Raw genomic sequence first — 69,939 nt, 5'->3', positions numbered from 1 at the left:
AGACAGGAGCACTTCTTAAGCTGTTTTCAGTTAAGCCTGCAGCTTTTGGAGACGTGGTTCAGACCTGGGTCTGTTTTTGCAGCAGGCTAGTCTGTCTGGCTCAACAAGACAGGGTACTCAAGTCCCAAGCTGCCCGGGAAAATGGGCTCAGAGGTAGTCTCAGCACATCAGGTGGCAGTCCCAAGGGCGTTTCTGTGACCCAACCTGTCACAGCGTGTGCTTCCTAATTATTTCTACACTGATTGTTATTAATGCAACTTATGAAAAGCAGCAGTTCCCTCTGCATCTGACACGCACTAAATATACTATCAAATGGTTATCACTGTGGTCATCATTGTCTTATTGGTACCTGTGCTTCCTGGCTGTGTGTTGTATCCACCTGTGTTTTCTGTCTTACCCTCCCATTGAGCTCTTTGGGGCTGGGCCTGTGTCACGGAGTGTGGGGGAGTCAGGGCCCTGCACCCTCACTTCCTGCAATTCACCGTGACTCTCAGCCAGCCAGTAACACAGAAGGTTTATTAGATGACAGGAACACAGTCCCAAGCAGGGCTTATAGATACAACCAGGACCCCTCAGCCAGGTCCCTCTGGGGGACAAGGAGCTTAGACCCAAGACTTGGGGTTCCCTGCCTCTTCCCAGCCAGCCCCAAAACAGGCAGAAACCCCCCCCCCACCCCAGCCGACTCATAGACTCATAGACTTTAAGGTCAGAAGGGACCAATATGGTCATCTAGTCTGACCTCCCGCATGATGCAGGCCACAAAAGCTGACCCACCCACAACAGAATCCTCCAGGCTGCGACCCCTGCCCTATGCTGCGGAGGAAGGCGAAAAACCTCCAGGGCCTCTGCCAATCTACCCTGGAGGAAAATTCCTTCCCGACCCCAAATATGGCGATCAGCAGAACCCCGAGCATACAGGCAAGATTCTACAGCCGGACCCTCATTTTACCCGCGATGGCACGTTAATGCCTAATTGACTAAAATCACGTTATCCCGTCAAACCATTCCCTCCATAAACTTATCAAGCCTAATCTTGAAGCCAGAGAGGTCTTTCGCCCCCACCGTTTCCCTCGGAAGGCTGTTCCAAAATTTCACCCCTCTGACGGTTAGAAACCTTCGTCTAATTTCAAGCCTAAACTTCCCCATGGCCAGTTTATATCCATTTGTTCTCGTGTCCACATTAGTACTGAGCTGAAATAATTCCTCTCCCTCCTTGGTATTAATCCCTTTGATATATTTAAAGAGAGCAATCATATCCCCCCTCAGCTCACTCACTCCCCTCCACCCGGCCCCTCCTCTCCTTTTGTTCAGTTTCTCAGGCAAAGTTGTCACCTGGCCCCACCCCCCCTCCTGGCTCAGGTTACCGGCTCAGGTATCATCCCTCAAATAAAGACATCCCCTGCTCTCCCATCCCCCATGCAGACAGTCCCAGTAAAACTAGAAGACATTCCCAGGCAGGGGTGAAAGTAACTTACAGGACTTACCGGTACTGCTGGAGTCCTGAGGGGGGCGTGGCCTCATCCAGAGGAGGCGTGGTCTCAACCGGAAGAGGCGGGGCCTCTCAAGATTTAAAGGCCCTGGGGCACTGGCTGTGGCTGGGAGCCCCAGGGCCTTTAAATCAACCCGGGACTCCCAGCTGCAGAGGTGGCTGGGAGCCCCCGGGGCTCAGGGGCAAATTAAAGGGCTGCCGCGGAGCTCCGGGCCCTTTAAATCCCCCCCGCAGGTCCGACAGCCGGAGCTGTGGGGGGGATTTAAAGGGCTTGGGGCTCCCCGCAGCGGCGGGGGCTCCGGGCCCTTTAAATCCCCGCCGCGGAAGCCGGTGCGGTCCGGCACGGCATACTGGCTCTTGCCGGTACTCCGTACCAGACCGTACCGGCTTACTCACCTCTGGCTGCAAACCACTTTCTCTGTCTACTGCTCTTAGAACATGGCAGCAAGCGACCCACAAAAAACATGGCCATCTCCGCACCAGCACCCTCTGCTGTCACTCCACTTAGTCATAGACCTCAATACCAGCCCCCTGCTTTCCTCATCTCTTGCGGAAAGTATAGCTCCCTTCGCCTTCTCTCCACACTAAGAACAATGTTCATTTACCATTGTTATAAATAAAAGGGCACACAATGTCTGGGTGGGAAGGATGTCAGCACTTGAGGTGGCCCATATGGCTGGGGAGTTCTGAGGGCTGTAGCACAAGGGAGGTGTTTACAGCAGTCTGTCAGATTTGGGTGATTTCTGGCTGGCTATTTTTCTCTTTATTTATGTCTCAGGAGCACCAAAATCACAGCCCGGTTATGCTAGGTGCTGTACACAGACACAGTGCAGCAGTGGATTCATATGGCTATGATGGTGGTGCACAGAATGGACTTCCATCGTGAATGGTTCCTTGCAAGTCTTCTACCTTTGGCAACAGTCAGTGTGGGAAGATGCAGGCTTTTAAATCCCTTAAAATTGCATTTTCCAACTTCATTCATGGTCAGCCTCATAGTCTGCTTCCTTTGACCTCAGCTCTATAAACATGTAGAAGCATACCTTCTTCTGCACGTTGGGCATGGACCCCACCACTGCAGGTGTCTTATTCTCACCTGATGCAAGACTGCAAATTGCCAGGGTCGTCCGAGTATCTCCTTTTTTGTGACAAAATCAAACCAATGGAGATTAAAAATACACCATGACTTTTGACACTGAAAACTGTTTAGTTTCCTCTCTCAGCTCCTCGGCCATGTTTCTGCTCCATATCACAGAGTTGTCATAGAGTTGCAGGCCAGAAGGTACCACCAAATCACTACTCTGCCCTCCTGCATATCACAGGCCACCAACACCACCCAGCATCCACACACCAAATCCAACAATTGAAATTAAACCAAGGTATTACAGCCCCCAGGAGACTAGACTGTCATGTGCCACAGGCAGAGAATAGATGGGACCAAGTGTGACAGCTTTCCCTGGGGTGCAACCTGGAACTGGGGTATCGCTGAGCCCTCTGTCTCACCAGCCTAGGCTCCCTTACTCACTGTGATGCTGTGACAAGCTGCAGACCTCTCCTGGTTCTGCACTCACACAAACATTTACACTGGCAGAGACACACCCAGCTGCAGTTACGTGAATGCTTCTTCTCAGCCATTCATTAACTAACAATAGAGAGGCTTCAGCCAGTCTCTCTCTGTCCTTGCCTGGTCAAAGCCTCACCAATGTAAGTTATTTCCCAGTCCGCCCCCCTCTCAGTGGGGAGAGAACAATGCACCAGCCCCTGTGCCTGAGTAGATTTCCCTTTGCACTTCAAACACCACACTGTTTTAGGTAAAAAAATATAAAACAGATTTATTAACTACAGAAAGATTGATCTGTATGCTATTACTTATAATCACTTAAAATTAGGGCTGTCTAGCAATTAAAATACCATTTATTTTAATTTTTTTGGATGTTTACTACATTTTCAAATATATTAATTTCAATTACAACACAGAATACAAAGTGTACAGTGCTCACTTTTTATTACAAATATTTGCACTGTAAAAAACAAAAAAAATGTATTTTTCAATTCACCTCATAGAATTATTCTAGTGCAATCTCTTTATCATGAAAGTTGAACTTACAAATGTAGAATTATGTAAAAAAAAACCAACAAAAATAAAACAATATAAAACTTTAGAGCTTACAAGTCCACTCAGTCCTACTTCTTGGTCAGCCAATCACTCAGACAAACAAGGTTGGTTACAATTTGCAGGAGATAATGCTGCCCGCTTCTTGTTTACAATGTCACCTGAAAGTGAATGCAGGCGTTCGCATGGTACTGCTGTAGATAGCGTTGCCAGATATTAACGTGCCAGATGCACTAAAGATTCATGTCATGCTTCAACCTCCATTCCACAGGACAGGCTGCCATGCTGATGATGGATTCTGCTTGATAACGATCCAAAGCAGTGCGGACTGACGCATATTCATTTTCATCATCTGAGTCAGATGCCACCAGAAGAAGGTTGATTTTCTTTTTTGGTGGTTCGGGTTTTGTAGTTTCTGCCTCAGATTGTTGCTCTTTTAAGACTTCTAAAAGCATGTTCCACACCTCGTCCCTCTCAGATTTTGGACAGCACTTCAGATAGGGTGACCAGATCGCAAGAGTGAAATATCAGGACACATTGGGCGGGGGGGGGGGGGGGGGGGGGGAGAGGGGGGAAAGGGGGAGGACGACAGAGCCATGAGAGGGGGCCCTAGGAAGCTGCAAGAGGGGGCCCTAGGCAGCTGCAAGAGGGGTTGTACGGCCCCTGCTGCAGTCCGCACCACAAGCCACAGGGCAAGGACACCTATTGAATTCAATGAGAATTTTGCATGTGAATTGATGTACCTAGTTCTGAGATTATAAAGCCAGAAGGGATCCGGTGATCACCTGGTCTCACTGCCTGTATAGCACAGACATAGAACTTTCCCAAAATAATTCCTAGAGGATAGCTTTTAGAAAAAGCTTTTAGAAAAACACCATGACCCTTAGTATATTGTTAATCGTTAATTACTCTCACCATTGAAAAGGTATGCCTTCTATCCAGTCTGAATTTGTCTAGCTGCAACTTCCAACCGTTGGCTCATGCTCTACCTTCCTCTGCTAGACTGAAGTGCCCATTATTAACTATTTGTTCCCCATGTAGATACTTACAGTCTATAACCAAGTCACTTCTTAACCTTCTTTTTCTTAAGCTAAATAGATTGAGGTCCTTGAGTCGATCACTATAAGGCATGTTTTATAATCTTTTAATCAGTCTTGTGACTCTTCTCTGAACACTCCAATTTATCAATATCTTTCTTAAATTGTGCACCCCAGAACTGGACACAGGATTCCAGCAGTGGTTGCACCAGTGCCAAATACAGAGATAAAATAACCTCTCTCCTCCTGCTTGAGATTCCCCTATTTAGGCATCTGGTCACCCTATTTCTGTATGCATTTCCCCAAACTGAACTGCCCCAGAAATTCTGTCATGTGGAATCATCGTGAAACTCGCATGGCTCCAACCCTGCCAATGAACCTTTAGATCCACTGCACAGACTTCTGCCACTTGAGCTAATGGAGTAAGTGATGGCAGAGGCAGTAGGTTGTCATCCTATATGTGATAGATCAGCTCTATAGGGGGATGAGACACTTTTTTTGCCACTGGGTTTCACAGATATCTGCTGACAGAAGAGGAACTGTGAAACTCAGGAATCCTGGGTCTATCCCAGGCTCCTGAATGGAGTGGTCTCTAGTAGTCAAAGACCCTTCTTCCCCATCCCCTCCAGTCTATGTCTATCCTATTGCTGTCTAACCCGCCCCAGCGGGTTGCTTAACTATAGGCTAGCTCTGCCTACAACAAAGCATATTCAGAACCTCTGATTAAGGAGATTATAAGTGTAGCAACCTCCATCATAGCTAGTCACCAAAGATTGAACCCGAGCCATCCAGACTTAAAAGCATGAGCTTCTACTACTTGAGTTCAAGCTATAACTCCCTTAGCTGGTAGCTATACAGTTATCCTCTACAAATCCACCAGAGGAGGGCACAAAACACAGGTTGGACAGTGAATTACAAAAGTGCCAAATATTATTATTAGACCTGCAATACTTTTCACAATGAACATCAGCAGGGGATAAACTGGGAGTTTAAGAATATTTGGAAAACAATTTTAGAATAACATTCAGTGCTGTGGTTTAAAAGAAAAAAACCCTGTTAAAACTCATAACTTAGCAGCATTCAGTGTTTGGGGAAAAAAAACAACTTCTAGGAGCTATGGGATACAAGTTAAGAATGTTGAAACAGGAAGATGTTATGCTTAGTTACCACTTGGGCAAGGCGGCGTGCTATGTAATACTTGGGTAGGGTCTGAGGGGATCATGAATGGGACAGGGTAGAGAGAGCTGTGTAGAGTGGGGCGGGGCAGGGGAGACAATGGGGCTGGGCTGGGGAGGGTTGGGGGGTTAGGGGGTTGGGGAGAGGGACAGGGTCTGGAGGGGATGAGACAGAGGGGAGCAGGACTGGAATGGGGGGAAGTTGAGGGGGTGGGACAGCAGGGGGAGCGATGGGGGTGGGATGACGGGGGAGGCTGAAGAAGAGATTTGGGGTAGGGCAAGGCTGAGGGCAGTGGGTTGGGGGGAGCAGGGGGACTGTGGGGGAGGCTGTTGGAACGGGGGCAGGGACTGAGGGCAGTGGGTTCAGGGTGGGAGGTACAGGGGGGACTGCGGGGGAGGCTGAGGGAACAGGGTCAGGGTGGGGGCTGAGGGCAGTGGGTCGGGTCTACACTGGCACCTCTCAGCATTGCTGTGCCGGGCGGCAGACCTGCACCAGCGCTACCCTGGCGATGGAAGAGCCCTCAGTGGAAATGCAGACGTCATGACACAGACCCTCCTCGGCACTTCAAACCTGGCGCTGCTCTGGTCAGTCGCTAGGCTCTTGTCACTTTCAAACCCATGCAGGCGTCTGGCTCTGTTTCAGTGCTCAGGCTAAGAAAAGCCTCTGCATTTTGTGAGGGCTTCAGCATTCACATTCCTACTTCACAAACTGTCTGCCTGACACATTGCTCCCAGGGCATTCATCTTTAGTCATTATCGGCAGGTCCATCAGACTAACGAGCAACACAGGGGGAGGCAACACAATGGTGTCATGGATTTTTAATTTTTCAAACCACTTTGGCCTCAACAGGGATAACAGCAAATCTGGACAGAGCAGATGGGTGTCAGGATGGGTTTGGGTATTTATTTATTTATTTATTTAAGTGAAAATGTTTGGGTCTGAGCAAAGGCTGCAAACTTCCCTTTGGAAACCTCTGCTGATCTTTTGCCCCAGGGGCTAACGACAGCCTGGAATCCAGGACAGATTTCCACATCCATGCAGGGTGAGATGATCGGCAGCGGGGGGGAGGGACTGTGGGGGAGGATGTTGGAACAGGGTCAGGGGGCTGAGGGCAGTGGATTGAGGGTGGGGGGCACAGGGGGGACTGCGGGGGAGGCTGAGGGAACAGGGTCAGGGTGGGGCCTGAGGGCAGTGGGTCTGAGGGGAGCCCCCACAGAGGGACCTGCCAGGGGGCCAGGTGAGCCCAGCAGTGCTTACCTGGAGCGGCTCCCAGGAAGCATCCAGCAGGCAGGTCCCTCCCAGTCCCTCTGGCTCCTTCCTAGGGTCGGGTCGGGTCGAGGGGAGGGGGCGGGGGCAGGGGGGGGCTCTCTGCCCGGCGCCCGCTGCCCGCTGCCGGAGTCTACAAGCCCTGCCCCGCTGCAGCACGCAGGGGAGTGAGACCTCCTCGCTGCCTCTCTGTGTGCCGGGGCAGGGGCAGGGCTGCGCTCTGCAGGCTCCTGCCGGCCAGGCGGGGGGCCCCGTGGGCTTGTGCCGCCGCGCCGGGAGCTCAGCTGCGCGCTGCCCCAGGGCCCGGGGAGGGAAGGTGAGTGGCGCCGGCGGCGCCGGCTTGCCGCGGTCCCCCTCATATAGGGGGACCAGACGTCCTGACCAATGTAAGGTTGGGGCGCGGGACAAGTCCCCTAAAATCGGGACTGTCCCGATAATATCGGGACCTCTGGTCACCCTAACTTCAGATTCTTAAACCTGTAAGCTGTAGCTATTTTTAGAAATCTCACCCCCTCCCCACCCCCAAGAAGTACAGTCACAAATTTAATTGACACATTCTTTTTTTAACAAGCATCATCAGCATGGAAGCATGTCCTCTGGAATAGTGGCCGAAGCATGGAAGGAGCATATGAATGTTTAGCATATCTGGCATGTAAATACTTTGCAACACCGGCTACAACAGTGCCATGCGAACGCCTGTGCTCACTTTCAGGTGACATTGTAAATAAGAAGCAGGCAGCAGTATCTCCCATCAATGTAAACAAACTTGTTTCTCTTAGCGAGTGACTGAACAAGAAGTAGGACTGAGTGGACTTGTACACTCTAAGGTTTTACACTGTTCTGTTTTTGAGTGCAGTTATGTAACCAAAAAAACCCTGCATTTGTAAGTTGCACTTTCATGTAAAGAGATTGCTCTTCAGTACTTGTATGAAGTGAATTGAAAAATACTATTTCTTTTGTTTATCATTTTTACAGGGCATATATTTGTAATAAAAAATAATATAAAGTGAGCACTGTGCACTTTGTATTCTGTGTTGTAATTGAAATCAATATGGAAAATGTAGAAAAAAATCTAAAAATATTGAATACATTTCAATTGGTATTCTATTGTTATAAGTGTGATTAATTGCAATTAATTTTTTTAATTGTGATTAAGTTTTTTTAGTTAATCGCGTGAGTTAACTGTGATTAATTGACAGCCCTACTTAAAATCTAAGTTGGTTACCTAAGAAATAAACAAAATCACAATCTAAGTTGTATACACTAGAGAGGATTTGAATCAAGCAGTGTCTCAACCTGATGGTACAAGCAGTTTGCAGATCTTTCATACACAGGCTGGGATTCCTTCTTTCCTACCTGGGACCCCCTTCCCCACTTCAGTCTTTTTTCTAAGGTGTTTCCGGGTGTTGTGTTGTAGGGAGAGTGAGGCCAATTGGTGATGTCACTTCCCCGTTTTATAGCTTCTTCCATGTGGAGGGAACTTTTGTTTCAAGCAAAGCCCACAGCACAGTTTGTGGAAAAGTACAGGCACAAGATGGAGTCCAGTATCACATGATCTAGTCTCATGCCCTTGCATGCTTTGATGAGTCATGGTAGCCATCACTTATACACTGGCTGAAGTCTCCACAGGAGAGCCCATCAGGTGAGGATGAGCTTTTCCCATGGTCCACTGTTTTCGCTGATGGGCCATTACCTTGAATAGTTCCTTCACAGTGTGCTGGCTAGACTGGATGTAAACTAACTTGTGGGAGTTACCCAGGAGAAAGCACATTTGAAATACAGATGCAAAGTCTGTTCATAACTTCAGATACAAAAATGATACATGCATACAAATAGGATAATCATATTCAGCAAACCACAACTTTTCCAGTGCCACCTCACATGGCATATTTTGTACAAATCCTATCATAATCTATCACTATGGTAAATAGGGGGTGCAGCGTGTTTCTTTGGGGCACAGAGTGTCACACCGAGGTGCACCAATTCCAGAAGCCCCTGCAATGACAAGGAAACAATTAAGTGAGATATACCCAGATAACCCCAAGAAGTGACCCGCACCCACACGCTGCAGAGGAAGGCACCTCTCTGCCCCCAAGGCCACTTGCCAATCTGATCTGGGGGAAAATTCCTTCCCAATCCCACCTATGGTCAGGGTCTCACTGATTACCATGTGAGCAAGAACCAGCCATCCAAGCACCTGAGAGAGAGAAAGAGAGAATGCTTGATGCCCCCTCAGAGCCTGGTCCCGCCTGTCCAGTGTCCCAGCTCCAACTCTGGCCATCTCTGATACTTCAGAAAAAGGAGATAAAAATACACGGGGGTGGGGGTGACGGAGCGCACCCCTGAGTTCACATTATTGTAATAATCTGTGTACGAGGTATGGCTTGTGAGGTACCATTTGAAAACTCATAACTTGCTGATCAGTAATATCATGATAAAATGTGTGTAGCGGCTTTATGCATAAAGTTATAAATTCCCCCTGTATGATGTTAAAAATACATGTTCAGACTCATGTAGCACCAAACTAGTCAAACAGCCCTGTTTTGAACAAAGGAGCATATGCTTTTCTTAATTTCCATTTAAGCAACAGAGTCATCAAGCAGAAAGGGGGAAGGGAAAAACAAAGGAAGTTCACACCGGTGAAGATCCTTCCAAACAGACTCTTTGTCTCCTTGTTCACAGCGGGAAATGCTTTTCAAGAAGGAGGCTGAAACTATAAAAAGGAGGGGACGACACCTCGCCCCCCCCCCCCCGTCAGTCTCTACAAAAACAACAAGGAGTCTGGTGGCACCTTAAAGACTAACAGATTTATTTGGGCATAAGCTTTGGTGGGTAAAAACCTCACTTCTTCAGATGCATAGAGTGAAAGTTACAGATGCAGGCATTATATACTGACCCATGGAGAGCAGGGAGTTACTTCGCAAGTGGAGAACCAGTGTTGACAGGGCCAATTCAATCAGGGTGGATGTAGTCCACTCCCAATAATAGATGAGGAGGTGTCAATTCCAGGAGAGGAAAAGCTGCTTCTGTAATGAGCCAGCCACTCCCAGTCCCTATTCAAGCCCAGATTAATGGTGTTAAATTTGCAAATGAATTTTAGTTCTGCTGTTTCTCTTTGAAGTCTGTTTCTGAACAGATCCACTTCCTGGACACTACAGTGCAAATAAGTGATGGTCACATAAACACCACCCTATACCGGAAACCTACTGACCGCTATACGTACCTACATCCTCCAGCTTCCATCCAAGACACATCACACGATCCATTGTCTACAGCCAAGTCCTCAGATACAACCGAATTTTCTCCAACCCCTCAGACAGAGACAAACACCTACAAGATCTTTATCAAGCATTCGTAAAACTACAATACCCACCTGGGGAAGTGAGGAAACAGATTGACAGAGCAAGACGGGTACCCAGAAATCACCTACTACAGGACAGGCCCAACAAGGACAATAACAGAACACCACTGGCCATCACATACAGCCCCCAGCTAAAACCTCTCCAGCGCATTATCCACGATCTACAACCTATCCTGGAAAATGATCCCTCACTCTCACAGACCTTGGGAGGCAGGCCAGTCCTCGCTTACAGACAACCCCCCAACCTAAAGCAAATACTCACCAGCAACTACACACCACACCACAGAAACACCAACCCAGGAACCAATCCCTGTAGCAATCCTCGTTGCCTACTCTGTCCCCATATCTACTCTGGCGACACCATCAGAGGACCCAACCACATCAGCCACACCATCAAGGGCTCATTCACCTGCACATCCACTAATGTTATATATGCCATCATGTGCCAGCAATGCCCCTCTGCCATGTACATTGGCCAAACCGGACAGTCCCTCCGCAAAAGAATAAATGGACACAAATCGGACATCAGGAATGGTAACATACATAAGCCAGTAAGTGAACACTTCAATCTCCCTGGTCATTCTATTACAGATTTAAAAGTCACTATCATTGAACAAAAAAACTTCAGAAACAGACTTCAAAGAGAAACAGCAGAACTAAAATTCATTTGCAAATTCAACACCATTAATCTGGGCTTGAATAGGGACTGGGAGTGGCTGGCTCATTACAGAAGCAGCTTTTCCTCTTTTGGAATTGACACCTCCTCATCTATTATTGGGAGTGGACTACATCCACCCTGATTGAATTGGCCCTGTCAACACTGGTTCTCCACTTGCGAAGTAACTCCCTGCTCTCCATGTGTCAGTATATAATGCCTGCATCTGTAACTTTCACGCTATGCATCTGAAGAAGTGAGGTTTTTACCCACGAAAGCTTATGCCCAAATAAATCTGTTAGTCTTTAAGGTGCCACCAGACTCCTTGTTGTTTTTGTAGATACAGACTAACACGGCTACCCCCTGATACTTGTCAGTCTCTGGCATCACACCTCAGAAGACAAAGGAAAACAGCCATTGGACTCTGGGAGAGGGGTCCTGACCTGAAGAGTTTGGTCAATAATGCTGTTGGAAGTATGTGGTGAGAAACGTTGCTTTAAATCTAATGTAGTGCTTTGAATCAGGCATGCAGGAGTGAAATCAGGAAGGCCAAATCACAGTTGGAGTTGCAGCTAGCAAGGGATGTTAAGAGAACAAGAAGGGTTTTTACAGGTATGTTAGCAACAAGAAGGTCAGGGAAAGTGTGGGCCCCTTACTGAATGGGGGAGGCAACTTAGTGACAGAGGATGTGGAAAAAGCTAATGTACTCAATGCTTTTTTTGCCTTTGTTTTCACAAATAAGGTCAGCTCCCAGATTACTGCACTGGGCAGCACAGTATGGGGACAAGGTGACCAGCCCTCTGTGGAGAAAGAAGTGATTCAGGACTCTTTAGAAAAGCTGGACAAGCAAAAGTCCATGGGGCCAGATGCACTGCATCCGAGGGTGCAAAAGGAGTTGGCGGATGTGATTGCAGAGCCATTGGCCATTATCTTTGAAAACTCATGGCGATCGGGGGTGGTCCCAGATGACTGGAAAAAGGCTAATGTAGTGCCCATCTTTAAAAAAGGGAAGGAGGAGGATCCGGGGAACTACAGGCCAGTCAGCCTCACCTCAGTCCCTGGAAAAATCATGGAGCAGGTTCTCAAGGAATCAATTCTGAAGCACTTAGAGGAGAGGAAAGTGATCAGGAACAGTCAGCATGGATTCACCAAGGGCAAGTCATGCCTGACTAACCTAATTGCCTTCTATGAGGAGATAACTGGCTCTGTGGATTAGGGGAAAGCAGTGGTTGTGTTATTCCTTGACAGCAAGTTAAAGAAGTATGGGCTGGATGAATGGACTATAAAGTGGGTAGAAAGCTGGCTAGATCATTGGGCTCAACAGGTAGCAATCAATGGCTCCATGTCTAGTTGGCAGCCAGTATCAAGCGGAGTGCCCCAAGGGTCGGTCCTGGGGCCGGTTTTGTTCAATATCTTCATTAATGATCTGGAGGATGGCTTGGACTGCACTCTCAGCAAGTTTGCAGATGACACTAAACTGTGAGGAGTGGTAGATACGCTGGAGGGTAAGGATAGGGATACAGAGGGACTAGAGAAATTAGAGGATTGGGCCAAAAGAAATCTGATGAGGTTCAACAAGGACAAGTGCAGAGTCCTGCACTTAGGAAGGAAGAATCCCATGCACTGCTACAGACTAGGGACCGAGTGGCTAAGCAGCAGTTCTGCAAAAAAGGACCTGGGGGTTACAGTGGACGAGAAGCTGGATATGAGTCAACAGTGTGCCCTTGTTGCCAAGAAAGCTAACAGCATTTTGGGCTGTATAAGTAGGAGCATTGCCAGCAGATCGAGGGACGTGATTGTTCCCCTCTATTTGGCATTGGTGAGGCCTCATCTGGAGTACTGTGTCCAGTTTTGGGCCCCACACTACAAGAAGCATATGGAAAAATTGGAAAGAGTCCAGCGGAGGGCAACAAAAATGATTAGGGGGCTGGAGCACACGATTTATGAGGAGAGGCTGAGGGAACTGGGATTATTTAGTCTGCAGAAGAGAAGAATGAGGGGGGATTTGATAGCTGCTTTCAACTACCTGAAAGGGGGTTCCAAAGAGGATGGATCTAGACTGTTCTCAGTGGTACCAGATGACAGAACAAGGAGTAATGGTCTCTAGTTGCAGTGGGGAAGGTTTAGGTTGGATATTAGGGAAAACTTTATCACTAGGAGGGTGGTGAAGCCCTGGAATGGGTTACCTAGGGAGGTGGTGGAATCTCCTTCCTTAGAGGTTTTTAAGGTCAGGCTTGACAAAGCCCTGGCTGGGATGATTTAGTTGGGGATTGGTCCTGCTTTGAGCAGGGGGTTGGACTAGATGACCTCCTGAGGTCCCTTCCAACCCTGATATTCTATGATTCTATGATAGTTTGTTAAGATAAGCACTAGAAAGCATTTTTCTCTTTATTTTCTCATAATCATTTCTGACTTTTATACCTCATTGCTTGTACTCACTTAATAGCTCTCTCTTTGTAGTTAATAAACTTGTTTTATTGTTTTATCTACACCAGTATGTTTAAGTTAAAGTGTCTGGGTAACTCTATTTAAGATCATAAGCTGGTGTGTATCATTCCCTTTAAGCAATAACAGACTTAATATATTTGGACTGTCTAGGAGAGGGTGGGCTGTACAGGACATACATTTCTGGGGGAAAATATGGGACTGGGAATGTGTTGGGGTCACCCTGAAATATAACCCAGGCTGGTGAGAGCCAGGGTGTGATTGGCAGGCTGCAGTTACATACAGGCACATCTGGGAGTGACCTACATGCTGGCAAGCTGTTTTTGAGCAGCCCAGGTTGGGCATTACAACAGTCAGGCATTGCAAGGCACCCCAGGTTTCAGGGCAAGGGTGACACAGCCCCCCACTGGTCTAAACTGCACCCAGATATGTCAGAGTGGGGATGGGTGGGAAATCCCTTCCTGACCCCTATTGGTGGCCAGCAGAAACCCTGAAGCATGAGGTTTTAGGAACATAAGACAAAAACCGGAAGTGAGCCCCACGGCTGCTGAGCCCTGCCCCCCACCATGACAAACAATCTTGTCATGCAATCACATTCTTAAATTTGTCCAGCTTGCTCTTAAAACTAAGTTATTTGCCCTGACAACGCCAATTGAGAGGCTGTTCTAGAACTTCACCTCTCTGATGGTTATGTCTATTTGTTCTTGTGCCAACATTGTCCTTTAGCTTAAATAACTCACTTTTCTCCCGAAAGTATTTATAGAGAGCAATCATATCCTCTCTCAGCCTTCTGTTTCCTAGGCTAAGCAAGCCAAGCTCCTCCAGTCTCATAAGATAGGCCCTCCATTCCCCTGCTGATCCTAGTAGCTCTTCTCTGCTGTCACTATCACATCATCACTGCCACATTGTACACTCGTTTCTTAATTGTCACACAGACATTCCATCACCCAAACAGAGGACTTTGAAGATGCTGAAATGTCAGACACACAGGATCCATCCAACATGTGACTTCACATACAGAATCATCTGCTGTCAACTGACTACACAGACTGATAAAACTATTCACCCGTGCAATATCATTGCCATGGAAAAACAGCATCAGCAGGTCACTCATTTCTGTTTTATAAGAGGTATGCAATGCTTTGGGGTTTTTTTTTTTTTTTACAATTGATCTTAAGTCCCATAGGGTCAGCAAATATTCTATATTGGCTGACCAGCTGTCTACCGTGGAAGAAGAGTGGACTTTATTTTAGGATTCTATCACAGAGTTTGCTGGAGAAAAACTTTGATTTAAGAGAATAAAAAACCAATGTTGGATTACAGATGATACCGTCAAATTACGGGAAAGAAAGAAAGAGGCCTGGTGCAGAATGGATCCACTGGAAGGTCAGAGTTGAGTCAGTGAAGAGAGGAGAAAATGTGTAACAGAGAAAAAGAAATGTCTTGAATGACCAGTCAAGAGGCCTGTTGGAATGATCATAATCAATGGTGGAATAGTATGGCCCAGTGCTTTGAGGAAGCCTCTGAAAGACATGACCAGAAATGTAAATTTGAGATTTTGAAGGATTTTGGACATCCTAACTGGTGTCCATTCTCGCAGCTTCTGCCAGTGAAGGACAAAAAATTAGCAAAGGTATAACAAGAGCCAGTGGCTGGAAGTTGAGGCTAGATAAATTCAGAGAGGAAATAAAGTGTAAATTTCAAAGAGGGAGGGTAATTAACCATTGGCACAATTTATCAAGGGTTATGCTGGATTGTCCATCCCTGTCAAATTTTAAATCAAGATTAAGTGTTTTTCTACGAGCTCTGCTCTAGGAATGATCGTGGGGCAGGTCTCTGGCCTGTGCTGTGCAGGAGGTCAGACTGAATGGGCCCTTCGGGCTTTGGAGGCCGTGACTTATCATCCCCAAGTAGAGGTAGAGATCCGAAATACAGAAAGAGTGACTTGCTCAGCATCATATATGGACTTGGGCTAATCAAAGCCTTGAACCCCCATCTTAGGAAGCCAAGGCTAATGTTTGACCCACCAACCCATCCTCCCTTCCTGCTAAACAGTACGCTGAGATATGACTCACGCCTTTCTCTCAGAAACTGCTCTGTCTCAGAAGAGAGGCAATCCACATGGAGATTATGACTGACTCACTTTAAGGCATAGGAAATTACTAATGTAAACTGTGCTTAAAGAAACCTGTCACCACCCATTTTGCATCTAGTCCTATGGTTTAGTTTGTATTGCACAGCCACGTGGATGCCCATTATAGTATGCCTAGGATTTGCTTCTTTGCCGATGCCACTTGCTATTATTTTGGCCGGCTTTGAGAAACGTGTGTGTCTTTGTGCCAAGGAAACGCTCATTTCGGGCAAAAGCTCACACTCTCACATTGGTCCAAAGCACACCCATGAGGCTTCCCAATGTTTAATTTGACATTAAAATGTTACTGGCCATATAGCCCTCTCCATTGTTTGCTTCTTTGCTAGATGGATGAATTTCTCCATCACAGCCTCCTGTGGAGAGAACCATTGCTGAGATAATGCCATGGGAAGTTTAATTATTATCTTTGTAGAGACCACAAAACCACACTATTTTCGATGGGGCTTTGTGTTGGCATAGCTGAAACCATAAAGAAATGTTCAGTCAAAAGCCACAGCTGTTCCCATTCTGTAGATTATAGGTGTTGGCATGTAACTGCAGCACCCTCAGCTAGAGTCAGCCAACTGCACAAACAAGATAGTGCAGTTACAGGAAAATCTGGAAACACAAGAGGAATTCTGCTGACTAGTGGAGAAGATGATGATTTGTGTCGTTCTGCGACTCCAGGGGTAATGTGTGTCCCCGGCCCTGCATTGAACAAGTGAAAGCCAGGAAATAACACTACTTCTTCCACCTACAAGTTAGTCACTCTGAACACTTCATAAGCCTTGGCTGTTTCTTTCACCAGGAAAAGAAGTGTGATTCAGACGGGTTAGGGTAACAGACACAGATTTCTGTTTTGTATGGTGGTGACCAGGGAAATTCAGGTACCAGAGAAATTCTGGTGTCTCCAAGGAAAGTACACACACGGCAGCCAGCACTGACTTCAGAAATGCAGCAGTGGAAATCTGGGCAGCTCCAGTGAAAGGAACAGGCCAGACTGAGTCACTTTGACTCACAATGGCTTTCAGTGAGGCTCATCAAGAGTAAGATGGTCTTTTATGGGGTCTGGCTTGGGGAGTAAGGAAGTGACCCTTTTGGGAGCATATATCTAAAGCTAGCTTGTGGCTTGGGCACAGCCCCGAACAAGGGGTCGTGTACTCGCTGCACTGGCCCAGAAGCAGCCCCAGGAGGTGCTGCCACTCAGACACCCTGCCTCAGGATACACTCACTGCTGGGGCACCTCCTTGTGGCTGCGTCTGTGGATTAGCTGCACTTAGGTCCGACGTCCCTTTCCTCACCCCGTGGTCTCTCTCTCTTTCTCTCTCTGGGATTCAGGGTACTCCTTCTTTGTGACTCAGCCCTCCAGCCAGGTCACTATGGTCATGCCCTCTGGGGTAGCAAAGTCCCACTGGACGACTGTCCTAGGCAGTCTTCTGCCCCACTGACCAGACTGGGCCACTTCCCTCAGTGGCTGGTAGGGGAACCCAGGCCTTCCCCTCCACTCTGGGGTCCAGCCCAGGGACCCTACAACCAGCAGCTGAGGTCTGCACAATCCCAAACCTTGCTACTGTTTCCCTGGGCTGCTCCTACTTCACCTCCACCAGGCTCTTTCTCCACCCTCGTTTGGGTACGCCCTTCCCTCAGGGCTGGGACTCCAGAGCTGCTGGTCTCCCCATGGTTTCCTCCTTTCCCTCGCCAAGACTGGAGAGTGACGGCAGAGCTCCACACTGCAGCCTCTGTCTGCTGCAACCTGCCTGGCTTTAGCATACCCCACCCGTTCCTTCTCAGCTGGGCTCTACTCCCAGTCAGGGGTTGCTTAGCCAGCCCAGTTCCCCTCAGGTGTAGCCTATCAAGTTAATTGGCCCCCTTTTCAGCCTCAGTAACCCTTTCAAGGCTGGTCAGGGTTGAGCACCCCGTCACACACCCCTCCGAGTCACAATCCCTCCTTGCTTCCTCCTTATGCTGTTGTGGGGTGGTACGTGGCTACTGGCCTACACCAGAATAAATTGCACCTCCTGGGCACTAGACAATATGATGGGTTGTCAGGAGTCAAGGCTCCACCCACTGTACCCTGACCCCAAGGCCTGGCTATTCTACGCAGGGGTGGGGGTGTTCTTATCCTTCTGCACCAGTGGAGGAGCTCATGAGCACATCCCTGGGGCTGGTCAGCGACCCTCAGCCTGTCTAAAATATCAATATTTGCCAAGCCGAAAAGGACAAAATGCGGGGAGAGGCAATGTGTGGGACTGTGTGTGTGTGAAAAGTGCCTGCCCGATAGCCAGCGTGTGCAGTGCTGTACGGCAAGGGGTAGTATGTGTGTGTCAACCAGACATGGGGTCGGAGGCAATTCCAGTGGGAGACTACAAGCGCTGGGTCTCTATCCCATACTAAAGGGGCTTGGAACAACATAGCAATTCAGGGCTCAATCATAAGCCACCCTGTGCCCTGCACAAGGGATAAACGGGCATTGCCATTACTCCCACGCCTGGGCAGGGAGCGGGCAGGCAGGGGCAGGGAGCCTGCGGTGCCTTGACACCCCCTGCCCCCAGTGTGCTGGACATGGCAGAGGAACTGGCACAGCGAGGGAAGTGACCTCTGCTAGGTAGAGGGCTGGCACCGCTCAGTCCCAAGGAGCCAGGAACCAGGCTGTCCCACTGAGAGTCAGCTGCTCCTGGGGCAGCACTGAGACATGCTGCCCCTCACAACATACTTGTGCCAAATCCACCAGAGGCAGCAGCTCACATGGTGATATTGTGCCCACCCTTCCCTGGCACTGGGCACAAGGGCTGGTAGTTGTCCTAAGGTAGCGAGCCTGCACCTACTCCTCTCTGGGTCAGGCATTAGATCCCCCTTTGCTTATGTGTTTCCGGCAGCACCTGAGCCAAAAACCCAAGTGCACACAGAGGAGTTCTGAGACCATCCATATGGAAGGATATTAGGCCAGGGAACGGACCAACAGGCTGATGGGATGGGAACTGAAAGGAATTCAACAGCAACGGTGAAAAAACAATGCACAATCCCTTCCCCCACCTCCAGTGGTGCCGAAAACCCTCTGCTCCCCGCGTCCTGGCCTTGAGGCCGCTAACCCATCCGGTGGTGCGCGCACAGCTGAGTTGCACTAGCTGGGTGAGATGTCTGCTCAGTTTGGACCTCCGGCCTGGTGGGGTGCTGCTCCTCGGCCTCCACCTTCCCTTGGGACTTGCCCAAAGTGCTCACCCCCAGCCCCAGCCTAGCCGTGCCAACCACAGCCCATCCCCCAGGCTCATGTACACCCGCACCCAGGCCAGCACAGTCCTTCTCCCCTCCACCGAGCCCCCACATACACACACTGCTGCCAAGATGGCGCCCCCATCCCAGCTCCTCCCTGCTGTCCTGGAATCCTCTGGCTTCTTGCCCCTCTCGGCCGTTGGCACCTGGGCACCGTCTGCTGGCTTGTTACACTGTCACTGCTCCTGGCCCTAATTAATACGACTGAACTGAGGCCACCGTCCCATCCTCACTAGCTTTGCTTTATTCGCAGGTTGAGGTGAGCCTGCCATGGCACTGGGAAGGCCTCTCCAGGAGCTGCTCCCAGGCACTTGGGAAGCCACGCGCACACCCCATGCCTCAGCTCCCCTCGAGTACTCTGGGATAGCAGCCTCCATGCCACAGGGCCGGGTGGGGGCAGCAGGAGCGGGTCTGAGCTGCAATATGCCATGCTGTGCTCTAGGGCAGAGCTAGATCCCAGCCCCGGGCCCTGGCGTTTGCTCTCGGGGCAGTTCTGGTCTCCCTAGTGTTACATGGCTGGCTTGGGCTACAGAGAGGAGCCTGAAATGCTGAAACAAAGAGCGAGGGTCTCAGTGCAAAGTGGAGTCTGTTAATGCCCAGAGAGTCCATCTACAGCCCTCCAGGGAACCATCTTCCCATTAACATCTGCCTGACGCCCTGGGACCCTCCACGTCACCCAGAAAAGAGCCTCTCTGCTGCTCCTCCCTCCCCACTCTGCCGGGGACCCCTGAGTCACAGTTCCAGCAAGGAATCAGAACAGTGGGGGAAGGGCAAGTGGGGATCCCACATAACAGAGCTGGAAATGGAAGGGCCATTTATTATCACTTTTCAGTCAGGAGCAAGGGCAGGGCCTGGTCCCAGGGCCGGCTTTAGCAAGAGCGGGGCCCGATTCCTGGGGGCGGGGCTTGCGGCAAGTCCCGCCCCCAGGAATCGAGCTGCGCTCTGGCTGGGTTCGCCAGGCTTGGGTCCGGCTCAGAGCCGCTCGGCGGCCGGAGCCAAGCAGAGCCGCGGGGGCCGGGCTGGGCTGGGGGCCCGGAGCCGTGCCGCGTCGCGGGGGCCGGGCCGGACCCGAGCCGAGCCGTGCCGCGGGGGCCGGGCTGGAGCCAAGCCGGGCCGGAGCCGCTGGGGCCGGCGCACTCGGCCGGAACCGGGGCCGGACTGGGCCGCGCCTCCCCGGAGCCCTTCTCGTGCCCCCCGCCACCCCAGCTTACCTGGTGCTGCCTGCCCGCCCCTGCTTCTTTTCAGACTTCCCGCGAACCTCTGATTCGCGGGAAGCAGGGGAGGGGGAGGAGCAGGGGGTGGAGCGTTCAGGGGAGGGGAGGAGGGGGAAGTGAGCTGGGGGCGGGGTGGAGAGCTGCGGCGCGGGGCCCTCTTAGCGCGGGGCCCAATTCAGCCGAATCGGCCTAAAGCCGGCCCTGCCTGGCCCAGCTGGGATCCCCAAGGGCCAGGGCCGGCTCCAGGGTTTTGGCCGCCCCAAGCAGCCAAACAAACAAAACAAAACAAAAAAAAAGCCGCGATCGCGATCTGCGGCGGCAATTCGGCGGGAGGTCCTTCGCTCCGAGCAGGAGTGAGGGACCGTCCGCCGAATTGCCGCCGAACAGCTGGACGTGCCGCCCCTCTCCGAAGTGGCCGCCCCAAGCACCTGCTTGGTAAGCTGGTGCCTGGAGCCGGCCCTGCCAAGGGCTCACTGCCTCCGCGCTCCAGCTGGGAAGGTAGAACCTTGATGGACCATTTGGTACCTCCAGGTCCTGTCTTTCTTTTGTGCAGGCGCAGCCTCAGCGTGCCATCCAGCCTGGCCCTGGGCTCTAGCACCCTGTCCCCGGGCTCTAGCACCCTGTCCCCACTGAAAGGCGGTCCCTGGGCTCTCCTCCTCCCAGGAGCAGCACCAGGGATCCTGGAATGGGGAGCATTCTGCTGCGTGTCTGGGAGGAGAGCCGCTGTTGATAAGCACTGGTAGTGGCTAGCAGGCTGCTCACTGGGCAGGAGAGTGCCCATTGGTCAGGGAGAATGATTTCTTTGGCAGTCTTCCCCCTCCCCACATCATCAATGGCATGGTAGAAGGAAGCCAGGCCCTACAATAGGGGAATTTGAACTGATGGAGGTTGGATGACATTAGTTCGTTGTGTGAGGTCTGGGCTGGGATCTGTGAAGGATATGCCAGGGGCATGTTGTGTCTGACCCCCAGTGCGTTCCATCCGTGGCACAAAGTGCACGTTATAAAGGGAAGGAAGTAGCTGGCCTTTGCTTTTTCCCATGCCAGGCACAGTCACAGGTGAGCATGGCACTGTCTAAGACTTTTGTGCAGCCTCCACCCCAGCAGCCATCCAGGAGAGCCGGGGAAATGGGGAGATTAACTTGTGTAAATATTTGTCTTAATGAATCATCCTCTAAGTCAGGGAAGTTCCCTGGACAGTTTATTTGTTTAAGGGAATTTATTAATATTTGTATTTCACTGACTGTAGCGGGGCGATGACTCACCAGTGCGGCACCTCCTGCTGGTCGTCCAGGGAATTAGCTCTTCCAGCATGGAGCGCCCTCTACAGGCCGGTGTTGCGCCTGCTGCTGGCCCCGTGTTCTTCCCGGACCCCAGTGCCCTTTTTCCCCAGGGTTCTGCCCCAGCAGTGCCCCCACAGTCTGGGTCTCCCCTCCCAGGGGAACCCCCAACCCTCTATCCCCACCTTGCCTCAGTGGCTACTGCCAGTCGTCAGCTAGCCCCCGCTCACTGGGGCAGACTGCAGTCTGTAATGGCCACTCATCATTGGCTGCCTCTGCCTAAGCCCTAGGCTGCACCTCTGCAGCCCCAGTACCTTTTGTAGGCCTTTAGCAAGGCCTGCAGCCTGGGGGTTTACCAGGCTGGAGCTCCCCGGCTCCCTTTGCCCTTCCCCAGCACTGCTCCACCTCAGGTACCTCGCTCCCAAGCAGCTAGCCGTTCCCACTCCAGGGCTAGAGTGGGACTCCTCCAGCTTCTGGCCCACAGCCCTCTTATAAGGGCCAGCGGGGCCTTGATTGAGCTGGCCACAGCTGTGGCTGCTTCCCCAATCAGCCTAGCATTTCTCCACCACAGCCCTCTCCAGGGCTGCTTTAACCCCTTCCACCCTGCTACACTGACCATACCGCAAATCCCCCATCTTTGGTAATTTAGGGTATGACTCAGTATTGCTACAGTCTGTGGAAGTCACTGAGGTCACTGTATGAGTGGAAGATTAGCTATGGCATTGATACACAATGGTTTAGCCACTGTAACATCCCCTTGCTTGGGGTTCTTTGGAGCTTGGTTCCTTAGCTAAAGAACAGATTTCAGAATCAGTATTGGCAGGGCTGTCCGCCCTCGTGGCTTCATTACCAGGCCCATGACATTTCCTTTTGATTCCCAGCCCAGCCCTGGAGGCGATTCATTACATGGGAATCTCAGCTTCTATTTGAATGCACAGGGAAGTTTCTAGCCTTCGTGGCTGTGCAGAATCACCATGGCTTGGAGTCTGAGACTAGATGAACATTTTCCAGATCCAATTAATCCAGTTTCTGGCACAGGTGCTGTGGTGTGTTGATAAGAGGCTGGGGGGTGGTCAGTCTGGGTGACTGTCTCACTCCTCCCCTGGCTCTGGGGTGAGTGAAGCTTCTTTCATGAGCCATGGGGAGAACAGGATTATCTGCATTGCCCCGAACATGCTCATAACACTTGCAGCTCTGCATTATGACACTGACTCTAATAAAATCTCATGTTTCAGGGCTTCACCCGGTGACCTGCAGGGGTCAGGAAGATATTTACTTCCCCATGCACAATTGTTATCTGGATTTTTTCTTTCTGAAGCATCAGGGATTGGCCAGAGCTGGAGACAGGACACGGGATGTGCTGGACCAGTGTTTTGAGAACCCTCTTTCGAGACGCCCAGCTGGTGTGCCTTGCTCACAGTCTTGGGGTCAGACTGATCACCACATTTGGGGATAGGAAGGAATTTTCCCTGGGTCAGACTGGCAGGGAGCATGGGGGTGGGGGGTGTCACCTTCCTTGGAAGCGTGAGGCCGGGATCGCCTGCCGGGATCATCTGGGCATGTCCACCCGATCAATCCCCTGCCATCGCAGGGGCCTCGCACTCTCCTGGTCTCTGCTTGTGGCTCACAACAGTTTAGTCTCCTGAGGACAGAAATGCTTTAGTCTAATTAAAATCACTGGGCTCAAAGCAGGGGTAACTGGATGAAGTGTAAGAGATTGACTTATACAGGAGCTCAGAGCGCTGGTCCCCCCGTCTGGGGTCCCGTCTCCAGCTGTGGCCAATCCCCGATGGTTCAGAGGAAGGCCCAATCTGGACTTAAATTCTATAAGCTATAAATGGGAAATATGAAAACCCTGAACCATTTTTCTTTTGTAAATCGCTCCTGGTTTTTAAGCCTGGCGGTGCCGCACTGGGGAGCTGGAGAGGGCGGTGGGCTGGAGGAGGAAGGGGCGGCTGTGTAGGGGGCTGTGGCCTGCATTTGTGCGGATGCACCTTTTGTAGGTGTTCTCAGATTGAATTTCCCACCTGTGATTGTCTTCATGTGGCATGTGTGGCCAGGGAGTTCAACAACCAGCAGCCAGACTGGGAAACACATTTTCCAAAACCCCTCTTCTTTTGGGGCCAATCGTGGGGTTTATTAATGCTTGGGGTTGGCAGTAGGGATTCCCTCACCCCCCACCCCCTACAACTCCCACATCCAGCTCCCAAGGCCTCCCCTCAGCAACTCCCTTCTCAGGCTTAGGTGGGAAGAAGTAGCAGTGGGACATATCTTTGGCTATTGAAACTCATTCACAGCTGCACACTTATTTTTCATAAGATTCTGACCCTTGGAGGAAGAATATGAAAATCAGGGGACTCTTTGTAGACCTTTGGGAAGCTTAATTTGATTTCAAGCCAGCCCCTTGCAGCGCGCTGGTATGCAGCGGGATTGCGACATCACTGCTCAGCCAGCAGCCATCGGATGGTTGCCATTATTCGCTGGCCAGCTGTGCTGCAGACCAGTCCGCTGAAATTCTGCAAAACTCTCTTGGCGTTTTCTGGCACTTTCATCTGCGTTCCCGGGGGAGGATTATTTAATGCTGCTGGGATTTTGTGTCATTAAAGATGTTAAGAAACTTGGCTAGGTAACTTCTTATTTTAAAATAAACAAATCACATGGCCAGATGAGACAACACTGCCCTGAATTTTTAACAGAGGCTATTGGACCTCCTAGGTTAACAGCTACAATCGTTTAATATCTGACAGATGCAGCATTAGGGCTCTCTGCTGTACCACACGTATGCCCAGGATTGCAAGATCCACCAGGCAGGGACTCTGCTTTTCTGGGTTCTCTATGCTATGTAAAGTCATTAACGCTATGGATTAACTGCGGGCAGGAACAGACGCAGTGATTAGAGTGCTTTGATCATACCTGATTTCTCCTTCCTAACGTGCAGGCTGCACCATCCACGGGGCTGCTGTCCCTGGGGCACACCCTCCCCTCAGCACAGGAGCTGCCATTCCCCTTGATTCAGAAGGGAGCATGCCCCCAGGACACTCCCTAGGGAGAGCGAGCTGCCCCCCTCCCCACACACAATTTTCATGCCGTCTCCACCCGCCAGTGGGGAAGAGCCCCCAGGTCAATCCGCCCCGCTCCCTACTGCGTCACAACCTGTCTCCTGGTTGTTTGGCTGTACAGTGACAAGGTGGGTGTGGAAATATCTTTTATTAGACCAACTTCTGTTGGTGAGAGACACATGCCTTCCAGCTTACACACAGCTCTTCTTCACGTCTGGGAAAGGTACTCACAATGTCACAGCTAAATACAAGGTATGTCAGCAGGGTCTGAATGAGCTCTCTCCTGACATCTAATGATGGACTGGGGGAGAAGATGTCAGGAACTAACCTTGTTTGCATAGACACACCGGCTCTGTCTAGGTGTGTAGCGTGATGGAGCTGCTTTGCCCAAATGATCACTTTTGGCTGGTTTTAGATTGCAAGTCACTTTGTTATTGGGTGCAGGGGTAATAAGGTGTTTTATCCTTGTGTGAATCAAGGGGAGCAGAACTTGGCATGTCCTGATTGAGGGGCTCACCCTCAACTGAACTGCACTCACTAAGCAGGGGCTGGGGGGCCAAAGCCAAGAGGAGATGAGAAAGGGTAAGAGTAGGTGTTTCTGCTTGGGGGGTGTGGTTGCTGCATAAGGGTCCTAGACACTCTTGACCCTTCCCCTCTCCACTGTTCAATGACAGAGCTGATTAAGACTCAATTGAGAGTCTTTTGTTGTGGCTCACGAGAGCTGAAATCACTGATAACCAGGTCTAAGCATTAGCTCTGCTCTGGGACAGTATCTCTGGTAAAAGAGACTGCCTGAGTGTGAGGCTCCCCCACTAACTGCTGAAATCACTGAGAGCAGTGTTAAGTGGTGGGACCTCAAGACATTCCAGAGGTTGCAGTAGAGAGGGCAGTGATGGAGTGAGTGATGGCGGAGTGGCCGACAGCAGAGCGAGCAGCTGACGGTGAAGTGAACAGTTGACCGAGCGGCTGAGGGTGGGGTGAGTGGCTGACCGAGGAGCAAGCAGTGGCGGAGTGAGCGGCCAATGAAGCAGCTGACAGCAGAGCGAGCAGCTGATGGTGGAGCAGCAGCTGAGGCATTGCTCACTGCTTCCCCTCTCCTCCCCGGGGTGGGAGGTGAACTCCTCACTCTAGGTCTTCGCTGACCAAGGACAACTGTGAGTGGGGTGTGGTGGAGGGAGAGGGAAGTGGCGGGGTAAAGGGACTTTTGTTTGTTGAACTTTCACACTGCAAGGTGAGAGACTGAGGAAAAGGACACTGCCCAGTGTACTCTGGGGTGGGTGTTTTGTTCATGGTTATGTTTTCAAATCATGCTTGTGACATGTGACAGGTCCCTGGGGCAGGTTCGTGGGGACGAGTTTGAAAAGTTTCTCTTGGAGTTGTTTGGGAAGGATTTAATGACTCCTCTAAGCGCTGGGTGAACCATGGCCGGGCTGGTAGAGGGGGTGGTGCCGCAGTGCTGTGGGATGAGTGGTTAGCCCAAGCGTCCCAGCTGACGGTGCTCCAGGTGCGGGCCCAGGGATCCCTCCCATGTGGGCGGCTGTCCGGCCGGTAGCGCTGTCCTGGCAGCTGGCGGGCTTGTGAAGGGTTTCTCTGCCAGGGCACATGCTGTGCTGGCGGGGGTGGGGCTGGCAGGGTGGCCAGGGAAGGGTCTGTCGCTGCTGCCAAGCAGCCAGAGCTGGGGCACCGCCAGCCAGTAGCACAGCGGGGCGGGGCCGGGGGCGAGGAGGCGGAGTTGGCGCTGCCGGGCACGCGTGGGCCCATGTCTGCCGAGCTGGGGAGTGAGAGTGAGAGTGCGTCTCTCTGAGCCTCTGCCAGAGTGTGTCTGTGAGTGTATCTGAGTCTGAGTCTGTGATTGCGTGTGTGTGCGTCTGAGTGTGTTTGTGCCTCTGTACGAGTGTATGTGAATTTGTGTGTGTATCTCTGCGAGAGTGTGTGTGTGTGTCTCTGTCAGTGTGCACGTGTGACTCTGGCCAGTGCTGTTGCTGCATCCCGGTTGTAGCCTGTTTCTTTTCCAGCGGCTCCCGGAGGCCGCAGTCGGGCCGAGCCCCTGTGCTCGGAGCTGTACGGCTCTGTGTAATGCTGCACAGCGTGGTGCCAGGGCGTAACTGGTCTGTGCAGTGCAGCGCCCACCCGCCAGCAGGGGCCGGGGCTCTTAGGAATCCAGAGACATTTTAAATCCATGAACTGCCCCACCACTCCCAGCATGGAGGGAGGTGACAGAGCTGCCACCCCTTCGCAGTGACAGGTCCCCATGGGCCGATGGGAAGCTCTCCTAGAACTTGGCGCTCTGGTTGCTGCAAGGACAGCGTGGGGTGGGAAGGTGCCAGGAAAGGGGAGCGCTGTCAGAAGTAGCCCCCCTGTATGGGACCAGTTGAGGGTCTGTCAGGTGCTTGCTCCGACAGCACGGTGTGGAGTGCTCAAAGCCAAGCAAAATGACATTGGCCCAGCTGTTGCTCCGAGGACTTTCCACTTCCCTCTTGTTATTTTGCAAAGTCTAAGTGTTGGCAACCCGCTCGTGGCTGAGTGCAGAGCTCTCTGGGTTCCATGTCTATTGCTAATGCTGCAGCAGGCGTCTGCACTGGCCCTGCGCGTCCCAGGGCACTGACTGCCCGATGCTCAGAGCTGGCAATGCTTGGTGACACGCCCGGGATTAGTCTGGTTCCCTGTGGTCTCTCCAGGTGTTTGCGGAGAAGGGGCGGCCCGTATAAAACAGAACCTGCAAGTGACCTCACCCGCTGGCGACTGAGCAATGAAGAAGGGCGGCAGAGTTGGCGCTACCTGGAGGCTGGCGAGGCATGTGAGCGAGAGCAGAGCGGGCTGGAGGCTCACTGCCTAGGCTTGGACACGGTGAGTGGCTGATTTTCGCTCACAGCGCAGTGTTTGCCAAGGCTGGGAAAGGGGCACACACCTGAACCCCATGCTCGTATGGGTGGCTGTAATTCCCCGATTGCTGCCATTGTCTCCTGCCCCCAAATGCTGAGTCGTTGTCTCTGAAGCAAGGCTTCTTTTCAGTGACTGTCTTGGATTCACATGCTTGCTAATTCCACAGGGCAGGCACCGGTGGTGCTGGCATCAGGGGCAGAATTCACAACCTCATGCCAACCTGGTTGTATTGGTTACTGGGGAAGAGGGGAGGTGTCACAGCCTCCTTCAAGGGGGCATGTTGCCCAGCTGGGACCAGAATCCGCTGGCCCTTCCATGCCTGGAGCCCTGGAATCTGGCCCCTGAAAAAGGGAGCGGGGGGGGACGGGGACGGGGACTGTTTGCCCTGCTCCCTCCCTGCCTGCTGACCCACGCTGGGCTAGGCAGGCCTGTTCCTCTCTGCAGATTATGCACTGAATGACTCAGAAGGTGCTTCAAGGCAGCAAGCGTCCTGCTTGTATTCACACTCCTCTGCTCCCCTGCCACACCCTCTTCATCCCTACGCATGCTCTGCACAGTCGCTCGGTGCTGGATTTGGTGTCCGGTTGCTGGCGTTGCTACTAAGTATTGTGTGAAAGGCCAGTGCAGTGCAGGCCATGCGGGAGGTACACATTCCCTGATTACCCGTGGGACTGCAGTGCCGCCATATCCCACAGCACAAGGCACTTGATTCTACTGGTGTCTTGGCCGCTGGCCATTCCTTGTGCGCGAGCTGGAGCTTTGCTCTTTTAATTTGTGTCTGTCCCTGCTCCTCTTCCTTTCTTTGCAGAGTAAGTTCTTCAAGGCCTTGCCCCAGGCCTGCACAGCCCAGGAAGCAGCGCTGAATGGGATGAAGTTTTACTCTGGCCTGCAGGCGGAGGATGGGCACTGGGCCGGTGACTACGGGGGGCCCCTCTTCCTGCTGCCAGGTACGGTGGATGAAATGGCTGCGCCATGTGCTCTGAGCGGCAGCACCTCCGCACAGAGTTACCTGCGTAGGGATGGGATAGCGGGTGCCAAGCAGGGTCCGGCAGCGTGGCCAGGGTCTATGGGGTCCATGGCTCTTTCTCTTTGCTTAGCTGTCTGGGGATGATTCAGGGTCGGGCGCTGTCGCAGGCCTGGGCAGGGCAGCGTCTTGTCATTCCCCAGCACACTGGGTGCTGAACCTTAATGGCCGATCGTTTCCCCAAACAGTGACCTAGGAAATGCCCCGGCTGCATTGCACTACAGTTAATCCCCAGGGAACGTGTCTTTAATAATGAGCTGACGTCTGTTGTGAAGCACCAAGAACTACCCAGCCAGTTAGATCCCCCGTCTGGTTCTGACCCCCACAGCCTGTTCCATCGCGGGGGCTGAAGCCGGGGATGCTAGGGAAGGTCATGTGGTTGTTATAGTCTGATGTGCATTCTGTCTGGACGGCCCTGACGACACTTTTGGGTTCCAGCAGACGACGATCTTGGAGCCATTTAGCCTGGGGCTGTAGCTGCTCCCTGTTAGCTATACGTCCAGTGCTTACTTGGGACTCCTAGCTACAGCGATTTCTCATGTCCTGTGCTGACCATGAAGAGGACACATGCTTCTCTGAACCAACTAGAGTGTCCCTAGTCTGAAATCGGGGGGTGGTTTGGCCTAAAGGGCGAACTGTTTTGTCCAACAGGTTTCCTGATCACCTGCCATGTTGCCAAGATCCCGCTGCCAGAAGAGTACAGGAGGGAGATGGTGCGTTACCTGCGCTCGGTGCAGCTCCCTGATGGAGGCTGGGGCTTGTGAGTAGCAGAGAAGTTCCTTTCTCCTTATTCCTGCTGCATTGGGCGGGTTGTGCGTTCCAGACCCAGTTGACCAGCGGAATGGTTCCTATCTGTCTGTCCCTGTACAAAACAGCCAGTGAAAACAGTATAGAAATCTCAGAAGCCCCTTGCAAGCACAAAAGCCAGTTCCATTCCTGAGATGTCTGCCTCGCGTGTTGTTATCTGCTCTGATACTGCCTTATATCTCAGACATTATTGCCAGACATTAGGTCCTGCTCCACCTGCTTTGTGCTTCCCCTCACTAGCCCTCCCCGGGTCATGGCATTCCTGGAGGGCGCAGAGCTGCTGTAGCGGCTCGAGGTGTGTTAGTGGGGTGGGCTGCTGGTCATTAAATACACTCGGGGAAGGAGGGCACAGAAACAAGGGTGAGAGGAGCCTTCCAGCAGGCAGGGATGGACTGCCGGGAACATTGCTGGGGTGGTGTCAGGGCTGGTCTGCAGAGGCATTCTGGCTGTTACGTGCATTCTGTCTTGGCTTCACTGGAGAAGAGCGTCTTTCCCGTCTCTAGGAGGAGGGTCTGTGATCAGAGGCCTTGGTGAAAGGGAAAGAAATCATGGTAGAAACGTACGCCTGCACTGCCAGCTCTCCGCCATTGTCTAGGCAGGTTTCCCTATTCCAGCGGAGGTGAGGGGGACCCAGAGGAGCACTAGGAAACGAGGGAGAATGTTCAAAACTGGCTCATTTTCTGTGTCTCGCCTTCAACCTATTAAACAAAATCCCTGAAATCCCACCAGCCCCCAAGCTGGCCCCTGGGAGGGAAACACTCTGATTTCATTAGCAAATCAAGCCCCGCTTCATCGACATTTCCGGGGTGACTTTAGCTCCGGCAGTGCCGCTGTACTGAATCACACAGCAACGCAACGGTGGGGGTTCGAAGTACTCGGCGTTGGCGTCACTCTGCCCCCCCTTGCCTTGACGAGAGCGCTTGCCTATGGCTTTAGCGGGGACAGGCTAGGCCATGGCTGAGTGCTTCTGAAGCTCCCCCGCAGCATCCAGAGCTTGGCCTGGTGCTCCCTTACATGTGGGAAACGGCTCAGAGCTATGCTGAGTGTTGGACTGCTGGAGCTGCAGTGCCGTGGAGGCCAGCACGTGGCGTGACCAGAGCCCTCCTTCACCACGGAGAGACCACTAGAGTGAGGGGCTGGGAGCAGTTCGTTCCCTTTTCCCAGCAGCATGGCCCAGGGCGGTTGCTTTTCAGTTAGTTTGCTCCGTTAGCTTTAACCCCCTGTGTAGGTTTGCCCCAATAAAACCAGTCTCGGTTGATTGCACGAGCGCTCGGCCATGTCTGACTTCCCTGCGCTCTGTATGTGGCAGGCACGTGGAAGACAAATCGACAGTGTTTGGCACAGCGCTCAACTACACATCCCTGAGGATCCTGGGGGTTGGGCCGGATGACCCGGACCTCGTGAGGGCTCGGATCAACCTCCACAGCAAAGGTCAGCATGTGGCTGGAGCTCTCTGGCATCCTGTCCTCCCCCCAGCAGCCATGGGGCTGGGACTGTTGAGAAGGGCTTGCCCAGCTCCGAAGGGGTGAGTGGTAGGCGAGGGGACATGCGGCCAGAGTGGCGTGAGCCTTTGCAATGGCTTGTCCTTGGCTGTATGGCAGCATGTGCAGTTCGCACGTTAGTTTCTGCCCTGGTGCCCTTAGCTTCTCCCAGCTTGGCCTGGCTGTCGCAGCACGTGTGGCATGTCACAGCCCATGCTGCATCCTGCTGTGCCAGCACCCTGCAGCGCTTACCTTCTGGGGTGATGGTGAAACCTCAGCTCCTTCACCGGTTGCAAACACTTCCGTTTGGGAGGCAGGGCACTCATGAGCCCTGCAAACATCCGGTCCATCTCAGCAGTCGGTTGTGGTTAAATCGCCGTCTCCAGCCCCCCTCATTTGGTCTCACCAGCTGCACCTTGCACAGAAAATGTGCCCTTCCCAGGTGTTGTTTCTGAATGGCTGTGTCTGTCGGTGTGCAGTGCCCATCATGCGCCCGCTGCACCGGCCTGCAGCTCTCCAGGGCCCCTGGCTGGCCACACGACCAGACCAGGATTCAGGAGCCTCTGTTCATGCCCTGTCACATGGCAGGGTCCGTGTCCCTGGCCCCCGTGGCTGCCGTCAGAGCCCAGATCTGTGTCTGTCTCTCCAGGGGGTGCTGTGGGAATCCCATCCTGGGGGAAGTTTTGGCTGGCCGTCTTGAACGTTTACAGCTGGGAGGGAATGAACACGCTGTTCCCTGAGCTGTGGTAGGTGCTATTCTGTATCTGCAGAGTGTATTGATTTTCAGTCCCAAGCCACAGCCCCATCCTCTTGCAGCAGCACGCAGAAGAAAGCCCGGCGCCGAACACCAGGGACCTGAGAGTAATCCCCGGCCTGCACCAGTCCCCCATTCTCCCGTTCAGCCTGGGCCAGGAGGCTTCGGGCACGGAAACCAGACACCATTCCTGGCATGGGGCATGGGCTGATGCGGGAGGGATGTTCTGTTGATGACCTTCCCTCCCCCATCCAAGCTTGGCCCACCTGCTCGACCTCCAGCCTTCCTGCCCTCTCTGCCAGCCTCCAGACACACACGTTGCGCTCTCCCCAAGTCCCTCCCTCTTGGGGCTGAACCTGTGCTGGGTCCTGACACGGTTCCTCCCCATTTGGCATGCCATGGCTGTCCCTGTCCTGGTGCTGGGCGTGCCGCAGACTCCCCCAGCCCTCAGGGACAGCTGGTGCCCGAGCTGACCGTGGGGCCAGGAGCAGGGGGCAGTGTGAAGCGAGGGAGTTCAGGCAGCTGGCTGATTACAGGGAAACTAGTGGCAGCATTGCCCACTGGCATGTTCCCCGCTGGAGAGGCTGTTTATTCCCTGCGCCTCCCTCCGCACCCCGTTAACATGAACCACAGGGAATCAGATGCAGTCTGTCGGCAGAGGCCCTGCCCAGGATAACAGCCTCGCTGGGTTGCTGGGAAAGCCCAGAACGCTCTCCTCGGGCTGGAGGAGACAGTCTCCTGGCTCCAAAGGAGGGCTCCAGCTTCTCTCCCAGGTCCCCCGCACCCGAGGAGCATGGAGCAGCGATCGCCTGGGGTCGGTGCGTTGTCCTGTAGGGCTGCTCTAAGGCTGAGGCAGCGGCTATCCTGAGCCCTGAGTGTCTCCTGGGCACATTACCCCTCTGACTGCCCCGCAGCCCTGTCCTTAACTGTGCCATGTCCCTGCGGCCCCCCACTCCCCATCCTGCACACTGCCGACAGCGTCCCTCTGTTGTGTGACAGGCTGCTCCCGGCGTGGATGCCAGCCCACCCCTCCACGCTGTGGTGCCACTGCCGCCAGGTGTACTTGCCGATGAGCTACTGCTACGCCACGCGCCTGACTGCCGAGGAGGATGAGCTTGTCCAGAGCCTCAGACAGGTAAATGAACTCCCTGAGCACCCTCCCCGCTCCTCACCCTGTGTAACGGTGGCCTGGAGACCCTTCCCACCATGGCCCAGCTGTGTCTAGTTGCATGGACCCGAATCTCCTCATTGGGCGCAAATCCCAGTCCCTGCAGCCCCTGGCAGTGCTTTGTTGGAGATCCTTATGGGCTCGTTGTGATATGATCCCGCCATCAGCTCCTTGTTTCCCTGTCCCACCAGAGCTTCTGGGTCTTCCCCCTGCTTGGGCACTAGCAACGGCCCTGAGCCATGTCTCAGCAGCCCTGTGTCTGACACCTCCGTCCCTCATCTCTGTTACCAAAGAGGAGCACAGGGGTGGGAATCTCCCCTCGTTCTCTGTGGTGAATCATAGAATATGAAGGGACCTCAGGAGGTCATCTAGTCCAACCCCCTGCTCAAAGCAGGACCAATCCCCAGACAGATTTTTGCCCCAGATCCCTAAATGGCTCCCTCAAGGATTGAACTCACAGCCCTGGGTTGAGGAGGCCAGTGCTCAAACCACTGAGCTATCCCTCCCCCCTGAAGACTTTAGCAACCCTGCCACTCAGCGTCTCGTCCTCTCTGGTTGTTCCGCTCGCCCTCTGCTGATCTAGCAGGGCCAGCGACTCTCACCAGCTTTCTGGTTCTCCGAGACTTACAGAAGTTCCTATTTCCTGCTGGCCATTCTGGTTCCCTCTGAGCCTCCTTACGCCTTCCCTGTCACAGCTGATGCTTCTGTACGTTGACGTAGTGTGGGCTGCATTTCTGCTCCTTCAGGGGGATGTTGCTTGAGTGAGCCACGTGGCCCTTCCATGCTTTCCCTTTAGCTTAGGGCTGAGGTACGACTGGCCCAGGCTGGGTTGGGCCCCTCGATGTCGGTATGTGGCCACTGGCATGTTACCTCTGTGCAGCATCCCTGCTCTCGTTAGCAGATGGAAAGGCTCTGCCTTCATAGGTGCAGTAGTAACCTTCCAAACAGGAGCTGCATGGGACCGATGCCCTGCTGTCTGCGTGACGACCCGGAGCTCGATTCATCACGTCAAGGGACCGGTAGATCATCTAGTCAGGCTCCTGTGTAACGCAGGCCAGAGAATGTCACCCAGTTACTCTGGACTGAGCCCAGCGACGTGTCTGGCTGCAGTACAGTGTGCCCTCCAGAAAGGCAGCCAGTCGGGAGCTGAAGACATCAAGCGATGGAGAGTCTGCCAGTCCCCTTGGCAGCACATTCCGGTGGTTGATCACCCTCGTTGTTCACTGTTCGGGCCTTATGGCTTCAGCTTCTGGTTCTTGTTCTGCCTTTCTCCGCCCTTCGGTACCTGGTATCTTCTCCCTGTGAAGGTTCTTCTACCAGTCACCTGCCAGTCTTATTTCTGATACTCAGTGGCGAGGACAGTCACGGGGGGCCCGGGAGTGCCCGCCTCAAACAGCCCGTGTAGGCGCCGCCTTAACGCTCTTCCAGTGCTGGTAACCTTGGCTGATGGGAGGGGTGGAGGGAGCCCTATGGGGCAGGAATTGGGGTGGGCTTTGGGGAAGGAAGGAGAGAGCTGGGAGGACAAGGTAGGAAGGAAAGCCAAGGGCAGAGTGTCTGGGGTCGTGCAGGGAGCAGGCTTTCCCTGTGAATGCCACAGCAAGGTACATACCACACACTTGTTCACAATGCCTAAGGCCTGCACTTTCCAAAGGGAGAGGTGATTTTTGGGAGGCCCCGTCCGCCCCCCGGGAGGGGTCTGATTTGAGAGCGCTGAGCCCTGCCCTCTGCGAATCAGACTTGGTGTCTCAGGCTGGGCACCTGACACCCCTAGGCCTGAAGGGGAGTTACGCCTTAGGGGCTGTCTTCTTCCTGCCCACTGGGCTCCGGGAGCCCTGCTGTGAATTGGAGCGGGGTGGAATCCTGCACACAGGCCTCCAGCCAGAATTAAGCCCTCCCTACTGCATGAGCATGCTCCAGCGTGCTCCCCCCATTCTGGCCTGTGTGGGCCCTGGAGCCCCCCCCTTTCGGGCTGTGTGCCCCCCCTAGGCCGCATGGGGCCCTGGGGCCCCCCTCAGGTGCTCTGGCACTATCTGAAGGTGCTTTCTCCTCTCGTTAACTCTCCTTAGCAAAGGGTGCTGGGAGCAGCTCCCACATGGGACCTGTCCCGGTGGCTGGTGTGGAGCCACAGAGCGGGCCAGGCAGCGCTGCACTCCTTCCCCGATGTTGCCCTGCGTGCGCCGTGCTGTACTCCCCCCGGGCTGCCAACGCCACCAGGCTGACACTTGCAGCTGTCTCATGGGTCTGCTCCCATGGCGCGCTAGTGAGCGGATGGCTAATCTCCCGCCTGCTCCCTGCCAGGAGCTGTACGTCCAGGACTACTCCAGCATTGACTGGCCGGCCCAGAGGAATAACGTGGCTGCCTGCGATCTCTACACCCCGCACAGCTGGCTACTCACACTTGCCAATGGTGAGTAGGGCACTGGCTGGGCCTGGCCAGGGCAGGGCGGGGGATAGTTGATGTGCAGGTTGTTTTCTGACCCCACTGCCGTGAGTCACTGGCGGAGTTGAGAGCTGCCCCATAGCCTCACATCCAACCCCAGTGCAGCCCCCAAGCTTCCTGTCAGCCTTGCCCTGCCAGTGGGATCTCAGAGTGGCCAGGGACCAGAAGCTGGCAAGACAGTAAATTACTAACCTGGGAGGGAATGCTTGTGCCTGACAAAGCAGTGCCCACCTGGCCTCAGCATGGTGCCACAGTTACTGCCTTGCCCAGTGGGCACGAGGGCAATCTGTGTGCAGCATTGGCTCGCTCACTTCGGCCACGAGCCAGCAGCAGCCACCTGGGTCCAGCACGTAGGAAAGGCGCTGGGCTCTGTGCTGATTGCCGCTGGAGGAGGCTGAACCAAGGCCCATCCTGACTGTCGGGTGCCATTGATGCCGAATCAGGGCTCATAGAACAACTCCAAACACTCCGTCTCTGAGGTGTCTGCGGAGGCTGAGTCCAGCGTGGGCTGTGTGCTGGGGCACTGAGTGAATCTTAATACCTCAGGTTCTGTCCCCCACTCAGCAGCTTCCCACCTTCCCTCTGGTCCTGTCTCGGGCTGAGCAGCAGTGAAACAACCAGGGTTCAGTCCAGGTGTGGAGCGTTCTGGGACTGTGTCCCTGGGGCTCTCGCCCTGCTCCCCCCAGAGCCCTGGCCAGCTGGGGAAGGGATGGGGAGAGCTCTCTGGGGCTCGGGGCTGGGCCCTGCTCGCACAGGAGTTGGGACCAGGCAGCTGGTAAGAGTTTCCTTATTGTGTCTCTCTTGTTCCTGTCTCAGCCATCATGAATGTGTACGAAGCCCACCACAGCACCCGGCTGAGGCAGCGAGCCATCGCGGAGCTGTACGACCACATCAAGGCTGACGACAGATTCACCAAGGCCATCAGCGTTAGCGTGGTAGGCTGCTCGTTACCGCTCCCAACGAATCAATGGAGCTGGCTCCAATTCCTGCCCAGGTGCGGGAGAGACCGGCCTGGGACTCCCCAGCTCTGCACAGACGCCCTGCTGCTGGCACGTAACCATAGCAACCAGCAATCCAGGCAGGCTCAGGGCCTGCTGTGCTGGGCGCTGCACACAGGGGAGTTCACGGCGGATGACAAGGGGAGTGAGCAGGCTGGCGGGAGAGGAGAGCGTGAGCAGCCGCCTGGTCGTTGTACAGTGGCAGTGGAGGCAGGGCGTGCCAGATGCCCCCCTCTGCAGAGTCTTTGCTGGGGACAGCTGGGGGGTGTGGAGTCAGCTGGTGGAAGGCCCTGGCTGGAGAGTGATCTCCTGCCCTGTGATAGGGAACGGACATGGGGATGCCAAGGGGTCCGTTCTGTGACCAGAGCCCCATGTAGACGTGCTCGCTCCCCTGCAGACAGCCCCCAGCCTGGGGTTTGCTCCTGTGGCTGGTCACGAGGTCAGGTCATGCTGTGCAGGCCCAAGCCGAACACCACTGCGCTCTGCAGGGGAGTGACGCCTTCTCTCTCGGCAGATTTCCAAGACCATTAACATGCTGGTTCGCTGGTACGTGGATGGGGAGAGCTCTCCAGCCTTCCAGGAGCATGTCTCCAGGATCCCTGATTACCTCTGGTAAGGCCAGGCCCATGAACCTCCCCAGCCCTGGAGACAGTGCAGGGCTCAGCTAGAGAGAGCCACTCTGCCCCGTGCGGGAGTCCCCAGGCCCTAGCAGGGAACCTGCTGCCCAGACCTGCCATGGGGGACCCCGCTCTGCCCCCAGGGTTACCACGCTGCCTAGGATCCAGGAGCAGGGAGCTCTGTGCAGGCGGCATGCGAACGGGGGGGTCTTGCACTGATCGGCAGCCAGCTCCAGACGCTGCATCCTTATTAGTGAGTCCCACTCGCTCCAGTTCTCCCAGTCAGGCTGGGAAGGGGCAGGCCAGGGCCCCTGGGGAACCTGCAAGGCTGCCCCTGAAGCTCAGTACTCCGTGCCCTAGCAGCAGATGCCTGGGGGCTGCGGGAGGTTGGGGACAGCACCACGCTCCCCAGGCTGCCGCAGTGATGTGCTCTCTCTCCACGCAGGCTGGGACTCGACGGCATGAAGATGCAGGTAAGGCGCTCTGGCAGTGAATGCAGGGACCTTGGGCACCCTCTCGCTGCTGCTGAGGCAGCTCGCAGGGCTGGGCAGGGACCCCTCACCCAGGGACTGAGCACGTACTGCAAAGGGGGTCTCGCCAGGCTGCTCTGCCTCGGGGGATCTGCCACCCCTGCAATGTCTCCCTTTCCTGCCGGGCTGTTAATAGTAATAGGACCAGCCCTGGCCCAGCTGTGCGGCTCACAGCAGCAGCTTCTCCTGTCCCTGCTCCTCCTCCTGGCAGAGGGTAGAAGGGGTTGGTATCGGGAGCAGTGTGTGTCCGTGCTCTCAGGCAGCTGCTTCCCCTGTACCTCTGGGGGGTGCTCTGCACCCGCCATCCCGTGCCCAGCCCCTTCACTCTGGCCTTTCGCCCCTGCCACACACGCATTGCCCCTGGGGTGGAGCCTAGGGGAGGAGTCCCGTCCTGTCCTGTCTCTGCTGTGCGGTTCTGGCCCTACGTTAGCGGGCAGCCCCTCTCCTACCTGCGCTGGGGGCTAGAACCGAGCACTAACGGCTGCTTGGCCCCTGCTGAGTGTCCAGCAAGGAAAGGGGCTGCGTGCTGCTCCCCCATGCCCTGGCCACGCAGGCCTGCTTCTCTGTCCCACTTCCTGCAGCTCAGTGTCTCCCAGACAAACGTGCCTCTCCCGGGACAGCGGTGCATCCCCCCCAGACACAGCTCTGCCACCTCCCTCCTCCCCCGCCCCACGGCTCCCCTTGCCGCCCAGCCAGCCATTCGCACTGCTGTCTGTTTGTGCAAACATGGACTGTTCCTTGTGTCACGGCCTGGCCCCGGCCGGCAGAGCACTCACAGACCCGCCATGCAGGCGGTCTAGTAGTGCAGTGCTCCACCGAGACCTCCTCCCAGCCTTCAGCTCCTTGGGGCTTGAGTACCACACCTGTCCTCTCTGGGGCTGCCCCACGGCCCAGCCCAGCAGGGCCCACATGCTGCTGCCCAAGCCCCCCATGTGCCTGGAGCCCCATCGGCCCATCCCAGTCCCCTCCGCGCGCTCCCCCCTGGGTTCAGGATCCATGGCCAAACTGCCCTCATTTTGAATCCCTCGGTGGGCTTGCTGCAGCTTCTCTCCCCTTCCCTCCGGCCTCCTCTGCTGTGCGAGAGCCGAGTCCCTGCAGCTCCTGCTCTCTGGGCCAGCCTTCCTGGCTCTGCCTCGCTTCACATCTCAGCTCAGAGACCCCCGTCCCATCCCATCCCGTCCCGTCCCTACGGCTCACGCACTGCATGCTGCTATGGGCTCTCTCTTGTTTCCAGTCGCTGTGTCTGGGATGCTGCTTGCAGCCTAGGGTGCTGTAGACACCAACACTGGATTGGGTGAGGTGCCCGGAGCCATCCTGCACTGGGTCCATGAGGGGCTTGCAGGATCAGACCCTAACATAGCTTTGGAGGGAAAGTCTAACCCCATCCCCCGAACCGAAAAACCCCATAACCCTGCTCCTGCTGCCCGTTTCTGCCCCAGTGTGTTCCCTTAGGCTGCAGCACTCCCTGTGCACAGGGCCCATGGTGCAGTGTGGCGGTGCCTGTGCTGCGTGACTGCACCCAGCCAGTGTACCCTATAGCCTTCTCTGTCTACACGGCCATTGGTACAGTGTGGTGGCGCCTGCAGGCAGCATGGCCCGTAGGGGTGGGCGGGAAGCCTGGGGCGGATTGAAAAGCTGCTTCTCATTGCACACTCTTCTGTTCCAGGGCAGCAACGGATCCCAGCTCTGGGACACAGTGTTTGCCGTCCAAGCCTTCCTGGAGGTAATGTTTGCTGTTGTGCCAGCCTGCTGGGCTGCCCCCCAAGCGACGTGGGTCTCAGACAGGCATCATCCTGCACTTTCCTCAGTGCCATGGCTCTTGGGGGCCCGGCTCCTACAGTGTACGCTCAACAGCAACACTAGGGAGAGGCTTCGACAGCCTCGGGTGTCAAGAGCAGACGGAGCTGTGATGATCGTCGAGTCTGACCCCCTGCAGAGCACAGGCCAGAGAATGTCCCCCTGAGCTCCCTGCGCTGAGCCGGTAACTGGTGGTGCAGCCAGAGCGCAGCTCTTAGAGAGAGCCCTGCAGGCTTGCGATCCCAGCGCGCTCAAACGCACGCTAAGGGGCAGAACAGCTAGTGCCCCGTAGCGTTGGGTGGACGCACCTGCGTACAAAGGCAGGTGTGTGCAGGTTTGCAGGTGGACTGGCCTTTAAACTCTGGGTGCGAGGTGTCATTGGAGGAAGGCTAGAATGGCACGGGGCTCTGCACGTGTCCCCTGTAGTAACACCTGGAGATGAGCAGCAGTGTCACGCCGCTTGGGAACCTGCACTTGGCCAGCTGCAGGCGTGGAGCTGGCAGGCGCGTAGGGAAGAGCCGCTATAGCTGTTCCATAGCATGTGGCATGCTGCCGGTGATGGCCCCTGAAAATACTGTCCTAACCCCCGTCAGGTGCAGGCACGTGGCCCCACGGCACTGGTGGGTAGGCGTTGAAATGCACGTGGGCAGGGACCAAGGAGAGTTCCTGTTACCTCTTCCCCGCATGCGCTGTGTTCTCTTTGGGGTACTGGTACGAAGATGGGCCATATCGCACCTGCCGTGGTAAAACCCGCCCAGAGCCCAGCGCTGCTCGGAACCAGCAGCAATGCTGGAATACAGAGACGGGGCTTTGACCGCTCCGAGCGAGCGATGGAGATGTGTTGCTTGGCGTAGCTCCAGCATCGGGCACTGCGATGCTGCTCCGCCAGTCGCTCAGAGCCTGAGAGTTCCTGTTCCTCACCTGTACCAGCCAGTGCGAGATGAGCCACCCCAGTGCAGATCTCTGGTGCTCCGGAGTCCCTGGCTGGCCAAAGTGCTGTATTTGACTCTTACCAGGGAGAGACCGTGCCTGGCACAGATTCCAGGAGATCTCTTCTAATTTGTGTGATGAAGTGGGACTGTTCTTAATGTTTCCTCTGAATACTGTGTGGGTGCCTCAGTTTCCCCTATGCATTTCTTAAGTCTCTAGGGGTGAGATTGTTGCAGAGAAAAGGGCCAGTGCACATAAATTAAATGGCCAACACTCTATCTCCTGGCAACTAATGGCTGGAGCCCTGCCCCCCTGTAAGGAGATAGCTAAAGGTGTTGGAGAACAAAGAGATCAGGTGACCTCCTGGCCGGGAAAAGGAACAAAGCCCGGAGGAGGAGGGGCTGGAGGGTGAGTTAGTTAGTTTTGGAGCTAGCTGGGGAGGAGGAGTGAGTGCAGACGTGGGTGTCTGGCTCACTGCCCCCCAGGATGGACCCAGCTGAGGGATCCTGTTCTCTGTACCTACAAGCTCTGTTTTAGACCACGTTCCTGTCATCTAATAAACCTCTGTTTTACTGGCTGGTTAAGAGTCACGTCTGACTGCGAAGTGGGGGTGCAGGACCCTGTGGCTTCCCAAGGACCCCGCCAGGGCGGACTCGCTGTGGGAAGCGCACGGAGGGCAGAGGACGCTGAATGCTCCAAAGGTCAGACCGAGGAAGGTGGAAGCCGTGTGAGCTCCTTGCCCTGAAGACAGTCTGCTCACAGAGAGAAGACTTCACCAGAGTCCTGCCTGGCTTTGTAGGGAGCAGTTCCAGAGCATTGCCCGGGGACTCCGTGACAATTTGTTTTTCCTGAAGAACTAAACTGATCACAGAACTGAGCAGTGACGTCTCTTTATTTTGTGTGTCTGCCTCCTTGTCTAGGCTGGTGCTCAGAACGACCCGGCATTCGCTTCCTGTCTGAGACGGGCCCATGAGTTCCTCAAAATCACCCAGGTGAGCACTGAGTTGGGGTCACAGATGTGGGGAGTCAGCATTGACTTTGGTAAGACTGCAGTGTCCCACGTAGCTTCTCGGCATCCAGCCATGCGGCTCATCCCCTTCATGCGCTGTAGTCATAGGCGCGGGAACTAGGGGGATGGGGGTGCTGCAGCACCCCCAGGTTTCACTGTGAAACGTTTGCTGGCGCTGTTAGAACAAAGCTAGCGTTATTTTGCAATTCTTGAGAATTCCGGAGATGTGCTGCACCCGTGTGGTGTGAGCAGGAATTGCGCCTTTTCACATTGCGTTTGAACACACAGGGTTTACAGTTTCGTTAGCTGGCTTTCAGCACCCAGCGCCACTGGCTGTCCTAGGAGATACAGAGGAAAGGGGTTTGGTACCAGAGCACGGTAGGGAGAGAGGCCCAGAGTCTCAAAGGTATTGAGGTGTCTAACTCCATTTGGGGCTTGGGGTCAGACCCAGGGGCATTTTAAAGCAGCGTGGCAGGGAGGTGAATGCTGTGGGTCCCACGGGCTAGCTCAGGTCAGGGACTTTCGTTGTCTATCAAACGCACTAGTTTGCAGAGTCCTTTTTGCGCACCCTGTCGAATGTCTCTGGATCTGTAGGTTTCCTCCGTCTTACATTCCATGGGGCTTTTCTGTAGGGGCTGACCCAGCCGGATTCTCTCTAGTTCCCCTGTTTTCAGAGCACTGCCGCTGTCCCCCTGCGGCTCCGGTGAGGGTTCTCCCCACCCAGCTCTGGAGCCAGGGCTGCGAGTGCTGCAGGGCGCAGCGCGCTTGGCCTTGCAAAGCGGAGTGTGCCTCACCTCTCTCAGGGAGGGAGACCCGCCTGCCCTGGGACACAGCTGGCACATGGGCCTGGCTGACCCTGAGATTCCTGTGACGTCCCTGCACTGGTGCCGTTTCCCGGTGCTGCTCCACAGGCGCTAGAGGCAATGGGAGCACACGCATGAACCTCCACTGGTGTTCTCACCACCGCATCGTCCAGGCCTGTTCTGAGCAGGGCTGCCTGGCCCAGGGGTCAGACCCCCGCAGCCGTCTGCTCTCTGGCTGCCCTGTCCCTGGTGCTGGGCCCAGCGTGGCAGGGCAGTTTCATGGGAAGCTTGGTGCGGACCCAGCCGCGGGGCCCTCTCCGGGCTCTGCAGGGGTGAAGCTCTGAAAACAAGTGGATGCACAGGGCCCTCTGCAGCCCGGCTAGGGGGAGAGCTCCAGGTGCCCTGTGCTGACACAGCCACGCCAGGGCAGCACTGGGGCGTACTGCAAAGGGTCAGCTGTGGAAGTCCCTTCTGCTCATCCCCTCCCAGCCGTAGAGTCCAGGGCCAGCCTTGGCCCCGGCCTGATCCAGAGACACGTGGCACGGACAAGCACCAATCCCAGCCTGGCCTCTGGCGACCAGACTGTGGCAGCGCAGACAGGAGTGCTCTGCGGGCACGGCTGGCCTTGATCCCAAGGGCATCGCCATAGCTGTGGGACCCCTGCCCTTTGCAGTGCTCTGCTCTTGCAGTGGGGCCTATGGGGCCTGCAGCCAGGCTGCTCCTGCCGTTCCTCCTCACTGGTGCTCCTCGTATCTCCTGCAGATTCCGGATAACCCGCCCGACTACCAGAAGTACTATCGCCAGATGAGCAAGGTACAGCTGGCCACGGGCCTGGATTTCCCTGGGTTGATTCTCCCCTGTTGTTCCATGTTTGTTCCTCACGTGTCCGGCTGCCCCTAGCTCTGGGCTGCTCGCGGGGCAGGGAACGAACCTTTTCGACTCAAAGTGGATCTATCCTGTGATAGCGTCAGAGGGAGGCTCTGGCCGCAGAGCGACTCTCTGGTGTCTGGAGGAGTCTGCGGCCGTGACTGAGATCCCAGGTGCCGAGGGGCTAGCAGTTAGACAGGCTCAGCCTGCTTGGAAGAAGGGCATGAGCTGGCGTTTACCTGGCAGTGCCCGGGGCATGGGAAGCAGAACAGCAGGTGGCTTGGTGTCTGCATATGGGGGCGGGGCTTGGCCAATACACATCGCATCGGCGGAGGAGGGGCTCTGTAAGCTGAGGCCAATGGCCGTGGGTCCGGGGTGGCCGTCAGGCCAGTTGCCATGGAAGGAGATGTGGCACAATCCCACTAAGGCCTGTTTGTGGTGGGACTGGGCAGCGTTGTTTTCTCCAGTACGGTATTTTTTGGTGGGGGAGGCAGCCTCACCTGGGTAATTAGGAGGGTCCCGTGTAACAGGCAAAGTGCAGCCAGACACAGCGCGAGCTCCTGCCCCCAGGCTCTGCCACGGCACTGCCATCCTGGGCTGCAGCCCCCGCTGTGCCAGCTCTGGGCCCCACCTGCCCCAGGGCCTCTCGTTGCGCCCAGCTGCTCGGTGAATGTGTCTGGACACCTGCCCACGGAACGGGCTGGATTTCACCCACCACTGGCACTTTGCTTGGGGCCCAGACTTGGGTTTGGTCCCAGCCTCCAGCGTGAAAGCTATTGCAGTAGCTCCTGGTGCCACCTCGCTGTTGAGGAGGGACTCCCCTGTCTCCCCAGCCTCCTGCGGGACTCGAAGTGGGGGATGGTTGCCAGCGTTCTCTCCCCATTTCGTGTGCACAAGCGGAGCTGTAATGCTGGGGTGGGTGAGGGGGCTCCACCTTCCCTTGGGCAGGGCAGAGCCTGGCGGGGGAGTTTCCCTCGCCCTCCGTGCTCCTGGGGCTGAGTGCTGGTGCCTGACTCCGCAGGGCGGATTCCCCTTCAGCACCCGTGACTGCGGCTGGATCGTGGCTGACTGCACTGCGGAGGGGCTGAAATCGGTGATGCTGCTGCAGGAGAAGTGTCCCTTCATAGCAGAGCACGTCCCCACGGGGCGCCTCTTTGACGCTGTGAATGTGGTAAGAGGCGGCGGAGACCCGGTTGGGGGAGAACCCCAGAGTCAGCGCCACGTATCTCGGAACAGCTTAAAACAAAATGGCTTCTGGGTGGGGGATGTTCTCCCTCCGTGGGCCTTGGCCGTCCTGTGACTGGGCATACGGCCTGCTGGGCGTGAGCCTGGGATCACGTCTGGATGTGAGCTGGGCCCGGCTGGCATGAACCCCAGGAGGAGCCCAGGCAGGGCTGTTAGTGCAGTGCCTCTCACTGCCAATGGGTGTCGCTCATGAGTCCCGAGTTGGGAGCAGCGCGTGCAGCCTGACAGGACAGGACAGATTGGCCTGTGTGCGGGAGAGAGCTCAGAGCTTTTCTGTCCCTGCGAGGGCGCGTGGAGGGACAGCGCAGCGCCTTTCCCCGGCGGGCAGTCTGCTCACAGCACAGACACCCCGTGCAGGGAGCTCGTTCGCCCAAGTCTTGGGGAGCAGAAGCGAATATCCCGAGCTGGATCCAGGGCCTTGGAGACCAGGCAGCTGTTCCGTGGGGAGGATAAAAGTGCCTCTGGCTCTGGCCAGCTCCTAGCAAAAGGGAAGGGGGAAAAGAGGGAAGAAATGAGGCCTCATTCAGCACAAAATTGAGATGTTGAGAATAAAATCAGGGAGCCAAAGGACATGAGAAAGAAAAAATCTTGAATTGCCTATGCACCAGTGCTCAGGGCCAGGGTAACAGACAAGAGGAATTGCTTATCTATGAGCAATGTGATCTAGCTGGCATTACTGAAACCTGCTGGGACAAGTCCCACGATTGGAATGTTAAAATCAATGGCTATGGCCATTTAGCAAAGATCCAGTGGGCAAAAGGGGAGGGGAAGTGGCATCTACATCAAAAATGGCATCACCTGTTCTGAGTCACTGATAACTCGGAAGACAATGATCTCGAATACTAGTAGATCAATGTTCTAACAGACCGAGCACAAGTCGGTATTTGCTACAAACCCCAAATCACATGAGGGGCCAGAATGACCGGCCCCTTACGCACCTATCTACAGTGTGTAGGGAAAAAAGCTGTGTGATCATGGGGGACTTCGGTCAGAGTGACACACGTTGGAGGGCTCATGCAGCCAGTACCAAAACCTCTTTGGGATTTTGAAATCTCATTGATGACAGTTTCCTAACTCAAAAAGTGCTGCCATCGAGACAAGAGAATTCTGTATTGGACCTCGTCTTGACAGATAAAGAAGAACTGATCACACAACTAAAAATTAATGGAAGCTTAGGTACAAGTAATCATAATTTGATCACATGAGTAATGTGCAAGCAGAATAAAGTCCAGACCAGAGGCATATATACTTGGTACTTTAAAAGGACCAATCTCACAAAGCAAAAAACTATACCCTGTCATAGGTTTCACCCCCACTCTGAACTTTAGGGTACAGATGTGGGGGCCTGCATGAGAACCCCTAAGCTTAATTACCAGCTTAGATCAGTATGCTGCCACCACCAAATCGTTTAAACAACTGTTTATGAGTCATTTGGGAACTCTGTCTTCCCCCCAAAATATCTCCCTCCCAAGTACTATAACCCTTCCCTGGGTAGCCTTGAGAGACTTCCCCACCAATTTCCTGGATCTTAAAACAAGGAAAAATCAATCAGATTCTTAAAAAGAAGACTTTTAATTAAAGAAAAGGGGTGAAAGGAATACCTCTGTGAGATTAGCATGCAAGCTACTCTCACAGACAACAGATTCAAAACACTGAGGATGTTCCTCTGGGCAAAAACCTTAGTTACACAAAAGAAAACCCAATTTGATTATTCCTCTATGCAAAAAGAAAAAGTCACAAAAGGAAATAAACATAAGCTAATTCATTCCTTCTCTAATACTCTCTACCCTGGTTGATTCCTGGATCTTTTCACTCTGGCACAGAAGTTAATGAATAGAACAAAGGAAAAAATTCCCTCCTTCCTCTTGAAAAATCTTGTCCCCACATTGGTTCCTCTGGTCAGGTGTCCGCTAGGCTAGGTGAACTTCTTAACCCTTTACAGATAAAAGAGGCATTAACCCTTAACTGTCTGTTTATGACAGACCCAAATCAGCTGGGAGGAAGAATTTAATCAGAGAAAATGTGGATGATAACTGGGAATTGTTTAAGAACAATTGGATGCCCCAAAAGCTACAATCCCACAATCAAGGAAGAAAGCGGTAGTGGATAGAAAGACCTGGATTAGAGGAGAAGTGAGGGCACCTATAAAAATAAGAAAACAATATATAACAAATGGCAGAAAAGGGAAGTTGAAATCGGAAGCTAAGAATTGTAGATGATGGATGCGGGAAACAAAGGGGCACAAGAAGAAATCTATGGCCTGAGAGTTAAGAACAATAAGGAGTTTTTTAAGATATTAAGAACAAAGGAATCCTGACAGTGGTATTGGTCCATTACTAGATGAAAATGATAGAATTATTAGTAATAATGCAAAACAAAGCAGAAGTGTTCAATAAATATTTTTTATCTGTATTTGGGGAAAAGCCAGATGTTGTAGTCATATCATATGATGATGCTCTTTACATTCCACTAGTATCTCTGGAGGGTGTTAAACAGCAGCAACTAAAGTTAGACATTTTAAAATCAGCAGGTCCAGATAACTTGAATCCAAGAGTTTTAAAAGAGCTGGCTGAGAAGCTCACTGGACTGTAAATGTTGATTTTTCAATAAGCCTTGGAACATTGAGGACGTTGCAAAAGACCGAAAGAAAACTAATGTTGTGCCAGTATTTGAAAAGGGTAAATAAAATGTTCAAGGTAATTATAGGTCGGTCAGTCTGACATCAATCCCTGGCAAGATAATGGAGCAGCTAAGGAACTCCATTAATAAAAAATTAAAGGAGGGTAATATAATAAATGCCAGTTGCCATTGAGAATAAAATTAGAATAATAACAATTATTTATGGAAAATAGATCCTGTCCAGTTTGGTTGATAAAGGTAATAGTGTTCATAGAATCATAGAATCATAGAATTGTGTTGATATAAGACTTAGACTTTTGTAAGATGTTTAACGTGGTACCTCACAAAATTTGGTGAAAACACTAGAGCAATACAAAATTAACCTGGCAAACATTAAATGGATTAAAAGCTGGCTAACGGATGGGTTTCCAAATGTAATGTAAACAGGGGATCGGCACCAAGCGGTGTGTTTCTAGAGGTGTGCGACTGGGATCAGTTTCCTAGCCCTTGCTGTTTAATATTTTTATTAGGGCTGTCCGTTAACTGCGATTAATCCACGCGATTAACTAAAAAAAATTAATCGTGATTTAAAAAATTAATTGCAGATTTAATCGTAATGTTGAACAATAGAATACCAATTGAAATTTATGAAATATTTTTGGATGTTTTTCTACATTTTCAAATATATCGATTTCAATTACAACACAGAATACAAAGTGTACAGTGCTCACTTTATATTTATTTTTTATTATAAATATTTGCACTGTAAAAATGATAAAAAGAAATAGTATTTTTCAATTCATCTCATACAAGTACTGTAATGCAATCTCTTTATCATGAAAGTGCAATTTACACGTTTAGATTTTTTTTGTTACATAACTGCACTCAAAACCAAAACAATGTAAAACTTTAGAGCCTACAAGTCCACTCAGTCCTACTTCTTGTTCAGCCAATCGCTAAGAGAAACAAGTTTATTTACATTTATGGGAGATTATGCTGCCTGCTTCTTATTTTACAATGTCACCTGAATGTGAAGTATCAGAGGGGTAGCCGTGTTAGTCTGAATCTGTAAAAAGCAACAGAGGGTCCTGTGGCACCTTTAAGACTAACAGAAGTATTGGGAGCATAAGATTTCGTGGGTAAGAACCTCACTTCTTCAGATGCAAGTAATGGAAATTTCCAGAGGCAGGTATAAATCAGTATGGACTTGTGTCCATTTATCCTCTTGTGTAGTGACTGTCCAGTTTGGCCAATGTACAAGAGGATAAATGGACACAAGTCAGATATCAGGAATGGCAATATACAAAAACCTGTAGGAGAACACTTCAACCTCCCTGGCCACACAATAGCAGATGTAAAGGTAGCCATCTTACAGCAAAAAAACTTCAGGACCAGACTCCAAAGAGAAACTGCTGAGCTCCAGTTCATTTGCAAATTTGACACCATCAGATCAGGATTAAACAAAGACTGTGAATGGCTATCCAACTACAGAAGCAGTTTCTCCTCCCTTGGTGTTCACACCTCAACTGCTAGCAGAGCACCTCACCCTCCCTGGTTGAACTAACCTCGTTATCTCCATACTGATTTATACCTGCCTCTGGAAATTTCCATTACTTGCATCTGAAGAAGTGAGGTTCTTACCCATGAAAGCTTATGCTCCCAATACTTCTGTTAGTCTTAAAGGTGCCACAGGACCCTCTGTTGCTTTTTACCTAAATGTGAGAACAGGGATTCGCATGGCACTTTTCTAGCCGGCATTGCAAGGTAATTATGTGTCAGATATGCTTCATGCTTCGGCCACCATTCCAGAGGACATTCTTCCGTGCTGATGATGCTCATTAAAAAAAGAACGCGTTAATTACGTTTGTGACTGAACAATTTGGGGGAGAATTGTATGTCTCCTGCTCTGTGTTTTACCCGCATTCTGCCCTATATTTCATATTATGGCAGTCTTGGATGACGACCCAGCACATGTTCATTTTAAGAACACTTTCACTGCAGATTTCACAAAACGCAAAGAAGGTACCAGTGTGAGATTTCTAAAGATAGCTACAGCACTTGACCCAAGGTTTAAGAATCTGAAGTGCCTTCCAAAATCTTAGAGGGACGAGGTGTGGCGCATGCTTTCAGAAGTCTTAAAAGAGCAACACTCTTATGTGGAAACTACAGAACCCAAACCACCAAAAAAGAAATCAAGCTTCTGCTGGTGGCATCTGACTCAGATTATGAAAATGAACATGCGTCGGTCCGCTCTGCTTTGGATCATTATTGAACAGAACCCGTCATCAGCATGGAACCTCTGGAATGGTGGTTGAAGCATGAAGGGACATGAATCTTTAGTGCATCTGGCATGTAAATATCTTGCGACGCCCGCTACAACAGTGCCATGCAAACGCTTGTTCTCACTTTCAGGTGACATGGTGAACAAGAAGCGGGCAGCATTATCTCCTGCAAATTGTAACCAAACTTGTTTGTCTGAGCGATTGGCTGAACAAGAAATAGGACTGAATGGACTTGTAGGCTCTAAAGTTTTACATTTTTATTTTTGAATCAAGTTTTTTTGTACATAATTCTACATTTGTAAGTTCAACATTCATGATAAAGAGATTGCACTATTAGATGAATTGAAAAAATGCTATTTCTTTTGTTTTTTACAGTGCAAATATTTGTAATAAAAATAAATATAAAGTGAGCACTATACACTTTGTATTCTGTGTTGTAATTGAAATCAATATATTTGAAAATGCAGAAGACATCAAAAATATTTAAATAAATGGTATTCTATTACTGTTTAACAGCGTGATTAATCGCACAATTAAACACGATTAACTTTTTTAATCGCACGATTAATCGTGATTACGTTTTTTAATTGCTTGACAGCCCTAATTTTTATAAGTGACCTGGCAGAGGACATAAAATCATCACTGATAAAATTTACAGATGACACATAGATTGGGGGTGGTGAATAATGAAGGGGACAGGTCACTGATTCAGAGCGATATGGATCACTTGGTAAGCTGGGTGAAAGCAAACACTATGCATTTTAATATGGTTAAATGTATACATCTGGGAACAAAGACTACAGGCCATACTTACAGGATGGGGGACTCTATCCTGGGAAGCAGGGACTCTGAAAAAGATTTGGGGGTCTTGCTGAAGAATCAGTTGAACAGGAGTTCCCAGTGCCAAAAGGGCTAATGGGATCCTGGGATCCATAAGCAGGTGAATCTCAAGTAGGAGCAGAGAGGTTATTTTACCTCTGCATTTGGCGCTGGTGTGACCGCTGCTGGAATCCCGTGCCCAGTTCTGGTGCCCACACGTCAAGAAGGATGTTGATAAACTGGGGAGGGGTCAGAGAAGAGCCACAAGAATGATTAAGATTAGAAGACCTGCCCTATAGTGATAGACTCAAGGAGGTCAAGCTGTGTAGCTTAATATAGAATCATAGAATATCAGGGTTGGAAGGGACCTCAGGAGGTATCTAGTCCAACCCCCTGCTCAAAGCAGGACCAATCCCCAACTACATCATCCCAGCCAGGGCTTTGTCAAGCCACCTCCCTTGGTAACCCACCACCTCCCTGGGTAACCCATTCCAGTGCTTCACCACCCTCCTACTGAGACAGTTTTTCCTAATATCCAACCTAAACCTTCCCCACTGCAACTTGAGACCATTACTCCTTGTTCTGTCAACGTGAAGGTTAAGGGGTGACTGGATTCCAGTCTATAAGTACCTACATGGGGAAACAAATATTTAATAATGGGATGTTTGGTCTAGCACAAAAAGGTCTAACACGATTCAATGGCTGGAAGCTGAAGCCAGACAAATTGAGACTGGAAAGAGAGAGGGTATTTAACATTTGGAACAACTCCTCAAGGGCCGTGGTGGATTCGCCATCACTGGCCATTTTTAAATCAAGATTGGCTGTTTTTTAGAAGATCTGCGGTCGTTGGAAAAGAGTTACTTTGGGGCAGGTCTCTGGCCTGTGCTGTGCAGGTCAGGCCAGCCCTTCTGGCCTCGGGATCGAGGGTTCTGGAGGGGGATGGTGGGGGCGGGGGAGGGGTGAAGGGTGATTTGTAGCAGGGGGTGAACGAGGCTGGTTTGGATCGTCAATCTCTTCCCTTCCATGTCCGGGCAGTTGCTGAGCATGAGGAATCCTGACGGAGGCTTCGCGACGTATGAAACCAAGCGGGGGGGCCGGCTGCTGGAGCTCCTGAACCCCTCGGAGGTGTTCGGTAAGGGCAGGCGCGCTGGGCCTCTCCCCAGCTATTGTCACTCGAACTGCGAGGGGAGGCAGGGCCAGGTCTGCTGGGCGTGGTGCCCAAGGCAGGCTCGGGGGTTTCGGCGCAGTCACACGGCCAGTGCCCATCCCCAGAGACAGCACCTCTGCACAGCTCCTGGGATGGGAGTGCACCGGGGAGGCAGGGCCCCTGTCAGTGTCTGGCATTGTCCTCAAGCTGCCTGCTGGCCATGAGTTCCCATGTGATGGGGATGCTCACTGCTGCTTCTCCTGTCTGGCAGGTGACATCATGATAGACTACTGCTACGTGGAGTGCACGTCGGCCGTCGTGCAGGCGCTGAAGCACTTCCACGAGGCCTTCCCCGAGCACCGGGCCCGGGAGGTCAGGTAACGGAGGGGGAGCGCCGAACCATCAGTCCAGAGCTTGCACCCTGGGGAGGTCAGTAAGTGGGGCCTGCTGGGATGAACCTGGCGCAGGCCCCGCCTGTACGCTCTGACCCGCAGGGCAGACCCTGCCGCCCACACAGCTCCGGGAACGAACCCAGTAACCGAACACGGCAGCTGCTGTCCCAGTGCAGTGGGGGGCACCCTCCTTTCCTAGCTACCGTTTCAGAACAGCCCGCCTGAGTACATCCGCTTCCTGTGTGAGGCCAAAGGGCCACCCGGACTCAAGGAGGGCACTGGGGGCACAGACCAGGGTGTGTTTCATCTGCAGACCAGCTGGGAAGGCACCGGTAAATGTCCCGGGGTGGAGATCCTGTCTCCATCTGAGCCCCCAGGGGCCATGGTCAGGCAGCTGCACAGGGGCTGTGGAGTAGGGTTACCATATTTTAAAAAAACAAAAAGAGGACACTCCACGGGGCCCCGGCCCCGCCTCAACTCCGCCCCTTCCCCAAAGTCCCCGCCCCAACCCCGCCCCCTCCCCTGAATGCTCCGCCCCCCTGCTCTTCCCCCTCCCCTGCTTCCCGCGAATCAAATGTTCTCGGGAAGCCTGAAACAGGCAGGCAGCAGGTAAGCTGGGGCTGGGAGGTGCGGCCCAGTCCGGCCCCCCCGGCCGAGCGGCTCTGGCCCCGGTGTCTCCGGCCTGGCTCGGCTTGGGCCGTGGGGCGCCGGCCCCGGTTCTGGCCGAGCGGCTCCGGCCCGCCCCGGCCCTGGCGACTCCAGCTCGGCTCGGGCCCTGGGGCACTGGCCCTGGCCGAGCGGCGCCGGCCGGCGGCCGAGTACCCGCAACCCCGGTCCCAGCGGCTCCGGCCCGGCTCAGCTCGGGCCCCGTTCCGGCCGAGCGGCTCCGGCCCGGCTCTGGCCCTGGGTGAGCGGCGCCGGCCGAGCACCCCAGCCCCGATCCCAGCGGCTCCTGCCCGGCTCGGCTCAGGCCCCGGTTCCGGCCGAGCGGCTCCGGCCCGGCCCCGGCCGAGCGGCACCGGCCCGGCCCGGCCCTAGCCGAGCGGCGCTGACCAGCGGCCGAGCACCGCCGGCCCCAGCGGCTCCAGCTCCGGCCCCAACGGCTCCAGCCTGGTTCCAAGCCCCACGATCCCTCCCTATTTTCCCGGACATGCCTGGCTTTTTGGAATTTCCTCCCGGACGGGGATTTGGGGACCAAAAAGCCGGACATGTCCGGGAAAATCCGGACGTATGGTAACCCTACTGTGGAGGCTCAGTCCACTTGCAGCTTACGGCCCTCGAGTGACTCTTTTAATAGGGGCTGGGCCCCCACTTCTCAGAGGGGATTCAAGCTCCCAAGGAGCCCCTGGGTCGGGCTCAGGGCCGGCTCTAACTTTTTTGCTGCCCCAAGCAGCAAAAAAAAGCGCCGCCCCCCGCCGAGCGCCACGCCGCGCCCCCCCCCAGCGCCGCGCCCCGCGCCGCACCCCCGCTGAGTGCTGCGCCGCCGGAGCCCGCCCCCTGCCCGCCGAGCGCCGCCGGAACACCCTCCCCCCCGAGCGCCGCGCCCCACGCTGCCCCCCCCGCCGAGCGCCGCCGGAACCCAGCCCCGAGCCCCACGCCGCCCCCCCGCCGAGCGCCGCGCCGCCAGAGCCCGCCCCCGCCCCCCGCCGAGCGCCGCCGGAACCCCCCCCCCCCAGCGCCGCGCCCTGCGCCGCCCCCCCCGCCGAGCGCCGCTGGAACCCCCCCCGAGCGCCGCGCCCGTGCCCCCCCCCGCCGAGCGCTGCGCCGCCGGAGCGCCCTCCCCCCCCCCCGCGGAATGCCGCGCCGCGCTCCCCCCGCCGCCCCTTAACAGGTGCCGCCCCAAGCATGTGCTTGGTTGCCTGGTGCCTGGAGCCGGCCCTGGTCGGGCTGGCAGGAGGATGGACGCTGCACACTAAGGCACCCTCTTCTCCTGTCTAGAGAGACGCTGCGCAAGGGCCTGGAGTACTGCCGCAGGGTGCAGAGAGCTGACGGCTCGTGGGAAGGGTGAGTGGCCGCGTGCACCGCTGGTGCAGCAAACTCCACCCTGCTCAGGGCAGGAGGTGGCTGGGGTGAGGAGAGAGGCGCTGGTACCTGCCCTCTTGGGCAACCCTCTCTCCCCTTTACCTCCAGGTGTGCCAGTGTCCGGGGGAGGTGGGTGGGGGGCTGGCTCAGGTAGCCCACAGCAGTCCGGCCTGTTACAGTCGTGTCTAGGGCCCCCTGCAGACCAGTGCCTGTGGCGCTGGGTGCTCCCAGTGAGTGACTAACCCCCTTAGCTTGCGGACTAGAGACGAGCCAGACGCAGCGACGTGGGATGGGATGCGACTCCTGGCCCGTGTGTGTGCGACAGCTCCAGTAAAGGCTCAGCGTAGCCTGAGGCGATGGGACCCTTCCCAGGGTCTGCGGTGGGGAGGGACTGTACTGAGAGGCGGGGACTTCCCAGGCCTGTCTGTGGCACGGGGGGCCAGTGGTGTCAGACCCGCAGAGCGTTCTGCGCTGCCTGACGCTGCCGCTCTCCTCCCATCAGGAGCTGGGGTGTGTGCTTTACCTACGGCACCTGGTTCGGACTGGAGGCCTTGGCCTGTCTGCAGCACACCTACCAGAACGGGTGAGTGTGGGAATCCGGCGTGTGGCTCCCTGGCTGCCACGACCTTCAGGGCATGGCCTGGAGTGACTGGCGCCATCCCTCGAGCATGGGAGGTGCTGCATCATTCCGCTGGGGGAGGAGCTTGTTCAAACCCAGAGCAGCCTTCCCCGCCAGGCATTGGGTTGGGCTCCTCTGTCCTTCTGTCCCCTGCTCACTGAGAATCACAGCCCCCTGGGGCCCTGTCCCCAGCCCGTGGCCCCCTGGCTCCAGCTTGCTGGCCGCTCGCAGCTGGAGGCTCTGGTGTTCAGAGCCAGGTTGTGCACTCACCAGAGGAAGCTCGTCTGCCCTAGGCTGCTGCTCCCATCCCCGGGGGCCAAGTCTCATCTCGGAGACCCCGGCTCCTGCTAGAGCCTCCCTGCCCCAGCTTCACACTGTCTCCTGCCCCCACCTGCTCCACCAGCCCCTTCCCCAAAGCCCCATGAGGCTGCCCTGGCTTAGTCCCTTTGCTCTGCCTCGTCCCTTCAGAGCCGCATGCAGGGAGGTGGCCCAGGCCTGCCAGTTCCTGGTCTCCAAGCAGATGGAGGATGGTGGCTGGGGAGAGGACTTTGAGTCCTGCAAGCAGCGCAGATACGTGCAGAGTCCCACCTCCCAGATCCACAACACCTGCTGGGCCCTGCTGGGGCTCATGGCCGTCAGGTAGGAGCACCGACCCCGCTTCTCACCGCAGAAAATCGTCCTCTTCACCCGCATTCACAGAGCACAGCCCTGCCAAGGACCTCGGCACCGGGGCGCTGGCGTGGAAGCCTTCATTCGCGCGATGCCTGCCCCCTGCTGTGCTCTGCGTGTCCTCACCTGGGCTAGCCCAGAGCACACGCCCCAGCAATTGGGAGGCGCCTGTGCCGAGAGGGGTTAGCCAGTGACCGGGCTCCAATCCCCGGGCTGGCGCTTGGTGCCCGTTGTCACGCCACCAGCTCTCCCACAGCGAGTGTCCAGGCTCTGTAAGGCAGCAGCACGGCCCAGAGCTGCCACCCCAGCCTTGGCATGGCCATGCTGGATGCTGCAGGATGTGGCTGCTGTCGCAGGCCTGGCTTTAACGCCTGGTGCTTCCTCACCTGCTTGGCTGTCTGGGGCCTTCCGTGCAGAGGTGGGGGGGTGGCCATAGTGTGAGTGCTGGGGGCTAGGGGGGAGAGGAGAAGAGCTTTCCTGTCCCCGCTGCGGTGCCGGGGAGGGAGAGAGGAGAGCTCCGGCTGCGGCTGCACATGGCGGGGGTGGGGGGCTAGCATGCTATTCGGAGTCAGCACCACTGACCTCTGCCCTTCGCTTTGCAGATACCCGGACGTTGGGGTGCTGGAAAAGGGGATCAAGGTTTTGATTGACAAGCAGCTGCCCAATGGGGACTGGCCTCAGGTATGCAGCTCCTCGCTGCTCTCTCTAATGTATCCAGCCCCTGTCACTGCAGGCATTTCAGCCAGCCCCTCTCCCTCTTGTTGAACCAGCCAGAGCTGTTCAGGGCCTGTCGGTCCATCCCTAGCTGCAGTAATGGGCCTTAGATCTCACAGAGAGGTGTGTGTGTGTGTGTGGGGGGGGGATACACTCTGGGTGAGGCCGGCTTCTGATCAGTGCAGGCTGAGGCGATGAGGTGAGGGGGCTTTCGCTGTCATGGTTACTTGGGGATCCAGGCGCCATGCAGGGCCCAAAGCAGCCCAAGGCTGCAGAGCAGTGAAATGCTCTGGGAGCAGACGCCCTCGGCAGTGGGATGAGGCAGGGTCTCTGGCTGACCTCCCTCCTCTCCCCACCACGCTGCCCCCGGGCTCCGCTTTGCCAGCTGCCTGTCATCTCCCCGCTGTTCACGCTGGCAAACTAAAGAGCGCCCAAAGCCACCCCTGTGTGGCCTGCCTTCCCCTGCCAGTGCTCACCCTCTGCGCCATTGAGGGGTTTGCTGCTTTGTGCACACGGAAGTAGCCTGTCAAATCCCTGGACACGGATTTGTTTTGCATCCCAGCGGCTCACCCTCCCATGGGGTGCCCTGGGTGCAAGGACTGTGAGCAGGACGAGGCTTCTTCTATATATCTCTGGGGTATTCCCCCTTGGCTCGGGCCACGTGGCTTTGTGTGACCCCACCTGACCCTTCCCAGGGCCCTGTGCCCACGGGTAGCGGAGCCCTGGATCCAGCTGGAACCAGCAACAGGGCAGGGCTCATCGCTGACCCCTGTTGTTCAGCAGCTGGAGGTGTACGGGGAGATGCAGGCACGGCGTGTTAAGCGGGTGGGAGTGGATGGGCCGGTGGCTGCAGGGAAGCCCTGGGTGGTGGGGAGGTCTGATTGCCTGATTCTGGGGCCGGCTGCCTGCTGGCCTCGGCCCCAGCACACATGAGAGCAGCCCAAGGACTGTTTTAATACATGGGGCTGGTCACAATCCCATCCAGCATCGCGCTCCATCCGTGCCACAACCACGCCAGGTGCTGGAGGCTGCATATGCCTCTTAACGCTGGCTCTGTGCCAGGCAGGGCAATCCCCACCTGGGCACTGCTGGCCAATGTCTGGCCCCAGGGGCCACCGGAGCAGGGTGGGGAGCCTGGCCCTGCGTGTGTGCGGTGTCGTGCCTCAGCGGGAGTGAGCAGGGAGTGTATCCGTGTGCCGGGGCGTGTGGGAAACACGGGTGCATCAGTCATAACGTGTGTGCTTGGCAGAGTACCTGCAACAGGCCTGTGAGAGGGCAAAGGGCTTGTGGGACCTCCCGCAGGAGCACCCCTTGCTCGCGAGCGCCCTGCCAATCCTGCCTCTTTCTGTCTCTCTCCCCTCGCAGGAGAACATCTCTGGGCTGTTCAACAAGACCGGTGCAATCAGCTACACCTCCTACCGCAACGTCTTCCCCATCTGGGCCCTGGGGCGCTTTGCACACCTGCACCCTGGCAGCGCCCTTGCTGGCAAGCTGCAGCCCAGGTCCTTGCACAGCGAAGAGGAGATCCTGGCTGGAGGGAAGCGGGATGGGGTTCTGTCAGGGTCCCCCTCTGCCTGAGCCTGAGCCCTGCCGATGCCCCATGGCAGGCCTGCAGCCTCAGTGACACCCTAGCTGGATTTGCTTGGCTACAAGGCTGTTTACGGGAGACGGGCAGGCCCTGGCGCTGTGTCGTGGTCCATGAGGACTCTGCACATTGATTCTAGTTCCGTGCCTATGTGTGGGCTTAGAGGGGGCAGCGAGTGTGTGGGCACTGGTTGGCTTATAGTCAAACATGCTGTACATCTGGGGCTTGGCTTGAATGGACCCCTCTTCCCGGATTCATTGTGTAAAAGGCTGTGTGTCTGCAGGTGAACGCTGCCGCGCAGGACAGGCTGCTGTGGTGTGACAAAGTGGGAATGTTCTTAATGTTTTCTCTGAATGCTGTGTGGGTGCCTCAGTTTCCCCTATGCCTTTCTTAAGTATCTAGGTGGGGGGATCAGGGTGTGTGATTGTTGCAGAGCCCTAGAGGGCAGGGGTGTGCAGGGATCTGCACAGAGAACGGCCAACACCCTGTCTCCTGGCAACTGATGGCCTGGGCCCCTCCCCTGCAAAGGTGCCAACTGAAGGTGTTGTAGAACAAAGAGATCAGGTGACCTCCTGGCCCAGGAAAGAGACAAAGGCCAGAGAGGAAGGGCTGGAGGGGTTTTCAGTCTGGAGCTGGCTGGGGAAATGGAGGGAGGCCCAGACGGGGCTCTGGGCTCCCTGCCTCCCCAAGATGGACCTGACTGAGGGGTCCTGGTCTCTGTACCTACAAGCTCTGTTTTCGACCATGCTCCTGTTGTCTAATAAACCTTCTGTTTTACTGGCTGGCTGAGAGTCATGTCTGACTGCGGAGTTGGGATGCAGGACCCTCTGGCTTCCCCAGGAGCCCCACCTGTGTGGACTCGTTGTGGGAAGCGCATGGTGCCGAAGGGGATGCTGAATGCTCCGAGGTCAGACCCAGGAAGGTCGAAGCGGTGTAAGCTTCTTGCCCTGGAGACAGTCTGCTCCCAAAGAGGAGGCTCCCGCAGAGTCCTGACTGGCTTCATAGGGAGTAGTTCCAGAGCATCGCCCAGTGACTCCGTGACATGGGGGGTGGGGCCTAACCATATGACTGTGAGCAGGTGTCTGCACTTCAAGCTGGAGGAGACACGCCAGCGCTCGCTGAGATCGAGTTCGGGCGCTAACCCACGGGTTCCCAAACCTGTTTCCCTGCGGCCCGCCTGTGCAGCTGCCATGGCGCTGCCGCCCACTAGTAACACTGCTTGAGGAGACTGATTACCTTTAATGACTACATCCATACACACTATAACACTAGAAACGATGTCCTTGGTTCCTTTTCCTGGTCATCTAAGCAGGTGTAATGATAGAAATCCCTAGCCGCACTCACTCAAAGAAATGCTTCAAGGTCTTTGAAACCAAACAGATTTAGTAAAGCTATGCTTTAAAAAATGTGGAGAGCAAAATGTGTTCACACAAGGAAAACACAATTTGGTATACAACTGAACAATAAGCAACACAACAACGGTAACACAACTGTTGAATAATAACACAATGTGTTTTTTTGATTTTAAAACAAAATAGTTGGCCAGCTTAGCCCACGATATTGTGTTTTCTATATTTTAGTGTAAAATCTGAATGTTTATGGTGTGTAAGTAAAGACCCAGCCCAGCTCTCTACTAATTAGGTCAAATATTGTAAATAAAAATATAAAACAACTTACAGACCAGGAGTCTTCCTAATGGCACAGGTGTGCCTGCTTCTCCTTGCACTTTTTTCCCATCTGGCGACATATGTGAGCAAGACTCAACCTGATCTCATCTTCAATTTTCAGCCAGCTCAGGGTGTAGACAGGGCCTATGTGCAGGCAGAGAGTAGTTCTGTGGCCCACAGCGTGGAAACCCCTGCACTACAGGCAGAGCGTATCTACCACAGTGTGAGGGGCTGGGTGCTCTGAGTACAATGCTGCTGAAACCGTAGCTATGTATCCAGGACGCCCGCCCTTCCCGCTGCTCACACGGCTGTGGTGCCCCAGCTCAGGTATGTCTCCTCCAGCTCATAGCGTTGCTGTCCCCTTAGGAGTCGCCCCTTCCCACCTCCAGTGTATCAGATGGGGTACTTAGCAAAGGGGGCTTCCTTCTCCCTCCCTGGGGTGCTCTAGAGTTCTGCCTTGTTGCCTGTGGCAATGTCGCTTGGTGCTGGGAGCTGCCTCCTCTGAACATGCTGCAGGGCTGTCTGTTGGGAACTGGGCCTGTGCTGGAGCTCTGTATAACTAGCCTGGTACGGCCTTGCTAAGCGCTGCCCCTGGTACGTGCCCTCTGGTCCGAGCTGCTGTCGGGCACAGGTGGAGCTGGTCCCCCCAGTGGCTCGCAGGGAAAAGGCAGGTACCTCGTTCACACTGATGATCTACGGAGCCCCCTCTTTCCCACCTATGGCCAAATACTACTACCAGTTAGCTCTGTTCAGTTGCTCTCAAAGTGCTTTACACAGGAGGGCAGTGTCACGATCTGTGCTATACAGCGGGGGAAAACTGAGGCCACATGACTTGCCCGAGGTCACCCCATGGGTCAGCTGGGACTAGAAGCCAGGTTGCCAGAATCCCTGGCCAGTACGCTTTCCACTGTCCACTGGGCCACGCTGCAGGTTCTGTAAGTCAGGTTGTCTCTCTCCCACCTAACTATCCCTCAAGGGAGCAGTGTGGTGGCTAACCCGTGCGTCGTGCCGGGAGGCAGCCTGCTCGCTCTGTCCTTGAGACACACGGAGGAGAAGCTCCCGCAGGCACAGGCTGCCAGGGGTTCGGCTGAGCACGGAGGTATTTTTGGCATACTTTTCACCTTGAGGCAGCAGAGGCGTGTCAGTGAGTGGGAATGGCTGGCTGAGGATGGCTCCGTGGAAGACGAACATACTAATTGCGTGGCTGTGCTGACTGCCTGCGCTGGTGAGCTGTGGCCCTGGGAGAGCTCCTGTCCGACGTCGTATCTGGTATGAGGTGTGGGATTGCGCCGTGAGCCAGTCCTTTGCTCTGAGCATGAGACTGTGCTCCCACCCTCAGCAGTGTCGGGCAGCATGAACAATCTCGTCCCGTTGCTGCTCTTGAATACTTGAATACTTCCTAACCGCCAGGGTGGTTAAGCACTGGAATTAATTGCCCAGGGAGGTTGTGGAATCTCCATCATGGGGGATGTTTAAGAGCAGGTTAGACAAACACCTGTCAGGGATGGTCTAGATAATATAGTCCTGCCCTGAGTGCAGGGGACTGGACTAGACCTCTTGAAGTCCCTCCAGTCCAATGACTGTGACTATGACTGTGGGGAGTGTGATCTGGGGGGAGGGGAGACAGGGACGACCTCTCCCCACTCTGCTAGCTGAACAGCGTTTGGGCACTGACCACGCTGCCCTCCTCAGAAAGGCTGCCAACCCTGAACCATCTAAAATCATGAGTCGTCCTCCTGCCCCCCGAAAGCCCCCATGAGATTGGCCCCCCCAAATCACCAGGCTTGTGAGAAAAGCTGACCCCATATTTATAGTCTGTCTCCTGATGTGTCACGAGCCCCTAGGCTGCCCCGGTGTCTGAGACGGTTGAGTGAGTACAGCACTGTGGTCCCCGCTGCAGGAGCCCTCGCTAGCAGCCTGGGGACCGCTCTGTGCTAGGTGCTGTACGGACACAAGGGAAGCAGCAGTCCCCACCGTGCAGAGCTTAGACTCCAGAGCAGAGCGAAGGGGTGAGTTCGTCAGGTGGGAGCTGGCCCTGGCACTCCCCAGGCTCATCTCCCGGAGGGGCTCCCAGACTGCCACGAGACAGGTGGCTCTGGCCCAGCGGGGGTGTAACAGCTCGAGCAGCCGGCTGCTCTGTCTCCCCCCTGCAGGAGGAGGAGGGGCTCACAGCCGAGGGCGGCTGGGTGGAGAATTCAGAAGCAAACTCCCACCTGAAGAGTCAGGTGAGGCTGCGCAGGGCGAGCTACCCCCGACGTGGATTTAGCCCTGGGGCCGCTCTAGGAGGGCAGCAACCCAGGCTCGGCACTCGCTGGCCAGGGCCGGCTGTATCTCTGCTGCTGGTCCCCAGGGCCAGGAGCCAGGAGCCAGGGAGCGAGCCTGCTGCTCTGTTTCTCAATCAGGTAACAGCCCTGGCAATGCCCTGGGTGCTAACAAACCCTAAATGCACCCCCCCAGCCCTGGGAATAGGGCCCCGCCAAACACCCCCCATGGAGAAGTGGGGAGGGGCTGACAATGACCCCACGTCACCCGCCAGCGGGACTTGGGTCTAATCAGCAGGTCGTGGCCCAGCCAGAGCCTCCATGAGCAAAACTGGCTGTCGCGCAGGGAGACGTGGCCTTGGTTCCCCCTGGAATGGCTCTGTTACCACGGCAACATCTGCTTGGGCACCATCAAAAATGGCACAAGGCTGCCGGCCCTGATTGGATAGGGGGTGGGATTATGGGGTGGTGGATAGGGGCGGGGGTCTCTGGAGGAGGCGGTCAGGGATCAGGGCGGGTTGGACGGGGCATGGGAGTCCCGGGGTCTGTCAGGAGGCGGGGGGTGGATAGGGGTCAGGGCAGTCAGGGAACAGGGAGCAAGGAGGGTTGTGGGGGGGGTCTTTGGAGGTGGTGGTCAGAGGACAAGGAGCTGGGGGGGGTTGGATGAGTCGGCAGTTCTGGGGGGGCTGTCAGGAGGCAGGGATGTGGAGAGGGGTTGGGGGAGGCAGGGAGCAGGGGGGGTTGTATGGGTCAGGAGTTCTGGGGGTCCTATCAGGGGGTGAGGAGCAGTTGGATAGGCATGGGAGTTCTGGGGGTCTGTCTAGGGGCGGGGGTGTGGATAAGGGTCGGGGCAGTCAGGGGACAGGTAGAGTCCTAGGGGGGTAGTCAGGGGACAAGGAGCAGGGGGGCTTGGGAGTTCTGAGGGGGGAAGTCAGGGGGTGGGAAGTAGGAGGGAGTGGGTGGGGGCAGGGCTACGGCATGGCAGGGGTGGGGCTAGGGCGGGGCTCCCTGGATGCACACCCTAATGAAATGAGCTGCGCACGCCTATGGGGGCAGGACTGGGGGGCAGAGCTGGGGGGGCGGTTGGAGGTCCCAGGGTTGGAATAGAAGGTGGGGAGCAGGACTGGGGGGCAGAGCTGGGGGGGGGGTGAAGGTCCCAGGGCTGGAATAGCAGGTGGGGAGCAGCCTGTGGGGCAGGACTTAGTAGACATCTGAAAACTCACACAGGCGAGAGGCCATATAAATGTTTGGACAGTGGGAAAAGCTTGAGTCGGAGATCACAGCTTATTACAGATCAGAGACTGCACACCGGAGAGAGGCCAGAGAAATGCCTTGAGTGTGGGAACGGTTCCCCTGAGCGATCAGCCCTTACTGCCCAGGAGAGACCCACACGGGAGAGAAACCCTGTACAGGCCTCGACTGTGGGAAAAGCTTCAGTGACCACTCAACGCTGACTAGACATCGGAGAATCCACAGAGGACAACATCAGCCAATCTCACAGGGAAGAAACCTCTGAGGGCAGGTCTTCACTATGGGGGGGGGGGGGGTGTCAATTTAAGATACGCAATCGCGTAGCTGAATTCGACCTATCGGAGCCGACTTACCCCGCTGTGCGGACGGCGGCAAAATGGACCTCCGCGGCTCCCTGTCGACGGCGCTTACTCCCACCTCCGCTGGTGGAGTAAGAGCGTCCATTCGGGGATCGATTGTCGCGTCTCGATCCCCGAGAGATCGATTTCTACCCGCCGATTCAGGCGGGTAGTGTAGACCTAGCCTCAGATTTCATTAGCCTGTGTGTAAAACACTAATATTAGAGCTTGGACATCAGAGACTCCCCCACACCAGAGGGAAATTCTCTCAATGCCCTGATGAGGGCAGCCATAGTAAGAACTCCGTTTCCTCATTCCCACGCTCAGGTGAGTGGCATTTGGCTCCCAGGGATCCAGCTGTCCAGCGCTGGGGGGAGGACGCAGCAGCACCAGAGCATCAGCTGGTCGGTGACTCTCTCGCTCTGCCTGGTCTAAGCAAACCCCAGACAGAGGAGAGGACCCCCAATCAGCACCTCCTGCCGGCTGCAGCCCTGGCTGCTGAGCCGATTAATTGTCCAAAGTGGGGAGAAGGAAGAGACAGAAACTCTCTAGACACTCCCTGTCCCTGGCTGAAGTTCCCCCCTCTCCCTTCCCAGACTGGATTCCCATGGCAATTAAGAGAAGGAAACTTGGGCCAGGCCCCATCTTCCCTCTAGACACCTGTCCCCACCCCCATCTTCCATCAGCCCCTGGGCTGGGCTCCCCCACTGACCTGGCGCTGTTCCCTGGAAGGGGAGTGTCCAGGAAAGCTGGTAACTCCGCCCCTCCCCAAATCCCTCAGGGCTGGGATCTGCTAGATCCGATATTGAGGGAGCAGGAGGAGGGTTTGTGGAGGAAACGGGGGATGGAATGGTTGGGGCTGGTGGAGTTGGGACGCAGAGCAAGCTGGGGGCTGGGGCTATCGAGTGTTTGGGGATCATGCGATGAGAGGAGAGGGAGAGCACGGGGGGGAGAGGTGCTGCTGCTGATCATTCATTCCCTCTCTACCTTCTCCCTGTCCCCTCTGCATTCAGAAAGCACCAAGGAGAGGGGCTGATTTCCCCAGGGCCTTTTATGGGAGGCCCAGAGATCCCACCTCTGCCTCCACAGCATCATCCTCAGAGGTTCCCTCTGTGGTAGGAAATGTGGTCGGGATGAGCCAGCACATCCCTGTGACCCTCCACCAGATTTCCTAGTGTAAACTGACCCTGAGCATCTCATGTGTTCTCACCCCCCCGTTAGCAGAGTGAGTGCTAGTCCCTGAATTCCCCCTTTGGGGCCGGATTGTCTCAGTCCCAGAGATTGTCACGTTGCTCCAGGCCGTGGGGAAAAGCATTTATTGTTTGTACGCTTTCTACCTTATGGACCAGAATTAACTAGATGATAAAATAGTGGGACAGTAAAATGTGGTGCTTTCCCTCCAGTGCTATTGGAGGGTGATGGGGTGAGTCCGAGGGATTCCCTCCTTCCCCCTTCACCATCACCCTCCATCTCTGACACAGCAACCTCTGTCCAGCAATGGAGAGTTTTATCCTCTCCTCATCCTGCCCCTCCACCTCCCAAAGGGTCACTTGCCACAGGGGTTTTTCTCTCTTTGGGACGGCCGCTTAGTCACACACTCCCATATTAGTCTAGTTTGACAGGAGGTAGTTCAGATTTGTTGAGGACTTCATGAGACCAATGATCATTTGCCGGAAGAGTCTTTTCTTTCTTTATTTTTTTAAATTTTTGTCTAAGCCTTTGTCATGAGATTTGTGGTGTTTGAACAATGACTGTGATCGATCTCTCAGCGCTGGAGTCACGCTCCGAGGGGCAGAGACTGAGACAGGGAATGAAGTTACTGCCTGATACAGTCAGGAGTGGGGAAGTGGGGGACAGAGCTGGGAAACTGCTGGGTTTGCTCTGCAGAGCCAGAACGAGCCGAGGCTCAGAGCTGTGAACTCCCTGCGTCAGAGCCGGAGAGACTAGAAGTCGACACCGAACTCTAAAATGCCATGAATGACACCCCAAGAAGAATGACGCAGGGAGGGGGCAGCCTCTCCCGACTGCTGAGATGACGAGAATGGGAACAGGCAGGAGGGTGCTGGGATGTCAGCAGTCGGATCCAGCCTTGAAGCCAGGCCCTCCCACGTCACTGAGGCCAGAGGAAAAGGAGGCGCTTAAAGGCCCGCTGGTCGCCCCCTCCTCATCTACCCCCGTGTCCTCCTGTGTCAGGACAAGAGAGACTCCCTCTGCCCACTCCCCCCACATTCACCCCTCTCAGCTGAGCTCCTTGGATTCCCTGCCATCAGCGTGTGGCTTTTGTGCCGGGGTCCCAGCGTCGCTCATGGCTTCTCTGCACTTTTCTACCCATTTATAAATGCTGCTGTCGCTGTGGCCTGCAGGAGTGGGGGTAGCAGTGGGCTGGGCTGGGGATGGGGGTGGGGAAAGGAGTCTGTCTTTGTTTGTCCTCTGAAATAATAAAGTAGAATTGAGTTTCTCCCACTCCCAGTGTCCTTTGATTTGCATTACCTGGCTACCAGTTCCTGAGTTACACAACGCAAACATGCTCTGCAGTGGATGGAAATGCACAGTGAGGTCATAGAATCTCAGGGTTGGAAGGGACCTCAGGAGGTATCTAGTCCAACCCCCTGCTCAAAGCAGGACCAATTCCCAACTAAATCATCCCAGCTGGGGCTTTGTCAGCCTGACCTTAAAAACCTCTAAGGAAGGGGATTTCACCACCTCCCTAGGGAACCCATTCCAGCTCAGCCAAACAACCTCACCGCTGCCCTGTCACAGGCTCCTCAAACTTCCCAGGGAGCTAAAACTCGCTGAAATCCTTTGCCTCCCTCCCTGACCCGAGTACAAATCAGGATGAGTTGGACAGGGCTGGCGGGCTCCTCCTCACCCTGCTGTAACCCAGACGTGATCCCACTGGGACCCCGGGAACTCTACACCTGGGTGAAGTTGTGAGAGGAGAGTCAGACCACTGGCCTCTGTGTTAGCAGGAGATACACTCACAGAGAGCGAGACTGGTGGGGTTGGGATGGCTTTTAGCTCAAGACCTCTGTTCTCAACCTTAAAGGCTTCCTAACTCTAGCTCCGGCACATGAAAACCAGTGGGGCCATTGGCAGTAGTCAGTGAAACGCAGGTAAGATATTCCCCAATTGGGAACTTGCATCGCTAGGCTGGGGAGTTTCTCTTTGCTGATATTTGGCCTGTTCCTCCTCCCACAACTTTCCCCATTTCAGTCTGGTCTGACTGCACCGTCCTTGTTTCTGTTGCTACCAGGATTATTTTGAACCCAGGAGCAGTTAGAGGCTGCGCCCAAGACGGAGGCTCTAGTGTGCTCAGGATTCTCCAGACACATCATTCGAGGCAGCTCCTAGGGGAGGCCGTGGAAGTGGAACTACACAAAGCAGCACAGTGATGCCTGGGTAGGGGGTGGGAGCGTCTCCGTGATTGAGGCCGGGCATTTAAAGCGGGTTGTGAACTTCTGATATGTATAAAAAATACATGTGCTGGCCACGTTCTCAGGTGGTGTGAATCAGCCTAGCTCAAAATCCATCCCAGTCACTGAAGCTTTGAGAAGTGACAGCAAGTGCGATTCTGACCCTTGTTTCTGCCATGGAATCACTGCGTGATGATGGGATTAGATCCAGGGTTGTAGCTGGAAATGGCTGTTCTCTGTACTTTAGCTTCCCTAGGCCTTGTGCTCCCTGGCAGCCAGAGACCATGTCCTTGCCGTTTAAACTGGGATCTCCCTGAAAACAAAATCACAGCCCTGACAATAGGGGGGTCTGCAGCTTTCTCACCCTTTAGATCCCACCTTTGAGGCCATATCCAGGCTGGGAGAAAGGGGCTGTTTCTAACCCTGGGACAGCAGACAGGAGACACTGATCCTGTCCAATCCTACTGAGATGAGGCAAGTCATAGCTTCACCCTGGTGTACCTGACTGCGGTGAACTCAAACCCTCCAACCCCCCCTCCCCCCATGGGGCTCCTCTTGTCACTTACACTGAGGTGAAACGACCACTTGCATTGTCTCACTATGAGTTTACAATGCGAGAGAGACCTACATCCTAGTGCAGCGTTTCTCAAACTGCCGTCCGGGGAGCCCTGGGGGTCCCTGAGGTACTCAGGGGTCCATGGGCCCCGCTGATCAACTCCTCCCCCTCCCTCCCCGCGCCTCCTGCACGCTAAAATTCCGGCAGTGCAGCAAGGCTACGGCAGGCTTCCTACCTGCCCTGGTTCTGCGCCGCTCCTGTAAGCGCCCAGCGCGTCCCTGTGGCCCCGGGGAGATGGGGGGCAGGGGGTCTCCGTGCGCTGCCCCTTCCCCTGGCCCGAGTACTGACTGCGCAGCTCCCTTGGCCCGGGAACTGCGGCCAATGGGAGCTGCAGAGGCGGCGCCTGTGGGCAGGGGCAGCGCGTGGAGACCCCCTGGCTCCCCACCTAGGACCTCCCGCCAGAGGGATGTGCGGGTCACTTTTGGGAGCCACCTGAGGTAAGCTCTGCCCGGCCGGAGCCCGCATCCCTCACCCCCTCCCACACTCCAAAGCCCTGCTCAGGCCCAGAACCTGCACCCAAACCCTCTCCCAGAGCCTGCACCCCCTTCCACACCCAACCCCCCTCCCAGAGCCCGCACCCCCTCCCACACCCAAACCCCCTCCCAAAGCCCGCACCCTCTCCTGCACCCCAAACCCCCTCCCACACTCCAACACCCTGCCCAGGCCCAGAACCTGCACCCAACCCCCCTCCCAGAGCCTGCACCCCCTCCCACACCCAAACTCCCTCCCAGAGCCCGCATCCCCTCCCACACCCAAACCCCCTCCCAAAGCCCGCACCCTCTCCTGCACCCCAAACCCCCTCCCACACTCCAACACCCTGCCCAGGCCCAGAACCTGCACCCAACCCCCCTCCCAGAGCCTGCACCTCCTCCCACACCCAAACTCCCTCCCAGAGCCTGCACCCCCCCACACCCAAACTCCCTCCCAGAGCCCGCCCTGCAACCCCCTCCCGCACCCCAACCCCCTGCTCCAGCCTGGTGAAAGTCAGTGAGGGTGGGGGAAACGAGCGATGGCGCAATATGACCTGGAGCAATGTGAGACTATATGGGAATGAGACAATTTCTCCCCAAAGGGGGAGCTCAGTGACTAACAATCACTCTGCTAATGGGGTGGGGGAGGCAGAATATGTAAGATGGTTGGAGTCAGTTGGCCAAAGGGGCAGGTTGAATCTTTAGCAGAGAATTCCTTTCTCCATTCTGTTAGCTAAGCGTTGCTGTTAAATGTCAGCCGACGAATGCAGCATTTGAAGCAATCTGACTCTAAATCCCCTGCCCTCTCGGTTGCTGCAGTTCTCACACCCTCTGCTCTTGTGATGTCACCACATGACATGGTGTCTTATTCCCATAGCGTCTTATATATTAGACAGGACCAAAGTTTATAAGGTCAAAACTGAAGCATAACTCCTTCCCTTCCCCGTTTTGACTTAGGAAAAATAAATCCTGTCCCCTCCCCCAGCCCCAGCCCCAGCCCAGCCCCACCAGAGCTGCTGCGGCCAGGAGACAGGTGCTCTCTCACCTGGCCCTGAGCTGCTGTGGTGAGAGAGGGCTGGGGGGAGTCCTCTCTCCTTGGGGCAACCTGCTCCCCAAATCCCTCATTCCCAGCCCCATCCCAGAGCCCACACCCCCAGCCAGAGCCCTCGGCCCTCTGCACCCCAACCCTCTGCCCTAGCCCTGAGCCCCTCATTCCCAGCCCCATCCCAGAGCCCGCACTCCCAGCCAGAGCCCTTACCCCCCCGCACCCCAACCCTCTGCTCCAGCCCTGAGCCCCTCATCCCCAACCCCACCCCAGAGCCCGCACCCCCAGCCGGAGCCCTCACCCCCCTGCACTCCAACCCTCTGCCCTAGCCCTGAGCCCCTCATCCCCAACCCCACCCCAGAGCCCGCACCTCCAGCTGGAGCCCTCACACCCCAGCACCCCAACCCTCTGCCCCACCAGAGCCCCCACCCACACTCTGAACCCTTCAGCCTCACCCCTGCCACACACCGTCCATGTGCAGAAGGAATTTTGTAATGTGCACCAATATACAGGTGATGTGTCACACCTCACCTCCATATTGGTGCACATAAAATTCATTCAGCACACGGACATAAAAAATTTGAGGAAACACTGCTCCTGATGTTCAACCTATCTGTGACATCTTGAATTTCATACAGTGACTGATCAGAATAAAGTGCTCTCAAGTAAGCTACAGACCAACAGTGGTTCATAGTAATTATTCAGCAAGTATTTTAGAAGACCTAGAACATTAGAGGAAATCATGACCTGCTAAGAGACAATGAATGGAGAGAAGCAGCAGAGGTTAATATGCGGCTCCTTTCATAGGCACTGACTCCGAGGCTGGAGCTACAGATGCGTTGATTGGCAGGGCTGCCGGTCGGCGGGAGGTGCTGGGGGCTGGAGGGGGTAGTGGATGGGGGGCTGCTGACATATTCGGCCACCTTAAGCCAGTGTTTTCTGGGCCTAGAATGCTGCCTGCACCAGGGGGATCAGACTGAACAGGTTCCAAACCTCTCTGAGCCTCTTACTTTGGAAAAGGGAAGTTTGTTTTCTGGCACAATCAGTGGCAGGAAAGGAGAAAACTCCATAGAGGTTCCTCCTCATGCTCACATCCATGAATCCTAATTCTCTCTCAGTCCTCGAGGCGAGACCTCGCGAAGGAGACTTGCGGCAGCAAAGGCGGGGGGGGGGGGGGTCTCGGAGACTGGCCTGGCCCTGCACCTCTGTCCTGCCCTGCTGATGTCAGGGTCTCTCTGTGAGGTCACCCCCTCCCCACCACCTTTGCCCAATAGGCCGAGTTCCTGCAAAAGGCTTTTATGATGTCACTGCCACCCCCACCCCTCCCCTCAAAGCTGATGTCCTGCCCCTGGCAAGCCTCGTTGGGTGTTTGAATGGTTTCCCCTGGATCTAGGGTTGCCAACTTTCTAACCCAATAAAACTGACCACCCTTGTCCCGTCCCTTCGCTGTCGATTTAGTGGGTCTTCACTAGACCCCCACTAAATTGACCCCCGGGGGATTGATTGCAGCAGAGAGCCTCACAGCTGTGCTGTGCATCCACCCTTCACTACTCAGCCCCGAGTCAGAAATTCAGCTCCTGTGGGGTGTGTCACCCTCCTTAGCTCCCCGAGTCCCCAGTGATTTCTGTGATCACTTGTCTCCAGCCTGTTTGTGTCCATAGGCTCCCCGCGGGGAGGCTGTGAGTGGTCTAGTTACAAGCTCTTTTTGCTCAGGCCTGTCAGGGAAGGCAAGCTCCGGGGAACATTGACACTGGAGATCTCTCGGAGGAAGCACAGGCCGTGGGTATAATAGGCGGGGAGGCTAAGCCTGCCCTGGCACAGCCGCCGACCAGGCCCCGGATGCCTGGGCCCCGGTGGCCCCTCCTGTGCTCCATCTCTTCCTGTATCTGCTTCGCCCCTTCTCCCAGCCCCCATCGCCCACCTGTGCCTGGCTGAGTTCCCCCTCTCCTGCACTGCACCCCCCGCCTGTGGGGGGGCTCTGCCGCTCACCGTGTGCCTCCTCTCCTCCACTCCCTCCCCCGCTTTCCCATGGGTCAGTCCTGGGGCTGGTTTTATTCAACATCTTCATTAATGATCTGGATGATGGGATGGATTGCACCCTCAGCAAGTTCGCAGAGGACACTAAGCTGGGGGGAGAGGTAGATACGCTGGAGGGTAGGGATAGG

At 54.8% G+C, this 69,939-nt stretch overlaps 1 protein-coding gene across 2 annotated transcripts; it reads left to right on the top strand.

Annotated features, from left to right (window-relative positions):
* The first annotated feature begins 24,724 nt into the window (after positions 1 to 24,724).
* Positions 24,725 to 56,706, top strand: LOC135885585 (lanosterol synthase-like). 2 transcript variants are annotated; one of them, XM_065413397.1, is made up of 22 exons: positions 24,725 to 24,744; positions 27,171 to 27,339; positions 28,184 to 28,322; positions 29,051 to 29,159; positions 30,516 to 30,637; positions 31,337 to 31,433; positions 32,441 to 32,576; positions 34,908 to 35,016; positions 35,866 to 35,984; positions 36,562 to 36,659; positions 37,110 to 37,137; positions 38,861 to 38,917; positions 40,842 to 40,913; positions 42,496 to 42,546; positions 43,622 to 43,771; positions 50,601 to 50,697; positions 50,984 to 51,089; positions 53,043 to 53,108; positions 53,629 to 53,709; positions 54,214 to 54,384; positions 55,017 to 55,095; positions 56,494 to 56,706. In XM_065413397.1, exons 1-22 carry the CDS (start codon positions 24,725 to 24,727, stop codon positions 56,704 to 56,706), a joined length of 2,289 nt encoding a protein of 762 aa, XP_065269469.1. The 2 variants fall into 2 exon arrangements, with proteins under 2 accessions (XP_065269469.1, XP_065269470.1); XM_065413398.1 differs by lacking the exon at positions 24,725 to 24,744 and adding an exon at positions 27,121 to 27,134.
* Positions 56,707 to 69,939: the final 13,233 nt, after the last annotated feature.

Source organism: Emys orbicularis, chromosome 11 (genome assembly GCF_028017835.1).
Source record: "Emys orbicularis isolate rEmyOrb1 chromosome 11, rEmyOrb1.hap1, whole genome shotgun sequence".
Lineage (NCBI taxonomy): Eukaryota > Metazoa > Chordata > Testudines > Emydidae > Emys > Emys orbicularis.
Note: the sequence above shows the minus strand (reverse complement) of the source record. Positions and strands in the feature narration are given on the sequence as shown.

What these genes read in the sequence shown, in the direction of transcription:
- LOC135885585 (XM_065413397.1), top strand. Translation starts at nt 24,725, where the DNA reads ATGTCACAGCTAAATACAAG. An exon ending in TTGTCCAGAGCCTCAGACAG is followed by an intron (nt 32,577 to 34,907) that starts GTAAATGAACTC and finishes GCTCCCTGCCAG; the next exon opens with GAGCTGTACGTCCAGGACTA. An exon ending in GAACCCCTCGGAGGTGTTCG is followed by an intron (nt 50,698 to 50,983) that starts GTAAGGGCAGGC and finishes CCTGTCTGGCAG; the next exon opens with GTGACATCATGATAGACTAC.